The sequence below is a fragment of the Cervus elaphus genome, chromosome 14 (assembly GCF_910594005.1).
Source record: "Cervus elaphus chromosome 14, mCerEla1.1, whole genome shotgun sequence".
Taxonomy (NCBI): Eukaryota; Metazoa; Chordata; class Mammalia; order Artiodactyla; family Cervidae; genus Cervus; species Cervus elaphus.
In genome coordinates, this window is record NC_057828.1 from 7,056,184 (window position 1) to 7,127,210 (window position 71,027).

Genomic DNA, 71,027 nt, shown 5'->3' on the forward strand with positions numbered 1-71,027 from the left:
TGGCCAGAGATTGGGCCTGAGTCTTTGGAGTGGGAGAGCTGGGTCCAGGACCCTAGACTGCCAGAGAACTCCTAACCCTAGGGAGTGTTAATTAGTGAGAACTCCCATGAAGGCATCACCCAAACAACAAGAAAGAGAAAACAGAAACCAGTCATCAGCAGATGCACCCCTCACAGATGCCCCACACAGCCCTGTCCATCAGCAGGAAAACTCACCTCCCCACCAGCACACAGGCACAAGCACCACCCAGCACAAAGCTCACAAAAGCCACTGGCCCAGACTAACCCAACAAGAGCAGAACCAAAAGAAAGGAGGAATACTACCCTAAAACCTGGGGACAGGAGACCTCAAACACAGTAAGACAGAAAAAAAAAAAAATGAAAAGACAGAGAAGTATTGAGCAAATGAAGGAAAAGGTAAAAACTCACAAGACCAAATAAATGAAGAGAAAATAAGCAAACTGCCTGAAAAAGAATTCAGAATAATGATTGTAAGGATGATCCAAAACCTTAAACAAAGAATGAAGAAAATGCAAGAATCAATTAACACATTTAACAAGTATCCAGAAGAAATAAAGAATCAACAAACAGAAAAAAGCAATACAATTACTGAAATAAAAAATACTCTAGAAAAAATCAGAAGCAGATAAACTGAGGCAGAAGAAAGGATGAGTGAGCTGGAAGGTAGAATGGCGGAAATAACTGCTGAAGAGCAGAATAAAGGAAAAAGAATGGAAAGAATTGAGGATAGTCTCAGAGACCTCTGGGACAATATTCAATGCAGCAACATTCGAATTATAGGGTTCCCAGGAGAAGAAGAGAAAAAGGAAGGGTCTGAGAAAATATTTGAAGAGATTATAGTCAAAGACTTCCCTAACACGGGAAAGGAAATAGTCAAAGTCCAAGGAGTACAAAGAGTCCCATACAGGATAAAGCCAAGGAGAAACACACTGAGATACATACTAATCAAAATAACAAATTTTAAACACAAAGAAAGAATATTAAGAGCAGGAAGGGAAAAGCAACAAGTAACATACAAGGAAAAACCCATATGTTTAACAGCCGATCTTTCAGTAGAAACTCTGCGGGCAAGAAGGGAATGGAGGATATATTTGAAAGGGGAAAATCTACAACCAAGATGACTCTACCCGGCAAGGATCTCATTCAGAGGTGATGAAGAAATCAAAAGCTTTACAGACAAGCAAAAGTTGAGAGAATTTAGTACCACCAAACTAGCTTTGCAACAAATGTCAAAGGTACTTTTATAGGCAGGAACACAAAAGAAGGAAAAGAGCTATAAAAACAAACCCAAAACAACTGAGAGAATGCCAATAGAAGCATATGTATCAATAATTACTTTAAATGTAAATGGATTAAACACTCCAACCAAAAGACACAGACTGGCTGAATGGATACAAAAATGAGACCCATATATATATTTGCTGTCTACAAGAGACCCACTAAAGACCTAGAGACACATACAGACTGAAAGTGAGAGGATGGAAAAAGGTATTCCATCAAATGGAATGGAAATCAAAAGAAAGCCAGAGTAGCAATTCTCATATCAGACAAAACAGGCCCGAAGATAAAGAACATTACAAGAGATAAGGAAGGACACTACATAATCATCAAGGGATCAATCCAAGAAGAAGACATAGCAATTGTAAATATTTACGCACCCAACAAAGGAGCATGTCAATACATAAGGCAAACACTGGCAGACATAAGAGGGGAAATTGACAAAAACACAATGATAGTAGAGGACTTTAACACCCCACTTACACAAATGGACAGATCATCAAAACAGAAAATTAATAAGGAAACACAAGCCTCAAATGACACATCAGACCAGAAGGATCTAATCAAATCTCTAGGACATTCCAACAAAATGCAGAACACTTTCTTCTCAAGTGCACATGGAACATTCTCCAGGATAGACCACATCTTGAGAAACAAATCAAGCCTCAGTAAATTTAAGAAAATTGAAATTGTATCAAGCATCTTTTCTGACCACAACAACCAGGCTATGAGACTAGATATTAACTAAGGAAAAAACTTTAAAAAACATAAACACATGGAGATTAAACAATGTTTCTAAATGATGAACAGGTTACTGAAGAAATAAAAAAGGAAATCAAAAAATTCCTATAAACAAATGACAGTGAAAACATGATGACCCAGAACCTATGGGATGTAGCAAAAGCAGTTCTAAGAGGGAAGTTTATAGAAATACAATCCTACCTTTAGGAAAAGAAAAATATCAAATAGTCAACCTAACTTTACACCTAAAACAACTGGAAAAAGAACAACAGCAACAACAAAAACCCCCAAAGTTAAAAGGAAAGAAATCATATATATCAGAGCAGAAATAAATGAAAAAGACATGAAAGAAACAATAGTAAAAATTAATAAAACTAAAAGCTGGTTCTTTGAGAAGATAAACAAAACTGACAAACCATTAGCCAGACTCATCAAGAAAAAAAGGGAGAAGAATCAAATCAACAAAATTAGAAATAGAACAGGAGAGGTTAACAGACAAAGCAGAGATACAAAGGACCATAAGAGAGTATTATGAGCAACTACATGCCAATAAAATGGACAACCTTGAAGAGATGGACAGATTCTTAGAGAAGTTCAACCTTCCAAGACTGAAACAGGAAGAAAGAGAAATTATGAACAAGCCAATCACAAGCACTGAAAACTGTGATTAAGAAAAGATCTCCCTAAACAAATGCCCAGGGCCAGATGACTTCACAGGTAAATTCTATCAAACATTTAGAGAAGAGCTAATGACTATCCTTCTGAAACTCTTTCAAAAAACCGAAGAGAAACAACACTTCCAAACTCATTCTATGAGGCTACCATCACCCTGATACCAAAACCAGATAAGCAAAAAAATAAAATTACAGGCCATAGATGCAAAACATAGGACATACAGAACATAGATGCAAAAATACGCAACAAAATTCTAGCAAACAGAATTCAACACATTATGATCAAGTCAGGTTTACTCCAGGGATGCAAGAATTCTACAACATATGCAAATCAATCAATGTGATACACCATATTAACAAACTGAAAGATAAAAACCACATGATAATCTCAATAGATGCAGAAAAAGCTTTCAACAAATTTCAACACCCATTTATGATAAAAACTTCAAAAAGTAGGCATAGAAGGAATCTCAACATAATAAAAGCTATATATGATAAACCCACAGCAAACATTATTCTCAATGGTGAAAAACTGAAAGCATTTGCTCTAAGATCAGGAACAAGGCAAGGATGCCCATTTTTACCACTATTATTCAACATAGTTTTGGAAGTCCTAACTATAGCAATCAGAGAGAAAAAGAAATGAAAGGAATCCAGATTGGAAAAGAAGAAGTAAAACTCTATTTGCAGACAACATGATACTAATACACAGAAAACCCTAAAGATACTACCAGAAAATTACTAGAGCTAATCAGTGAATTTAGTAAAGTCACAGGATACAAAATCAATACACAGAAATCACTTGCATTCTTACACACTTCTATGACAACAAAAAATCAAAAAAGAGAAATTAAGGAATCAATCCCATTTACCACTACAACAAAAGAATAAAATACCTAGGAATAAAGCTACATAAGGTGATAAAAGAGCTGTATACAGAAAACTATATAACACCGATGAGAGAAATCAAAGACAACATAAACAGATGGAGAGATACTCCATGTTCCTGGGTTGGAAGAATCAATATTGTGAAAATGACTATACTACAAAATGCAATTTACAGATTCAGTGCAATCCCTGTCAAATCACCAATGGAATTTTTCACAGAACTAGAACAAAAAATTTCACAGTTTGTATGGAAGCACAAAAGGCCAAAAAGAATAGCCAAAGCAATCTTGAGAAAGAAGAATGGAGCTGGAGGAGTCAACCTCCTGACTTCAGACTATACTACAAAGCTACAGTCATCAAGAGAGTATGGTACTGGAAGAAAACCAGAAATATAGATAGAAAGCCCAGAGATAAACTCATGCACCAAAGAATTGATGCTTTTGAATTCAGGTGTTGGAGAAGACTCTTGAGAGTACCTTGGACTGTAAGGAGATCAAACCAATCAATCCTAAAGGAAATAAACCCTGAATATTCATTGGAAGGACTGATGCTGAAGCTGAAGCTCCAATGCTTTGGCCCCCTGATGCAAAGAACTGACTCACTGGAAAAGATCCTGATGCTGGGAAAGATAGAAGGCAGGAGGAGAAGGGGATGACAGAGGACAAGAGGGTTGGGTGGCATCACCTACTCAATGGACATGAGTTTGAGCAAGTTGTGGGAGATGGTGGAGGACAGGGAAGCCTGGCATGCTGTAGTCCATGGAGTCACAAAGAGTCGGACATGACTGAGCGACTGAACAACAACATGAAAAGATGTTCAACATCGCTCATTATTAGGGAAATGCAAATCAAAGCTACAGTGAGATCTCACCTCACACAGGTCAGAATGGCCATCACTGAAAACCTACAAAGAAGAAAAGCTAGAAAAGGTGTGAAGAAAAGGTCACCATCATGCACTGTTGTGGGAATGTAAATTGATACAGCTTCTATGGAGAACAGTATGGAGAGTCATTAAAAAACTAGAAATAAAACCACCATGTGATCCAACAATCCCACTACTGGGCATATACCCTGAGAAAACCATAACTGAAAACGCTCATTGCAGCAAGATTCACAACAGCGAGGATGTGGAAGCAACCTAGATATCCATCGACAGATGACTGGATAAAGAAGCTGTGGTACACATACACAATGGAATATTACTCAGCCATAAAAAGGAATGCATTTGAGTCAGTTCTGATGAGGTGGATGAATCTAGAGCCTATTATACGGAGTGAAGAAAGTCAGAAAAAGGAAAACAAATAATATATATGGGCTTCCCTGGTGGCTCAACTGGTAAAGAACCTACCTGCAATGTGGGAGACCTGGGTTTGATCACTGGGTTGGGGAGATTCCCTGGAGACGGGAACAGCTACCCACTCCAGTATCCTGGCCTGGAGAATTTATTAACACATATATATGGAATCTAGAAAGATGGTACTGATGAACCTTTGCAGGACAGTGATGGAGATGCAGACATAGAGAAGAGACTCGTGGACATGGCAGGGGTGTGGGGGAGAGAGTGGAACGAATGGAGAAACTAGCATGGAAACATATGCACCACAATATTTAAAATAGGTGGCCAACGGGAATTTGCTGTATGACTGAGGGAACTTAGATTGGGGCTCTGTGACAACCTAGGGGGTGGAATGGAGTGGGAGCTGGGAGGGAGGCTTTGGAGGGAGGGGACAAAAGGCTGATTCATGCTGACATATGACAGAAACTAACACAATACTGTAAAGCAATTATCCATCAATTAAAAATAAATAAATACAACTAATATATAGGTATAGATTCATGCTGACAACCTAAAGAAAATCAGTCCTGAATATCCAATGAAAGGACAGATGCTTAGAAGAAATGGAGTAGCCATCATAGTCAACAAAAGAGTCCGAAATGCAGCACTTGGGTGCAATCTCAAAAACGACAGAATGATATCTGTTTTTTTCCAAGGCAAACCATTCAATATCACAGTAATCCAAGTCTATGCCCCCACCAGTAATGCTGAATAAGCTGAAGTTGAACGTTTCTATGAAGACCTACAAGACCTTCTAGAACTAACACCCAAAAAAGATGTCCTTTTCATTATAGGGTACTGGAATGCAAAAGTAGGAAGTCAAGAAACACCTGGAGTAACAGGCAAATTTGGTCTTGGAGTACAGAATGAAGCAGGGCAAAGGCTAATAGAGTTTTGCCAAGAGAATACACTGGTCATAGCAAACACCCTCTTCCAACAACACAAGACACAACTCTACACATGGACATCACCAGATGGTCAACACCGAAATCAGATTGATTATATTCTTTGCAGCCAAAGATGGAGAAGCTCTATACAGTCAGCAGAAACAAGACTGGGAGCTGATTGTGGCTCAGATACTGAACTCTTTATTGCCAAATTCAGACTTAAATTGAAGAAAGTGGGGGAAACCACTAGGCCATTCAGGTATGACCTAAGTCAAATCCCTTATGATTATACAGTAGAAGTGACAAATAGATTCAGGGGATTAGATCTGATAGACAGAGTGCCTCAAGAATTATGGACGGAGGTTCATGACATTGTACAGGAGACTGGGAGCAAGACCATCCCCAAGGAAAAGAAATGCAAAAAGGCAAAATGATTGTCTGAGGAGGCCTTACAAATTGCTATGAATAGAAGAGAAGCAAAAGGCAAAGGAGAAAAGGAAAGATATGCCCATTTGAATGCAGAGTTCCAAAGGATAGCCAGGAGAGAAAAGAAAGCCTTCCTTAGCGATCAGTGCAAAGAAATAGAGGAAAACAATAGAATGGGAAAGACTAGAGGTCTCTTCAAGAAAATTAGAGATACCAAGGGAATATTTCATGCAAAGATGGGCTCAGTAAAGGACAGAAATGGTATGGACCTAACAGAAGCAGAAGATATTAAGAAGAGGTGGCAAGAATACACAGAAGAACTATACAAAAAAGATCTTCACAACCCAGATAATCACGATGGTGCAATCACCAACACAGAGCCAGACATCCTGGAATGCAAAGTTAAGTGAGCCTTAGGAAGCATCACTACGAACAAAGCTAGTGGAAGTGATGGAATTCCAGTTGAGCTATTTCATATCCTAAAAGATGATGCTGTGAAAGTGCTGCACTCAATATGCCAGCAAACTTGGAAAACTCAGCAGTGGCCACAGGACTGGAAAAGGTGTTTTCATTCCAATCCCTAAGAAAGGCAATGCCAAAGAATGCTCAAACTTCCACACAATTGCACTCATCTCACACGCTAGTAAAGTAATGCTCAAAATTCTCCAAGCCAGGCTTCAACAGTATGTGAACTGTGAACTTCCAGATGTCCAAGTTGGATTTAGACCACAGATCAAATTGCCAGCATCTGTTGGATCATCAAACAAGTAAGAGAGTTCCAGAAAAACATCTATTTCTGCTTTATTGACTATGCCAAAGCCTTTGACTGTGTGGACCACAACAAACTCTGGAACACTCTTAAAGAGATGGGAATACCAGAACACCTGACCTGCCTTTTGAGAAACCTATATGCAGGTCAAGAAGCAACAGTTAGAACTGGACATGGAACAACAGACTGGTTCCAAATAGGGAAAGGAGTATGTCAAGGCTGTATATTGTCACTCTGCTTATTTAACTTATATGCAGAATACATCATGAGAAATGCTGGGCTGGATGAAGCACAAGCTGGAATCAAGATTGCTAGGAGAAATATCAATAACCTCAGATATGCAGATGACACCACCCTTATGGCAGAAAGTGAAGAGGAACTAAAAAGACTCTTGATGAAAGTGAAAGAGGAGTGTGAAAAAGTTGGCTTAAAACTCAACATTCAGAAAACTAAGATCATGGCATCTGGTCCCATCACTTCATGGCAAATAAATGGGGAAACAGTGGAAACAGTGGCTGACTTTATTTTTAGGGGCTCCAAAATCGCTGCAGATGGTGACTGCAGCCATGAAATTAAAAGACGCTTGCTCCTTGGAAGAAAAGTTATGACCAACCTAGACAGCATATTAAAAAGCAGAGACGCTACTTTGCCAAAAAAGGTCCGTCTAGTCAAAGCTATGGTTTTTCCAGTAGTCATGTATGGATGTGAGAGTTGGACCATAAAGAAAGCTGAATGTTGGAGCATTGATGGTTTTGAACTGTGGTGTTGGAGAAGACTCTTGAGAGTCCCCTGGACTGCAAGGAGATCCAACCAGTCCATCCTAAATGAGATCAGTCCTGGGTGTTCATTGGAAGGACTGATGCTGAAGCTGAAACTCCAATACTTGGCTACCTGATGCAAAGAACTGCCTCACTTGAAAAAGATCCTGATACTGGGAAAGATTGAAGGTGGGAGGAGAGGGGGACAACAGAGGATTAGATGGTTGGATGGCATCAGCGACTCAATGGACATGAGTTTGAGTAAACTCCAGGAGTTGGTGATGGACAGGGAGGCCTAGAGTGCTGCAGTCCGTGGGGTCGCAAAGAGTCGGACACGACTGTGGGACTGAACTGAACTGAACTGAACTGGTGACCGAAACTAACACAATATTATAAAGCAATTATCCTTTAATTAAAAATAAACAAATATATAGCTAATATATTTGTATATATACAGATATAACTAAAAGTCCCTGGTGGTTCAGATTGTGAAAAATCTGTCTGAAGTGCAGGAGATCCGGGTTCGATCAGGAAGATACCCTGAAGAAGCGAATGGCAACCCACTCCGTATTCTTGCCTGGGAAATCCCATGGACAGAGGAACCTGATGGGCTATAGTGCATGGGGTCGCAAAGAGTCAGACACGACTAAGTGACTAACACTTTCACTTTCATATATATAACTGGAAAAAAAAAAACACTTGAAAGAATAGAATCATGATTTACTGTGAAACTGTACTTACTTACTTAACCAATGTGATAGTAAAAGAATTCAAAGGCAAATACAGAAAGTCATAACAGATCATTTAAAATGTAAAGAAACTTACAGCCTGTTATCAAAAGCAGCTCAATTTTCAAAGAAAATTTTGTCTTCTTAATAAAAGGGAAACAAATTCTAGTTGTGCACCATCTTATCTTTAATATTAAAATTCATTTATCCAATTAAATATATTTTAATTTTAGCCAGTCCTGACCATACATAGAATTCCCTTCCAAAGACTCTTTTTTTTTCTTATAAACCCTGTATACTTCCTATATTCATATTATTGTCCCTTATTTTCTTTTGCATTTAGAAATGATCAGTTTTAGGGCAAAATCACTTTCCTTTCTCTTAACAAAAAATTTTGCCATTACTTATACCTTCTTTTTCCTTGCATACAAAAATATTTTCCTTATTACTTTTTAGTAGTTTTAATTACAGATATTATTTCTAATTCTTAACCTTTAAAAACCTAGTTTTTAGCAAAAACTTAAAAGTAAGCAGTTATGAATTGTCTTTTATGTGTGTTCTACCCATACTCAGTTTCTCTTCAGGCCATATAAACCTTTTGCCTTTCACATGATCATTGTGTAGACTGCAAACTTATAAATATTATTCATGGTTTCAAAAAATACATGCCTTCCTATAGAAAACATCTCAGTATGGCACCAAAATATTTATTAATAGTCTGAACTATCTTTAGCTTTTCTGTAAAAGGAAGCCTACATTCAGTTATTAATATTCCAGTGTCTTATTTTATTTGGGAATGACCTAGATATTTAATAAACTTCCATCACTTAACTTAATTTAGCAAAACTTTAAAATTTCAAGTTACTAAAAATCTGGAGAGACTGCTTTTAAGTAGACATTCCTAAAACATAATTATTCCAAAGAGTTTACCTAAAAGCTCTCATTTCATTTACATTTAATTTGCTTATAAAACTTCATTATATCATGGTATTTTTCTTAATGACAAATTTTTGTAACAGAAATAATAAGATATGGGCAAACTAGTGGTTACCAGTGGGGAGAGGGATAGGAGGAGGGGCAATATACAGGCAAGGGATTAAGAGGTCCAAGCTACAAAATAAATAAGCTCTAAGGATATATTGTATTGCACAGGGAATGCAAATATTTTATAGTAACTATAAATGGAATATAACCTTAAAATTGCACACTACTACATTGTACATCTGAAACTTACATTATATTGCAAATCAACAATACCTTAATTAAATAAAGAGAAAGCAGAAAGGAAGAAATAAGATCTTATTTGACTTTCAGTAAACCTAGGTACAATAAAAGTATTATATTTAATGCTGATGATTCTTAAGACATGTCTAGGGACTTCCCTGTTGGTCCAGTGGCGAAGAGTCCACACTCCCAATGCAGGAGGCCTGGGTTCAATTCCTGGTCAGGCAACTAGATCCCACATGCCAGAACTAAGACCCAGCTCAGCTAAATAAATAAAATAAATATTAAAAGAATAAAGACACGTCTATATTAGTTAAACCAACAAGCTTAAACTAACTTTAATATCAGGTATCAATATAATACTGAATATTTCACAAATCATGTGAATCTTAATTAATTCAGGTTAGTTTCTTTTGTATTTCTGAGAATTTAAATAAGTACTTAATTTCCTTTAAGCCAATGAAATAGTTTACTTACAAATTAGTTTTGATAATACTATCAAAAGTAAAGACATATTTGTGATGCACACACAGACTTATGGACAGACACAACCAGAGATCTCATTGCTTCATTTTAAAACTTAGTCAAGAATCAAGTAAATATAAAACTCACCTGTTTATAAATAACAGTTGGAATAAGTTAAGTTTAAAGGGTCTCTTTTCTCTTTTCCCCTCAGTCTCAGGGCTTGGAGATGGTCTCGATAAGAGCAAGATAAAGTTTCTTGAGAGCCCTGGTAGAACATTTACATGTAGAGAAGGCATAGGTAGAAAAAAGCAAGTTCCTCCTAGAAGTGCTTGTTCCCTTAGAGTTGGAACACGGAAAAGATGTTTTATTAAGTCAGCAACCCAGTTTTGGGGAACCATAAGTAAAGGTGGTCTAATTTTACAGTATCCTAAAAGGCTATGTTTAGAAACTGAACTTTTGTTTCCCATGTCTGCCAGATAGACACACACACACATAAGACAAAAGTCAAACCAATTCCAAAAGAAACCTTAGGCTCATACTTTTTTTTTAAGTATTTATTTTTGTTTTGACTGCACGGGGTCTGCATTGCTGTGTGTGGGCTTTCTTTGCCGTGGCAGGCGGGGGCTACTCTTCGTTGTGGTGTGCAGGCTCCTCACTGAGGCGCTTCTCTCGTTGCAGAGTGCAGGCTCTGGGCGTACAGGCTTCAGTAGTTGCAGCACGTGGGCTCACGAGTGCCCACTCCGTAGCTGTGGTGCGCAGACTTTGTTGCGCCACAGCATGTGGAATCTTCCCAGACCAGGGACTGAACCCATGTCCCCTGCATGGGCGGGAGGATTCTTTATCCACTGTGCCACCAGAGAAGTCCCAGGATCATACTTTTATCAAACCCAATTCATCCTTCAGTACCCAGCAATGGACCTAGGAGGGCATTAACTTACAAACATAAAAGTTTTCAGCCCATACCATTGTGCTGGTTCTTTACCATAGAGGTCTTCCAATCCAAAAACCATTCCTTCATTGCAAGCCTGGAATATTGCCTAGGGTTGCTGATGCCTGGTCAAAAAGGGACTTCCCTGATCGGATATCTTGGCCAAAAGAGCCTCAGCTGCTGGATCTGCTAAGGGAAGCTCCACACTGGCAAAGGGCTGCAGACCACAGGCACTAACTTCAGGGGAACCTGGGAGGTCCCTTTATGGTAGCCAAATTGCAACCTGGCCAAAGGGCTCATGAGCCCGCCATTTAGAAAGGCAAACTCTGAAAGTAGACATTTGCAGCAAAGTAAGAGTTTATTGCAGGGCATCAAACAAGGGAGTGGGAGGCAAGCCTCAGATCCACTCCCACTGGGAGCTGTTTTTTTTTTATAATTTTTAAAAAATATTTTTATTTATTTATTTGGCTGCACCCGGTCTTAGTTGCAGCACATGGGATCTTCGACATTCTTTATGGCATACAGGATCTTTGGTTGTGGCATGTGGGATCCTGACCAGGGATCCAACTCAGGCCCCTCCTTTGGGAGCACGGAGTCTTAACCACTGGACCATCAGGGAAGTCTCTAAGTTAGGGGTTGTTAAAGGGGAAGGAAAAGGTTAATCATCATCTTATGACATTTCTTAATCATAGTTCATAGTTTTAAGGGTCAGGATGCCTAAGGGCCACCATGGGCTGGTGGCCCATGACCCAGGGTTCTGCTAGCTCATCTTGCCTGGAGAAGCAACCTCAGTCTGTACATTAACAATGTTATTGTCAACAGCAATTTTAGTCCTCTAAGTCTGGGTGACTAGTGCTTAGTTAGTACAGGATTGAGGTCAGAAGGGATAAGATGGGGAATACTTCTGGACAGAGAGGACTCAGAATGGGGACTCAGTTTTAGGCAGACTTGGTCTCATTAGCCACTGTTTTAGCATACAAGACTAGGAGATCAGTTTGAATTGGTGTTGATAATAACAATAATAATAATTATCATTTAATGAGAACTTGGTGTGCTAGCTCCTGTGTCTACATTCTCTCTCAGTAAGGGAAGAATTATTCCTCACATTTTAGAGAAGAAAAACCCTGAGGCTCACTTTTTCACAGGTCTTATAGCTTAGACTAGATTCTTCTGACATCAAGCCTGAGCACACTAAAGCTGTGGCCACCTTCAAGGATGCTGTACATAAAATTCTGTTTCTGAGTGGGAGGTTGCACTAGATAATTTCAGAGAGTCCTTTCAACTTTCAAAGATTAGCTTCAACTAACACTTTCAGACACCGAATAAATGTCAGGTTCTATGCAACATTCTCTCCAGGATATGTGTGGCCACTGGTCTAATTTTTAAGATGCTTCTGGGCCATTTCGCCTGTTCCTGTCCCTCCTATCCCTCTTGGCACCTTGCAGCAACCACCTTCTTCACCGTCCATAAAGATCAGTTCACCTGGATACTTGAGAAAGAAGGCTCTTTGTACACACACCCATCTTTGCTACATGTGTGGTAGGGTGGCTGGGTCATCTGGGGTCAGTCCTTGGCACCAAGCCATTTGCCAACTGCCCTATGCCAATCCCAGACAGAGCCTGCCAATCCACTTTCCACAGTCTGGCCAGCCAGGTGAGGATGTGGACAAGTAGACAAAATCCAGAAGTGAGGGAGGGCCAGTCTCATGCCCTGGAAAAGCCAGAGGAACTGCAGGATATGCTTAATGATCTTGAACAGAGACTTAACTCTGTTGCTCCTGTCTAGCCTTAAGAGAGTCTGGGAAGCAGAGAACAGAGGGCCCTGGGGACCAAGGGCAGCTCCGTGGTCATGTAGAGGATTCTGCCAAGCATGAAATTAGGCCCAAGTCCCAGGAATTCCCCCTCTAGATTGCTATAGTCAGACCTTTTCTCTTTGTTCATTTTGTAATATTTAAGGTTTTCAAAGCTAATAGAAACAGCAACAAAAACAAAATGTACACCATAGGTTTATACACTAAGGAATCTGGGGAGCTATGATGCATGTAAAAGAATCATGGTGAGGGTATCTAGCTCTTACTTCACACTGTGTTATATTATCTTGTTTGCTTTCACTTTGAGTATTTTCAGGATTTAGATTACCTATCCATAGTCCAAGACAAGCCACTGGTTTATTGCTTGTAACCTTCCAAGTGTAAGCAGGAATCAGAGTAGTGCAAACACTTCTCACCAAGGAGTCAATCCCCGCACCCAGTGAAGAACAAGCCCCATGACCCTTGCCTTGAAACAGTAGCAGTAAACAGTTCATTATCAATGGTTTCCGTTGGGAGCCCCAAGGAGGGACCCTAGGAAACTTGGAGAAAGCTTCCTGGAGAGGGTGACGCTAGAAGCAAAAGAATAGATTTCAAGCAAGAATCTGAGAACTCTTCACTCTTTCTGCCAGGTCACTTTTTTTTTTCGTATTTTGAGGTCTCAAACTGCTTTCCAAAGCTTGTGAGAAACAGGGGTAATTTCTTTCCAATTTACAAGGAGGTCAATCAGAGAATGGCTCTGGGATTACCCAAGGTTTTCTTTCAAATTTAAGAATGACCACAGGGTAACTAGATAGGGCAAGACATTTGAATACACAGCACAAAAGACAGACTCTGCCCTTGGGAAACTTGGTATTACTAGGAGATAAGATATGTAAATGAAAATTAAAAAATAATCAAAAAGGTGTTATGTAAATAATTCAGTTCACAGCTATGTATCCAGGGCTTGTTATCTGCAAGGTGTTATGTGAGGCATAAGGCAAGTGTACTGCTGTCCAATCGCTCAGTCACATCCTACTCTGCGGCCCCATGGGCTACAGCATGCCAGGCTTCACTGTCCTTCACCATCTCCCAGAGCTTGCTGAAACTCATGTCCACTGTGTCGGTGATGCCACCCAACCATCTCATCCTCTGTTTCCCTCTTCTCCTGCCTTCAATCTTTCCCAGCATCAGGATCTTTTCTAATGAGCCAGCTCTTCACATCAGCTAGCCAAAGTATTGGAACTTCAGCTTCAGCATCAGTCCTTCCAATGAACATCTCCTTTAGGACTGACTGGTTTGATCTCCTTGCAGTCCAAGAGTCTTCTCCAACACAACAGTTCAAAAGCATCAATGCTTCAGCACTCAGCCTTCTTCAAGGACCAACTCTCACATCCATACATGACTATTGGAAAAGCCAAAGCTTTGACTAGACAGAACTTTGTTGTCTCTGCTTTTTAATATGTTGTCTAGGTTGATCATAGCTTTTCTTCCAAGGAGCAAGGGTCTTTTAATTTCATGGTTGCAGTCACCATCTACAGTGATTTTGGAGCCCAAGAAAATAAAGTCTGTCACTGTTTCCATTGTTTCCCCATCTATTTGCCATGAAGTGATGGGACCAGAACCCATGATCTTAGCTTTCTGAATGTTGAGTTTTAAGCCAGCTTTTTCACTCTCCTCTTTCATTTTCATCAAGAGGTTCTTTAGTTCTTCTTCATTTTCTGCCATAAGGGTGGTGTCATCTGCATATCTGAGTTTACTGATATTTCTCCCGGCAATCTTGATTCCAATTTATGCTTCATCCAGCTTGGCATTTCACATGATGTACTCTGCATATAAGTTAAATAAGCAGGGTGACTAACAAAGGTCTGTCTAGTCAAAGCTATGATTTTTCCAGTAGTCATGTATGGAATGTGAGAGTTGAACCATAAAGAAAGCTGAGCGCCAAAGAATTGATGCTTTTGAACTGTGGTGTTAGAGAAGACTCTTGAGAATTCCTTGGACTGCAAGGAGAGATCCAATCAGTCAATCCTAAAGGAAATCATTCCTGAATATTTTTTGGAAGGACTGATGCTGAAGCTGAAATTCCAACACTTTGGTAATCTAATTCGAAGAACTGACTCATTTGAAAAGATCCTGATGCTGGGAAAGATTGAAGGCGGGAGGAGAAGGGGATGACAGAGGATGAGATGGTTTGAGTAAGCTCCGGGAGTTGGTGATGTACTGGGAAGCCTGGCATGCTGCAGTCCGTGGGGTTGCAGAATCAGACACGACTGAGCGACTGAATTGAACTGAACTGAAGCAGGGTAACCTTGATGTACTCCTTTCCCAATTTTGAACCAGTCCATTGCTCCATGTCTGGTTCCAACTGTTGCTTCTTGACTGACATACAGGTTTTGCAGGAGGCAGGTAAGGTGGTTTGGTATTCCTATCTCTTTAAGAATTTTCCACAGTTTATTGTGATCCACATAGTCAAAGACTTTAGTGTAATCAAAGAAGCAGAAGTAGATGTTTTTCTGGAATTCTCTTGCTTTTCTATGGTCCAACGGATGTTGGAAATTTGATCTCTGGGTATCAGTGACACCACAAGAGACTGAGCCAGACTTACCTGTGAGTGTCCAGGAGTCTCTGATGGAGATGTGGTTGACCGTGGCCTTCCATGGGGTCAGAGCACTAACTACAGCAGTCCTGGGAGGCTCAGCGTGCTGGCGTAAGTCCTTTGGAAGGAGGTCACCATTACTGCCATTTCCTCCACCAAAGTTTGGCCTCAGACCAAACTACAGGGAGGGAACACAGCCGCACCCATCAGCAGAAAATTGGATTAAAGATTTACTGAGCATGTCCTTGCCCACCAGAGCAAGACCCAGTTTTCCCTGCAGCCAGTCCCTCCCATCAGAAAGGGTCCACAAGCCTCTTATCTTCATCCATCAGAGGGCAGACAGAATGAAAACTACAATCATAGGAAACTAACCAATCTGATCACATGGACCACAACCTCGCCTAACTCAATGAAACTATGAACCATGCCGTGTAGGGCCACCCAAGACAGATGGGTCATAGTGGAGAGTTCTGACAAAACGTGGTCCACTGGAGAAGGGAATGGCAAGCCACTTTAGCTTTCTTGCTTTAAGAACCCATGGATAGTATGAAAAGGCAGCAAGATATGACACTGAAAGGTGAACTCCCCAAGTCAGTAGATGCCCAATATACTGCTGGAGAAAAGCAGAGAAATAGCTCCAGAAGGAATGAAGTGACTGAGCCAAAGAGGAAACAACGCCCAATTGTGGATGTGTCTGGTGGTAAAAGTAAAGTCTGATGCTGTGAAGAGCAATACTGCATTGGAGCCTGGAATGTTAGGTCCATGAATCAAGGCAAATTGGAAATGGTCAAACAGGAAATGGCAAGAGTGAACATCAATATTTTAGGAATCAGTGAACAAAAATGGACTGGAATGGGTGAATTTAATTCAGATGACCATTATATCTACAACTGTGGGCAAGAATCCCTTAGAAGAAATGGAGTAGCCCTCGTAGTCAACAAAAGAGTCCAAAATGTAGCACTTGGGTGCAATCTCAAAAACGACAGAATGATCTCTGTTCGTTTCCAAGGCAAACCAATCAATATCACAGTAATCCAAGTCTTTGCCCCAACCACTAATGCCAAAGAAGCTGAAGTTGAACAGTTCTACGAAGACCTACAAGACCTTCTAGAACTAACATCAAATAAAAGATGTCCTTTTCATCATAGAGGACTGGAATGCAAAAGTAGGAAGTCAAGAAACACCTGGAGTAACAGGCAAGTTTGGCCTTGGAGTACAGAATGAAGCAGGGGAAAAGCTAACAGACTTTTGCCAAGAGAACGCACTTGTCATAACAAACACCCTCTTCCAACAACACAAGACATGACTCTACACATGGACATCACCAGATGGTCGACACCGAAATTGGACTGATTATATTTTTTTGCAGTCGAAGATGGAGAAGCTCTATACAGTCAGCAAAAACAAGACCAGGAGCTGACTGTGACTCAGACCATGAACTCCTTATTGCCAAATTCAGAATAAAATAGAAGAAAGTAGGGAAAACCACTAGGCCATTAAGGTATGCTCTAAATCAAATCCCTTATGATTATACATCTTAGAGTGCGAAGTCAAGTGGGCCTTAGGAAGCATCACTGCAAACAAAGCTAGTGAAGGTGATGGAATTCCAGATGAGCTATTCCAAATCCTAAAAGATGATACTGTTAAAGTGCTACACTCAATATGCCAGCAAATTTGGAAAACTCAGCAGTGGCCACAGAACTGGAAAAGGTCAGTTTTCACTTCAATCCCAAAGAAGGCAAAGGTGGGGAGTTAGAGGCAAATACAGTTGTGTCCTTAAGAACTCACCGTTTAATTGGCCACAGGAGAGGCAGGGTGGCAGGAACAGGAAGCTAACACTTGCTGAAATGTAACAGCTGACACTACAAAGACTGTAGGGCAAAAGGAGTGCAGGGGGCTTGCTGGGACTTGGGAGCTAGACAGATACTTTTCTGAGCAAGCTTCCTGGAGGAGGTAGGCAATGTCATGGTGCTGGAAAACAGACGTGACAGAGAAAGAGGAGAAAGAGCACATGAGCAAAACTTTTTCACATACTTGCCCTTCCAGATCCAGTTTAGTAATCACCTGTTCCATGAAGCCTTCCCAGGCAGAACTGTCTGCCCCTCTCCCCCAGGCTCTCAAAGCACTCCTGTTACAGAATGTACATTATTTGGTTACTTACTTGTTTGTCTCTGCTCAAGGGCCTCACACCTAAGGAAGGAAGAAAGTAAGGAAGGAGAGAAGGAAGGCAGAAAGATTTGACTGTAAGGTGACTGGGTGCTGCATTCAAGGCGGGGTATAATATTTCTATGTTCACAACTGCGTAACCACCCCCCAGATCAAGTTATAGAAAGCTTCTAGCATTCCAGACACTGTGGACTTCCTCACTGTACCAGAGTCACTGTCAAGAGCTGAACCAGTAGGATGATATAACTGGGAAGTACCATCTAAGGGAATCATGAAAGAATTTCAAGCATTTGGGCTGGAGAAGCCAAGTGTGGGGGTGAGGTCATTATGTGTGTGAGGGACCAGTGTGCACAGAGCAATTAGACGTGTCCTGTGGGTGGCAGTGGGGAGCCACAGGGAGAAGCATTCCAGTTCCGCACAAAACGTTTCCTACGACCAGAGGTGAGTCTCTTTGGAAGCAGACCCCTGGAAATGATAAGTGAGGTCCCCGTCACTAAGAGGCATCAATCAGTCCAGCACTGCACTGATGAGCATTTATCAGCAGTGATGGGGTGGGGACAGGGGACTCCACTGGAGATAGCTCCTTCCAACTCTGAGCTTCTGGAATTCTTTGAGAGTGGCAGAGAGGACTCAGTTAAATGTTTACAGTTATTGTTTTTCTCCCCCTCCCTAGAGGATAACGTTTTGCTTAATTGCAAGTACTCTGCAGGCCCAGCATAATCACTACTGAACAAGTAACTGTCATCAACCATAGGCCAACCAAGCCAGAGGGATCCTGGGGCTCCCCGGCCCGGCGCCCACACCCTGGGAGACAGGGCAGATGCTAGGGCGCCCAGTGAGAGGGGACCGGCAGGAGCAAGAGAGGCTGGCTGCCTCCACCACATGTCAAACCATCATGCGGACACCCACCCCCTTATCTCCTCCTGTTTCAGCCTTGGTCCCCGTGGGGGGCGAGTGGTCATGACCTCATGGCTCCTGCCACTACTAGAGCGCCTGGGCTGAGGTGACCTGAGGGGCCCCTCTGCTCTGCCCCAGAGGTCAGCGCAGGACAGGTGCCTGGCTCCCTCATGAGCAGGACCACGCAGGACCCAACAGCCACATGGCCACCTGGGGGGAGTAACAGCCTGCGTCAACTGCAGGCGCCTGGAAGGACTCCCAGTCTGGAGTTTAACACCCTCCCACTCCACCCCCCAGCCAGCACTTCTTCCAGCGAAGAAAAAAAAATCTTTTTTTCTTTCCCTCCAGGACGATTTTAGAATTCCTCCAAGTCACTACCCTGCTCTTCCCACCCTCCTCTCGCCCCCTTCTCAATAAGGAGGAAAGGAGAGAGATGCGTCTGGAAGAACACCTTTGTGTTCCTCCATCCCACCTGGACAGGGCACCAAGGAGATGTGTCTCAGGCCCTTCTGCTGAGCTTAGAGTGACTACCTTTCTGGTGAAAGTCAGGAATACTCTGCCAAGAAAAAAAAAAAAACGTATGCAGGAGATTTTTGCCTTCTATTCCAAGGGGAGACCGGGCGCTGTCGGACGCCCGAAGTCCATCAGTGAAGCCCCTAGTTTAGGGGAGAGGGCTCGGGGTCCCTTCACATGAAAGCACAGGCCAGAACGGGGCCTGGGGAGGGTTTGCAGCTGCAGCCTCAGAGAAGCGCCCGAAGACCACGCTCCCGGTGTCCTTACCGGACGTCTCGGGCTCTGTTTGCCCAGTTTGCCGATGGGCGTCCAGGGCCCTCCGACCCTGGGGGGCCGGATAAGGAGATTGGAAAGACACGGAACTGGAGGGAGAGGGGGTGGGGGTGACTAGTGGTTCCCGCAGGGTCTCCCGTAGCCGGGGGATGGTGGAAATCTGAGTGCGGGGAGGAGGCGAGACCCGCACTTGGCACCGCGCGGGGAGGGCGCGGGCCCGGTCGCGGTGCCCACGGCGCCCCGGGCGCTCCCTGGGCCCGAGGGCGGGGCCCCTCGCCGGGAGGCCCCTCCCCGCCCGCCCCCGCCACTCCCCGGCCCCTGGCTCCCCGGCCCGGCTGGCCCTCCCGCCGGCGGGCGGGCGAAGCGGCACTCCGGCACCGCGCGCGCCCGCACCAGCAGCCGCGAGCCCGCCGGCCGGGGCCATGGGCTGCGACGTCCGGGTGTCCGGGCTGCTCCGCCGCAACCTGCAGCCCACGCTCACCTACTGGAGCGTCTTCTTCAGCTTCGGCCTGTGCATCGCCTTCCTGGGGCCCACGCTGCTGGACCTGCGCTGCCAGACGCGCAGCTCGCTGCCCGAGATCTCCTGGGTCTTCTTCTCGCAGCAGCTCTGCCTCCTGCTGGGCAGCGCCCTCGGGGGCGTCTTCAAGAGGACGTGAGTGCCAGTCCCCGGCCCTTCCCGTCGCCCTCGTCCTGCCCCCAGCGGGGCTCGCGCCGGGGGTCGTCCCTGCTTCCGGAAGGCCGCGACCACCCCTCCCCGCCCCGCCAGCCGTTCCCTGACTTAGCCGGAGGGCTGCCTCCGTACCACCCGCCCCCCCCCCCAGGTCTCCCCCCAAAACTCTCCCCGAGGACTGAAGGTGACTTTTAGATCATTTTTTTGCCCTTACTCATAGACCCAGCCCTCATCCTGCTTATTCCACCCCAGCCCCCGCCCCCCGCAGCGAGCTCGCAGAGGCAGCCGGGTCGCCTCTGGCACGAGCCGACTGAGGTCTGTCCGTAGCCCCTGCTGCCGGGGGCGGAATTGGAAGTGAGGTGGCAGGAGAGGGAGTGGATCTCAGGGGCTGTGCCCAGCGCCAGGGCTGGCTGCAGCTGGACAGAGTGCCCTGGGGCGGGCTCCACTCAGATCCTCAGCTCCAGAGCAGCCAGCAAAGGGTGTCCCTTCCCGGGTGACCACTGGGCTGGTGAGTGCTGTGGGGTCCTGCCCCTGGGGGCGCCGGGCTTCCGGCACTGGCCCCTGCAAGCAGCACCCTTCTGCCTCTGAGACAGGCAGGACCTCAGCGCTGAGGTCACCAAAGGGGAGGTGCAGGGTGACCCACCCATCGCTTAGTGAGGTGACCATCTCTGGCCTCCGCCTCTCCGACCCCATGTTCCTCCTGCCCAGCGTCTGCCAGAGGGCAGGGTTCTGGGCTGTCTGGCATGGCCCCCAGAGGTTCCCCTTTGCCTACCATTGCAGAGCCTCATCCTCCAGGCTTGAATTGGACAGGGCCACCTCCATGGAGCCCTTTGGAAAGGCAGCAGGATCCACTCTCCTGATGCTCCGGGGAGAAGAGACCCACAGCAGGGGCTGGATGACTTGCAAGTCAGAGGCTGCTGGCGGTCTCCCTAGTCCTGGCTTCTGGCTGGGTGGTTTCCTGGACTGCATGGCCTCAGACAAGCAGAAGCCTGGGAACAAAACCACAGGGGTGTGGGGGTGGGTTTCTGGGCCTAAGGCGCTGCCCTTCGGCTCACTGCTAGAGGCGTCTGTGAGTTGGGTCCCCTAGAGTTGATGGAGAGGAGCACAGGTGTCCACACATGGAGAGCCACTTTAAGCCATCCGGCTGACCAAACGTGATCAATTCGGGAGTGATTATCCCCACGACCAAAATCCTCTTGTAAACCAAAGAAGTCTCCTCTGAAGAAGCAAGTGTCCTTATGGACACTAGTGTTTCTGTGGGTTTTGTACAAGAGTGGATGCGTGGAGAACTCAGAAAATCTTAAGAAAAAGCTCAAGATTCTTTCTGATTCTGCCTACAGGTTTCATTAGAAATCATTCTGGGTATTTTTCTCTTTGTTTTTAAGTATTTTGACTTACAAAAGCTCCCTTACCTGGAACTTTTTAGAAACCTGTGTAGGGTAAGGAACAGGAAGAGGAATGAGGATAATTCTAAATGGCAGGTTGGCATGCCAGGATTTGTGAGAACAGCAAAGATACACACCCAGCTGGGCCGGCTCTTCCTTACCTGCCCAGTGCCTCCCTCAGGGCTCGGTACTCAACGAGGGGCTCTGAACGGACAGTGGGAAGGGTCTTGGCATGGGAAACTGGCTCATGGAAAAGGAGAATAGTCATGATAGCAATAATAACTTGCTTTTTTGAGCATTTAGGCCATGCCAAGCACTGTTCTTACTTGGGCTTCTGAGGTGGCACAGCAGTAAAGAATCCACCTGCCAATGACGGCATGCAGGAGACACAGGTTTGATAGCTGGGATGGGAAGATCCCCTGGAGAAGGAAATGGCAATCCAGTCCAGTATTTTGCCAGGAATATTCCTTGCGCCGAGGAGCCTGACAGGGTCTCTAAGAGTCAGACACGGCTGGGCACACAGGCCCTGTACTCAGTGCTTCTTTCTCGGTAATGTTCTTGTATCAACTCATTTAACCTTCATGACAATCCTGTAGATAGGGTCGTGCAGGAGGCTGAATCACAGGGAGGTTAAGAAACTTGCCCCAGGTCACAGAGCTATTAAGCTGGCCAGGATATGAACCCCCACATTTGTGTCTAGAACCAGATAGTTTGGAAATGCCTCTTGCTTTTTCATAAAAAAGCGAGCTGACTCATAGTAGTCTGCTTCAGCTCTGCAGGGTACGAGTTACACCGTATGCTCTCCAGGCAGAGGCACACGGTCCATACTCATGGGCTGAGTATCCTTAAGCAGACACTCCTGGGGAGGAAACTGTGGGCTTCTGGGGCTTCCTGCTGGGACGTGATGGGTGGGGGTCCGGCAGGGCAGGGGGAGTATGTCCCATCTGTGATTCAGGCTTAGATTGTGACCCTCAGTCCTCCCACTGCAAGACAACATGTCCTAATCCTGTCCCTTGGTTAAGAGCAAGGTAGACTTCAGTGGAAGTAGAGGGAGGTGGCAGGAGTGGCCTGTGCGCAGACAGGAGTCGTCACCTACCTACAGCCCTACAGCTCATCTCAATCCTCCCTCCCTCAGATCAAACAGAACCTCTGCCAGCCTGAAATCGGCCTCTCAGACTGGGCTCCTTGGGGTCTCACCGCGAGCTAAAATGCTAATACGCCGCTAGTGCTTTCCAGCTTAAGTGATTACTGCAAGTGTGCGCTAGTTCTGCGGTGGGGGTTGGTGTAACAAACTGGGACGGGCCAGCTGTTGCGAGGGAGCGGGGGACGTGTGGGATGGCACACAGCAGGGAGGGGAGAGTCACGGCAGCGCCCTGTCTCTGGGGCTCCTGCGCGGGTCCTGCCCAGTCCTGGGCCTGCACCCAGGGGCTTCTTGTTGCCTCCACAGGGACTCTGGAGGGACTGGGTGCGGAGACCTCAACGTCAGTGTGGGCGCAGAGGAGGGCAGGAGCCCTCTGCTCACGGGGGCCAACGCTCTCTCTCTCTTCTGACATAGTCGGAGAGCTCCAAGGAGGCACTACATGTAGGCCGAGAGGGAGAAGGGTGTATTTAGGGCTAGAAGAAGCTGGACTTGACCGTCCTTAGAAAAATCTTATCAAGAGCAGGAAACTTTCCAGAAAAAAAACCCAAAGACACCTAGTTGGCAGGGTGTGTAGATATGTGCCTTGTCAGACAGGAAGAAGGGGTGGGTATTTAGACAAAAGGTTGGGGTTTTGTTCCTGGTTTCATGGGGACCTGTCTTACTACCCTGGGCAGTTTGGGAGACCCTTTTATCTCAAAGCTATCGGGGCAGATAAATGACTTTCAGAGCTTCCCCAACCTTTCCCACCTTACCTGGGCATCTCCTCTGCATGTGTGCTCTTAACTGAAGGCTTGAGTTCGTCTTCTCTTTGCTCTATTAACTATCTTTTTCTCTACCTTTCTTTTTTTTTTTTTTTTCTGAATTTCTTACAAGTCCCACCTTCCCAAGACCACCTCTGACTCTCCCCTGCCCACTGCATGAAACCTGTTCTCCGTGGACATTTCCCCAGGCCACTCTCTGACCTACTTGCCCAGGATCCTGGCTCCCTGTGGTCCTGGGAACACAGTATGAAAGCCAGTTCCCTTATCTGAGCCAGGCCTGGGTTGGTCTCCCATCTAGAAAGCCTCCTCCTCTCCCGCCAGCAGCTTGTCCACCTTCCAGCATGCCGCAGACCTGGGCTTTAAAAATCTCTCTCCACGGGAGATAGCATCTGGCCCAACAGTTTCACTCCTAGGTATATTCTTCAAAGAACTGAAAATATGTCCACATAAAAACTTGTACATGAAAGTTCATAGCAGCATTATATAGCATGATAGCAGCTATTCATAACAGCCAAATGTTTATCCGCAGATGGATGGGCAAACAAAATGTGGTCTGTCCACACAAAGGAATGTGTTTCAGTCATAAAAAGGCATGAAGTCCTGACTCATCCTATAAATGGGTGATCTTTGACAATGTTATGCTAAGTGAAAGAGGCCCGTCACAGAAGACCACACACTCTTATGGTGCCATTTTTGTGAAAGTCCAGAGTTAGGAAAATCTCTAGAGACAGAAAGTAGATGAGTAGTTTCTTAGGGCTAAGGGTTCGTGCAGAGAGGAATGGGGAGTGACTGCTAATGGGTGAAGGGTTTCTTTTGGAGGTGATATAAATGCTCATAGATCATGGTGATGAGTTCATAACTCTGAATAAATTTTTGAAAAAACACTTAATTGTGTGCTTTGAATAGATAGTTTATGGCATGTAAATTATATCTCAATTTTTTTTTAATTAAAAAAATCTCAAAACCCGTCCTAGCCTTTAATTCACTAATTTAACAAATATCTCTTGAGCCAGCCCCTGTTTTCAGAATGAAAATGATGCAGGTCCCTGCTCCTAAGGTGCTTACAGCCTAGAGGACTATTTTAGTGAGATGAAGGAAATAAGGTAAGCAAGTGGAGTTACAGAGTTGGGATTACTTTAGCTCCGTGGGGAAGGCCTCTCTGAGCTGACTCCTGAAGTCAGGAGAGAGCAGTGGAAGCAAGGGATGTGGGGAGAGGTGCTTCAGGCAGACTACAAGCTTCACCGGCGTGCAGGAAGCACTCGGTGGGGGCCCGGCACTCGCCGGGCCAGGGGACGTCGTCACGCGAGGGTGCTGCCCTGATCTGGGCAGCCGCCTCGTTAGAGATCCCTCCCAAGTCAGGCTCCCTTGTTCCTCCTTCAGGGTCCCCTCAGCCTTAGCAGAGGGTGTCGAACGGGCTGGGGTGTGAGTGCAGGGGTGATCCCGCTGGAGGGGTGTGAGTGCAGAGGTGACCCCGCTGGAGGCTTCTCCTGCCCCTCCTTCTAGGTGTCAGCCCTTCCCTTTCACCCAGGCTGGAGCGGAGTCTGCAGCCCGCCCTTGCCCCTGTGGGGGTGGAGAGGGGCTAGATGCCTCTGACGCCGCCTGGGTCTGCCTTCTGCCCCTTTGCCTGGTCCTTCAGGGAGGAGCTTGTCCAAGGTGGACAGAGGGACTCCCTTGTGGCAGAACTGTGAGGGGAATGTCGCACATTCTTCCCCATACCCGAGCAGTCGGGGGTGGGACCCCAGATGACATCTGCCTGTTCAAGCCCTTCCCCTGTTTCGGAGCCAGGCAGCCCCTGCTCTTTCACAGAACCAGAACGGCCAGCACAGGTGCATGAGGGGTCACAGGTGCCCTCTGGGCAAGGCCGAACCCTGGGCTGAGCTGTGCTCAAGGTCACGCGGCCAAGGTGGGCGGCAGCTCAGTACTGCCCGCCAAGAGGGCCTGACTCTGCTCCCGCCCCCGTCTGCACCTTCTGTGTGGGACCGTTAATAAGTAACTCGGACATTTCTCTGGCTTCCTGAGGAAGGGCTCCCCAGACTGTCTTGGGGGACCAGGCCCCCCTCCCCTTTCCACCAGCCTGCACTGACTTCAGGACCCAGGCCAGGGAGGGACAGGCGGTGACACCACCCTGGCCTTCTCCCAGGTCGGGGCCAGAAGCCGGGTCCGTGCTGGCCTGTCTCCCACCTGTCTCATCTGGGCTGCCTCCCGATGTGTAAAATGAGGGTAGGGCTCTTCAGTCCTTGGTGCCACTCTGGCAGTTTCCGGGCCAGCCTCGCAGGATCACCCCAGAGGGCTTGGCAGCGGGAACCAGGGGCGGGGCCGGGGGTCAGGCATGGAGCTGGCTCCAGGTCTCTGACCCTGAATGCCGAGCGGGCCAGTGTGTTCCCCCTCCGGGAAAGCCCGGGACCTGCAGGTGAGCTGCAGATGGCTGGGGGTGGCAGGGGACAGCTGCCAGTGAGGAAGCAGACGGGGGCCAGCGGACGTCTCGCTCCCTCCGCACAGGAGCCTTGCAAAGCACCGCTCACCATCCTTGGTGTACAGCAGAGAAACTGAGGCTCGGAAGGGCTCAGCGTCAATGCCTTGCCCCGAGCCACCCCCTGGGAAGCGGCAGAGACTGGCCTAGGACCCGAATTCTGGTTACAAACACATCTGTGCTGCCAAAGCAGCAGTGACCTTGGAAAAAAAGTGCAAAGTGTTAGTCGCTCAGTTGTGTCTTACTCTGCAACCCCATGGACTGTAGCCCGCCAGGCTCCGCTGTCCATGGAATTCTTCAGGCAAGAATCCTGGAGTGGGTTGCCATTCCCTTCTCCAGGGATCAAACCTGGGTATCACGCATTGCAGGCAGACTCTTTACTGTCTGAGCCACCGGGGAATGACATTATTATTATGTAATTTTCAATTACCCACAGTTTTGGAAGGGGCCGTTGACCAAATCATTGTGACCAGGCCAATTAGTGTATTTCAGTCTAGCTCTAGGATGTCTCTAGGATGCCTTTTTTCTTGGCAACAACATTATCATCCTAAAGAAATTTGTTCAGGCTGATTTTTGGAATGACCAGGCACAGCCCCGCCGAAACAGCTGGGGCGGGTGGGCTGCCTGGGATGCAAACCCAACGTTCGCTGCGGTGCAGCTGTCCCCATTTCCTGGGAACTGGCTTCCATCTCCTGGCTGCCCCCACCCCACCCCAGGGTACCCCAGGAACCCAGCTGGCAAGCTGTAAGCCCAAACCACGGCCCGGGGTTGGCAGGAGCTGGCCCGGCTTGGCCCAGGGTTGGCAGAAGGGACTTCCCAGGCCAGCCTGCCTCCAGCCTTTCCTTTCCGAATTGTCTTTCCATCCCTCCCTCCTGCCTGTCCCTGGGCCTGGGAACAAAAGGGCCCCCTCTGGATACTGGGTGTCCCTCTCTAGAACAGGAAAGTGAGAGGGTACCCACTGGAGCGAGGAGAGGCCTGGCAAGGCTGCCCACTGGCCCCCAGCCCTTCTGAGCCCCAGCCCTGTCTCCCAAGCCGCCTGTTTCACTCTGCACCGTCTGGCCACCTGGCCCACTAGACTCTTTATCTTGTCACTCCTGTCTCCTTCTCTTTGTCACCCCCATACCATCAGCCTCCTCACTGTCTCTGATCCCTTTGTCCAGGCCGTGGTGCGTGGGGTGATAAGACAGCCCTTCCTCAAGCATTCCCATCTCACTGGCATTATTTAGTAACCCCAGACCAGACGCCTCAGGGGATGGAGGTCTAGGCACAGTCCAGGTGTGGGTCCCGCAAAGAGCAGAAGGCAGCAGTTTCCTTAGGAGGCTTGTGATGGAGCCAGCATTATCTGGAAGCAGTTGGAGCTCCCATAACGCCAGCAGAGGGTCCACTCGGTTCCAGCGACTATAGCCGTTTGCCGCCGCTTCGTAAGTCCAAGGCCCTGCAGAACCCGGCCTCGCGCTCCCTGCTGGCTGCTCCCCTCTCAGCCCATCAGGGTCTGTGGCCCAGCACCACCCTTTCTACGCACACACGTGTGTGCACACGCTCCTCCAGGGAAAGCAGCACGGCGTCGGGAGCAAGTTAGCAGCCCCGGGCGGTGGTCCGGGATCTGTCCACTGCTTTCTTAGCCCTTCTCCTAACTGTCTCTGATCCCTCTCTGACCTACGTTTCCTTGTGAGTCACACGAGGCCCAGTTGCAAGGGCCAGCTCACAGCTTTGTTGTGTGCGCCAAATGTCTTGGACACCGTGAACAGGTGTCTGCTGTTCTCGTGTCCGCCGTGATGTCAGCTCTCCCTTCTTTCCCCCAACTTCCCACACTCCCGCCCTCTCAGTTCGCTGATCCCAGGTCGGGCTCCCTCTGGACTCTACTACCGGGCTGGTTAACCATGCTCATCCAGGTTTTTCAAGACAGGAGTGATAGTATCACGTTTTCAGGAGAGCATTTTTGTACTTGGGGCATCTGTGCTTTAGCAGAAAGCGGTGGGTGAGGAATGTCGGGTCCATGGAGTAGCTCAGGCGGGGACCTTGAGGAGGAGGCGGGGACGCCCTGTCACCCCTGAAGTCAGGCCACCCTGGAGGCTGCCCAGTCAATCTTGTGCAGGGAAAGGAAGGGGAAAGAGAGCTGAGAGGCCTGTCGGCCTGCGAGGTGTGGGCATCGCCTCTGAGCCAGCACCAGGAGACGGCCCACCGGGGAGCAGGAAGCAGAAGCACGTGAAGCGCGGGGAGCAGGCCGGCTGTCAGTGCCCGCGGCCCGCGGTGCGCGGGGAGCAGGACGGGGGCTGGGGCCCCGAGCAGGCCTCCCCGCAGCACGGCCCCCTCTTGCTTGCCTCTGGTGGTCAGTCTCCCCTGCCTTCTCACACACAGCTCAGAGCTGGGAGTTGGCAGGGGTCACCATGGGTAGACCAGCCTGCAAACAAGAAAACGAGGAAATCTACTGCTATCAGCAGAGCCCCTCTGATAACGGATTTAATCAAAGATGGAACGAGATGAAAAGCTGAGCGCCAACAGGGTCAGAGGCAAGAACTCCTAGGAGAGGACAGCCTGAAGGGTCTCTTGACTCGCTTGTTGTCAGTGAGCTGGAAATGCAGGTCTTGACATGTAAATACTGACTCTCACCAACCCTCTCGACCTTCTAAGTCTGGACAGCCAGATGGAGGTGCCTAGGGCTCTCCAACTTCTCATAATCTGAGGTGCTTCCTCCACAAGCCCTCCCTTCCAGAACCTTCTTCTGCCCACTCTCCTCCCCCCCTGCCCCCACCTTAGCCTTTCAGACTGGCCCCGGAAAACATAAGGCTTCCTTCTTTTCTCGAGAGTTTGGTTGCTGGACAGGGTGCACCCGAAAGACCTCGACAAAGCCCTAGGCTTCGAGGCACATATTCACTCACTCAGCCGCTGCTCTGGGCTCCTCTGGGGAAAGCTCTCAACCCAGACACCGCTCGGTGGGGATGGCTGAGGGCCTCCCTTCTGGACACTTGCGGGCACGTAGAAGGGTCACCAGATTACTCGGATATCTGGGCTGAGGGCTTGGTTTGGGCGGCTTGGGCCTGGCGCCTGCAGAGGGCCCAGCATGCCCCACACCTGTGTGTGTGTGTGGGGTCTGGCCGTGCTCCCGGGCCCACCTCCAGCCTCACACAGGTGGCACAGCTCCCCAGAGACGCTCAGGACCGATTCACCCCACCCCTTCCCTGGGAGGGATGGAGGTATCTGCGCATATAATTGTTTTATCAGCAAACAGTTCAAAGTAAAGGATACAAAATCACTTTTATAAGTCCAATAATAGCAATTATGCTTTGTGAAACGCCCCTTACATAGTTCTCACGACCACCGTGCGGCAGGGATTGTCATCGGGGGAGACTCAGACATCTTGCCCACAACCTATAGCTAATAAGCGACAGAGCGCCACAGCTCCCTTTGCCCTCTGACCAGAGTATGACAGGAATGTCTCGGCTTCCCTGGGGGTCCACCCAGCAAGTGGAGGATGGGGCTGGGGGGGTCTGCAGCCCCGCCCACTGACCTCGCCCCCCCCACCCTGCAGCCTGGCCCAGTCGCTGTGGGCCCTCTTCGCCTCCTCCCTGGCCATCTCCCTGGTGTTTGCCACCATCCCCTTCTGCCGGGACGTGAAGGTGCTGGCCTCTGTCATGGCGCTGGCCGGCCTGGCCATGGGCTGCATCGACACCGTAGCCAACATGCAGCTGGTGAGGATCTACCAGAAGGACTCCGCCGTCTTCCTCCAGGTGAGCCCCCAGCAGTCCTGGGGCAGGGAGGGGCGGGGCTCCGAGGAGCGCCCTCAGCCCTCTGCCCGGGCCAGGTGTCCCTTCCTCACGGCCAGGACGGTGACCTGGAAGGAGCAGCAGGGTCAAGTTCAGAGTGACCACTGCCAGCTGGGCCACACTGGCTGTCATCTCTGGACTTGGGTGTTTCACCTCTGAAACGGGGTGATGACCACTGTGCGCAAAGGGTCACAGGAATCTAAGTGCTGACGAGAAAAGGCTCTTTGTAAATTGGGACGCGGCGTGATGGAAGGACTTGCTGTTCTCTCGTCTCCTCCTGTGTTTCTTCTTCCTTCCTTCTCCTCCCTGTTGCCCAGGACTTTAGTCCAGCCCTGCCCTTTGTCAAGCCCTCTTCCCTTTGGGGTGTTACCTGGTGGATTCTGGCATGGGGATAACCCCTGGCTGAGGGTTAAGCTTTGGGAAAGAAGGGACTGAGGGAGGGGTTGGCCGCTGTCACCAAGTTATCTCAGGCAGGAAGGTGGGGACAGGAGCTTCACTCCTTACGCCTCCTGCCTCCCATCCTCTGCTGCTCCCACAATGGGGGTCATGCAAAGCCTGAGCCATGCCTTCACCACCACCCCCCAATTCTCTCCCCCTCCAGGTTCTCCATTTCTTTGTGGGCTTTGGTGCACTGCTGAGCCCTCTCATCGCCGACCCTTTCCTGTCTGAGGCCAGCTGCTTGCCTGCCAATAGCACAGCCAATGCCACCTCCGGCAGCCACCTGTTCCATGCCTCCAGGGTCCTAAGCCGTCAGCACCCTGAGGCCCAGCCTTGGCCCAACCGGACGCTGCCTGGGTTGCCCTCGCAGGACGGGGCAGGGACCCGTGTGTCCTATGCCTTCTGGATTATGGCTCTGATCAACGTGAGTGTCCCCGGACAGGGTTGGGTGAGGGCTAGTGGACAGTCCCCTACCAGTCCATACTAGCTCCCAGTACAGATTCTTCCGTTTCTGAGAAATGGACTGGGGCTGAGATGTGCCTTCAGGAAGGCAAGAAGATGGGAGAGCCGACCCGCAGGGATTCATCCTGACCACAGGGAGTCACAGGAGATCACCTCTAAGGTCCTTTAGTTGTGATATCCTGGGATTGCGATTCTCCAAGGAGGTTAAACAGTGAGCAGGTTTAGCGCCATGAGATCAGAGTGGACTTCCAAGTCCTTGGAGCTCCCTAAGGAAACCAGCTCTTCTCTTCCAAGGGCAGGTGAATTGGGCCCTGGGACAGAGCCCTGCAGGACACGCCAGGCTCCCCTCCGCTGTCCTCAGTCACTAGTGGGCGTCTCCCATTGCTGCTGTGAGGTGGGCCCCCATGGAGGCTGGAAGATGGACAAGATGACCTCCAAGGGACCCCGCGTGATGTGGCTGCCCTGGTGGGGACAGACGGGGACAGACCGGGGTGGATCCCAGGGCCCTCTGCACCCCAGCTCTCAGGCTCCTCTGCCAAGTCAGGACTGGCCCGTATCCGGCTGGAAACCCCCCCGGGGCCCTGCAGCCTAGGTTAGCCCAGGCTGGGGCCAGAGGGAGAGGTTAGGGAACCCCCGCCAGCTCCTGGCCAGCTTAGGGACGATGGCTGGGAGCACCAGGAGCAGGCGCTGGGGTGGGGGTAGTCCAGGTGGCCATCCGCCTGGCCATGGGATGGAGGTGCCGCATAGTTTATCACCCTGACTTGGAGTCTGTTAGTCTAGTTACCCCTCCCAAGGCAGGCAGGCTGGGCCCCAGAGCGATGCCATACTGGTAGCATTGAAAGAGACCTCTGAGGACACTCAGTCCCACTAAACAGTCAGACCGTCACTGGCTCCAGGGCCTGATAAAGGGGCCAGTAAGAGACTTGACCAGGCTGGAACCCTGACTTCCGGCACAAGCCCCCACAGCTGCCCTGTGATCAACTGCTCATTTCCCTTCTCTTCTGTAACATCCCCTGTACCAGAGTCCTCACGGGACGGCCTCAAAAGTGTACTCCTCTCCCCCTGCTCCTTCCCTTTTCTTCCCATGCCCATCATTGTTTGGGGAACAATGCTGCTTCAGGCCTTGCCCTCCAAGGGGGACCTCGGAAGGCAAAGCGCCCTGTCAGTACAATGTCAAGGCTGAGACTCTGGGACCAGGAAGCTGGAACGTCCCGCCAGCTTAAGCCTGAGGTCTGTTTTCTCTTGCTCCATGAGGCACAGACTGGAGGCACTTTGTTTGCTGCAGGATTTCCGGACTTTTTCCATTGGTTTGTGTCTGAAGATAAACAGTCCACCCCAGAAGAGAATGGGCTAAGCGTGCATGTGCATGTGGGCAAATGCAAACACTCAGGCCAGCCCACCTGGCATCCTCTGACTTTTAAGGTGGAGCCTCTGCTTCTTGCACGGGCTCCTAATAAAGGTCCACTCTGTTCCCGCTGGCAACATCAGCCAACCCTGGTGAGGTCCTTCCCACCACCCACCTCTCTGGGAAGCCCGACCTGAGTGAGCACACCTCTTTTACAGCTGTTTCCCCTTGGCCTTCACCCAGGCATTCTGCTGCCCAGGCCTCTGCGTGTGGGTTTCCTGTTTCCCCCATCAGATCGGAGAGAGGGCCTCACCTCCTGCCTCAGACCCAGGGCTTCGGAGGCAGGGGCCGTCTCCTCCATTCAGGCAGGGTTTATGGCTCTAATGTTGCTGGGGTGTGCCTGACTGACATTAATAAGTGGAAGGAGGCTCCCAAGGTGCCCCCAGGGAGGTGCCAGCACAGGGGAGGCGTTCAGGTGACTTGGGGAAATGCCTGTGTGAGCCAGCCTGTCTCCAGGTGAGGTAGAGGCTTGCCCAGGGCGGTGCCAGGCAGCGCCAGCCTTGCCTGTGAGCCCCGAGGAGCCCATTGGCCCCTGGGACACTTCCACAGCTCCCTGGGCTTCTCCTTCTAAAGCAAAAGGAAACAGGATGCAGTTGCAGCAGGAAAGGCAGAGGTTAGACTCAACGAAGGACTTCCTGGTAGCAAGGGCGGTTAGACACAGGCAAGGCACCTGAGGGAGGCGGTGGAGGCAACTCCAGGAGCAGGAAACATTTCTCATTGCTCTGGGGAGTTCATAAAGCCTAAGCGACTTAACACAAATGTCAGTCAACCTGACTCTGGGCTCTGCATGTGTGTTGCCTGTAGCATGCATTTCTCAATTTAAAGGAGTCCCTACCTGTTTACCTTGAGGGCAGCTCCTGTGCTTTTGAGAGGTATGACATCACCCAGAACAGCCCCGACATGGAGACAGCACTGGTCAGGATCGGGATGCCCAGGCGCCGGTCTAACTCTGCCTCAAGTCAGCTGTGTGGCCCGCGCCAGTGCTCTCAGACCTTCCCACTGGAGCAGGTTTAGACTAAGTGATAACTCTGAGCCTCAGTTGCCCCACCTGGAAAGTAGGTTTAATGATTTCCCCCAGCACGTTTTACAGAACCGTGATGAACAAAAGCCAAACTTCTTTCTAAAGCGTGACATGCTCTGCCAGTGTGAACAAGTGTGAGGGGCCATTCCCAGCCCCGCTCAGGACAAGGGTGTTGGGAAGGAGTTTAGCTCTTGCATGTCCTGTGCCAGCAGAGGCCCCGTGTGAGTCCAAGCTTTGAGTGTGAGAAGCAACTGTCTGTGCAGGGAAATGACTGCAGTTGAAATCTGGTAGCAATTATAAGCCTGCAGGGGTCAAGGTACCTGGCTGCCTTAGCTGGGGCTGGCTCTCAGGGGGCGCCCTGTGGAAAGAGCTGTTGTCTCCCAGGACCGTGCAGACCTTTGCCACACATCTGGGCTGAGGCGTGTGCAGCAGGCTGTGCTGGGAACGGGCAGACGGGCGGGGAGCGGGCTCTCCTGACCCTCTGCCCGCCCCCAGCTCCCGGTGCCCTTGGCTGTGCTGTATCTGCTGTCCAAAGAGCGCCTGCTGGCCTGCTGCCCTCAGAGGAGGCCCCTGCTGCTGTCCGCAGACGAGCTCACCCTGGAGACACAGCCTCCTGAGAAGGAAGACGTGTCCTCGCTGTCCCCCAAGTTCCACCCAGGTGGGGGCTCTAAGGAACCCTCGGTTCAAGGCCCCATTCCAAGGCTCCCCTGCTAAGCCCTCCCGCCCAGAGGGAGTATGTGGATCACAGGTGGTAATGGCTGGGAAAAACCCCTTGGCCCTGCTGGTCTCGGGGTGTGGGGAGGGGGCAAGAGATGGAGCAAACGGGCCAGGAGGACAGGAGAGCAGCTCCCGCCTCCACCCTGCCTGTGTGACCTCAAGCATGCCGCCTGGCCTGAGCCCTGCTTCCAACCGCCCTGCGAAACGAACGGGGGCTGTCCTCACGAGCCATCGGAAGGTGGAGAAGGTGGGAGGCAGGAAGTGGTCTCCTTTCTGCCAGGGCTGGGCGCGCCGAGGGAGGAGGGGGAACTGAGACCTGTCCCCCCCTTCCTGTGTCCCGTCCAGGGCATGAGGACCTGTTCAGCTGCTGCCAGAGGAAGAACTTCAGAGGGGTCCCTTCTTCCTTCTTCGCCATCCACATCACAGCCGCCCTGGTCCTGTTCATGACCGACGGGCTGACGGTGAGCCTGCCCTCGGAGGGCGCCCCTCATGGGGCACCCCCTGAGCCTCAAGTCCAGGAGTGGAGAGAGAAAGGAGGTGGATCAAGGTTTCCGAGAGACCACACCTCTAGTACAGTTGGTCCAAGTGTTTAAACCCAGGATAAGTCCCAGGAAAGAGCCTCTCTAGAACTGAATACAGCCTCTTGGAACTATGGTCTTTTGTATTGTTCAGTTTTTACTTTCATGAACCCTGTGGATAGGGGACACTGGAGTGTTACATTTTTTTCAAAGGGACAGTGCCCTGTTCCCCCAGGTAGAGGTCATGCTATATAGATGCTAGGGCTTTCTGCTTCCTGGAGCACATTCCAAGCCTGGGTGGTAAACAAGCTACAGGCAGTATCTGGGCCCAGCTAGCTATTCAGTCCACCAGTGACCTCTGTTACTCTATTTAGTGCCTTTTTCCAGAAATCTCTTAAGGATTAGATTAGGACCGTTTGCAGTGGCTGACTGATTAACTGGTTGCCATATGAGGGACTCTCCAAAGAAAAGGCCCTAAAGGCCTAGATGACCTGGTAGAAAGTACTCGTGACAGAACTGGTTGACTTCCAACGCTCAGTGTGACCTTGGGCAAGTCACTTCCCTCCGCCCTTTCATCTGTAAAATGAGATGCCTGTACACACCTTTTTTTAGCTGCAGCACCCTTCCTTTAGCAAAAACCCTTCTGTGGAATCCTTGTGAATAGGGCATGTAGTGAAACTCTGCTCTGGCTGAGGGGGGCAGAGCCTGCCTGCCTGCCTGGACCCCGTGGGGCTCCTCTGGGACCCAGACACACCTTCCTGAGTTCCTGGCTCCTGCAGGCTGTGGTGCCCAGATTCCAGCCTCAGTTCAGGCCTACACCTGCCAGGTGGACTCGGCTCCAGGCCTCTAGGAGCAAGGCCAGTCCCCGCCAGCCCAGACCACGCCTGCCCGGCTAGGGACACTGCAGGTGTGCTCAGCAGGACCCGTCTCCCACAGGGCGCGTACTCCGCCTTCGTGTACAGCTATGCGGTGGAGAAGCCGCTGTCCGTGGGACACAAGGTGGCCGGTTACCTCCCCAGCCTCTTCTGGGGCTTCATCACCCTGGGCCGGCTCATCTCCATTCCTGTCTCCTCCAGAGTGAAGCCAGCCACCATGGTTTTCATCAATGTGGTAAGCGGCGCCCTTTTACTGTTGGAGACCCAGAAGAACCGTTCACCCTGTGCCATAGCCCTGCCCCAGGACACCTTCTCAGACTGGACTCTGCCCCAGGTTGGGGGGTGGGGGATGTCAGGGTACAAGGAAGAGAGGGTAGGAAAGAGATGCTGGAGTGGACAGGGTGGAAACCCAAGGCATGCAGCCTACTTGCATGGTCTTGGAAAAGCCCTTTCCTCTCTCTGGGGCTTGGACTTTGTACCCATGGAAGAAAGGGGCTATGGGAAGTGACTGGTGCTATGTCGGGAGCAGCTCCTTGCTGACAGCCTGCGGGATGAGGAGGGAAGCAGTGCTGACCTCGATCCTCGCTTTTCACCCTGGTGCCCAGCGGGTCAGAGCGCTGTGGCCAGCAGAGACCAGGGGTCCCCTGGCCTTCAGAGGCACCATCTCGGGAATGGGCCCTGGGAACTTGCATCTTGCAGCTCTCCCAGACTGGCACGTAGGATGACCTTCAAGGAACTAGTCTCTCTGGAGGCAGGATGTCTGGGCCTGAGAGGTGGTTAAGACTTTTCGTCCTGATGTGTATCCCTGCCACCATCTGTGACAAAGAGGTGCAGATTACAGATTCCTGTAAGGTTGTTTAGCCCAACTTCTGACCAGGGCTCAAATCACCTCTATAATACCGCTTCCAAGGGGTCCAAAAGTCTGTCTAAATACCCCCAGGGAATGGAAACTCGCCACCTCTCCAGGAAGTCCAATCCACTGTCAGAATGTACTTTCTTGAGTTTCTAGAGGAGAGAGGGTTGGGAAATAATGTAGAGGCTCTTGCCTGGAGAATCCCAGGGACAGAGGAGCCTGGCAGGCTACAGTCCATGGGGTCGCAAGAGTCGGACACGACTGAGCGACTAAACCACCACCACCACCATAGAGGCCAAAGATCATGAGTCCCAAGAAAGACCCTTGGATTCGGCCCTGTGCTGACTGATGACTTAAAAGAAAGAACTTTTGTTCAGTGTAGCTGGGAGGTAGGGGTGGTGTAGTAGCCAAACTCAAGGGGTTGAGGGTGGGAATTCCCAGGACTCATTGCTTCCGGGGCGGGGGGGGGGGGGGCGGTTCGAGCAGGGAAGGGAGAGGGTGAGAAGGAAGTAGCGGTGTGAGGATTACACACACGTCAGAGGTGAACAGGCTTGTTTGACAAGAGTTGGGTGGTATGAGCTTCTGCAGGCAGAGGAGAAAGGGAGGGAGCCTGTGAGGACACCAGGTCAGAGGCGACATGAATGGGGAGCCCTGGGGAGAGGGGAGCACGCTATGCTCAGGAGGAAGAGGGCCTGTTCTGTGGAGCGGGGGTGACGCGAGAAGATGAGGCTACAGAGGCTGCTGGTGGCCCGGTTCTCTAGCACACGAAGCCAGCTGCTTAAAGACAGAGGGTGTGACTCTGAGTTTGGGAGAAAGCAGGAAGTCGGAGGCCTCCACGGGACTCAGGCGCTGGCAATAAACTCACCCGGGGTGCTGAGTTTAAAGAAGAAAATCAGATTTCTGGGTCCAACTCAGACTTGGTGAATCTGAATGTCCAGGGGTAGGGGCTAGCAATCTATATCCTCAACATACACTGGGGGGTGGGGATTGGAGGTGGGGGGAGTGTTCTGTCATCAAGAAGTTTGGAAAAACACTATCCTACAGCAAGTGATTTCCAAATACATCAGCTCCCCGACCCCTGCCGAGGTGCTTTTGGAATATACAGATTCCTGGGCCCCGGCCCCCGGGGAGTCGGGGGAGGAGTGGAGTGGAACCCGGGTGTCTGAGTTGTTTTTAAGCTCTTCAGGTGCTTTTCTTGGGCAGGCTGCTGGGACTATAGCTGGACCACCCTGAACAGGCTGCAGCTGCCAAGTCTCAAATTCACCGCGGTTTCTTCCAATTCCACTCCGTTTTAGTTTTTTTATTATTATTATTTTTCGCTCCGTTTTAAATTAAGGGTCATTCTGCTCTTGATGTTCTCCTGGATCTCAACAGTCACTCACGGGTTGATGAGCACACACTCTGTGTGCCGGGCCCTGCAGGGAGCGGCTGGGCTGCCGCGTTCTCTAAGAGGCGCTCTCTGCCTTTGGGGCGCTTCCAGTTGGCCAGGGAAGAAGATGGGGAGAGGGAGTCTCTGTCCTGGCTGGAAGGCAAGGCGAGGGTGCGGGGCTGGGAGGCAGCTGGGGAGCCGGCTGAGCGCCAGTCTTCGGAGTTGGTTGTGGAGTTGCTAACTTGCCTGGCATCCTGCGTCTTCTGTCAACCAGGCTAACAGAAGAGAGCGAGTGGGGTTTGTTGTTCTTTTTGCCACACCTCGCCACATGTGGGATCTTAGTTCCCCGTCCAGGGATCAAACACACGTCCCCGGCGATGGAAGCGCAGGTTCTGAACCGCTGGACCACCAGCGAAGTCCTGAGTTAGGCGTTTTTCAAACGTGCCAAGTGTAGCGATTCTCAGGTGACTCTTGGAGGCCTGGTGTAAGCGGAGGGGAGCAGGAGGTGAACGCTCCTTAAGCTTGTACGGCAGGCCGTCCGCGAGATGCCGGGGCTCCTCGCCCTCCTCTCCCCGGGTCTCTCCTGCCCTCCTCCGCGTTCTCCTTCCCTGGCAGCCGCCCGTTGGGGAAAGTGCAGTTCCCGCGCACTCCACAGGGCCGTGCCCTAGTCACACAGCCCGCCCGGGGCCAGGAGGCGTTTCTCACGTCTGGAGACGGACCGGCCTTCCTTTCTCAGCGGCCACCCGGCTGCTCCCCAGTTCCTCAGCGCCCGCGTCTCTGCTGTGACAGGTCGGCGTGGTGGTGACGTTCCTGGTGCTTCTTGTTTTCTCCCACAACGTGGTCTTCCTGTTCGTGGGGACGGCCAGCCTGGGCCTGTCCCTCAGCAGCACCTTCCCCAGCATGCTGGCCTACACCGAGGACGCGCTGCAGTACCGAGGTGAGCCCCGCCTTCCTCCGCGCCCAGCCTCTCCCGGGGTCTCCCAGCCAGAAGGTCCCCGCCCACCTCCTCACAGCCTGACTGTGGGAAAAGGCTCACAAACAGGGTTGTTCGCCCCGTGTGGCTCCCTTCTTTCAACATATACTGGATTTCAGACCACAGACAAGCAGTGAGCCCCTCTCTCCCATTTTCTTTTTCCCCGTAGTGGTTGGCGGTGGTGGTGGTGAGTTAGTCGCTCAGTCGACTCTGTGCAACCTTGACTGTGGCCTGCCAGGCTCCTCTGTCCATGGGATTTACCAGACAAGAATGCTGGAGTGGGTTGCCCTGTCCTACTCCAGGCAATCTTCCCAACTCAGGGATCGAACCCACGTCTCCTGCATTGCAGGCAGATTCTTTAGCAACTGAACCAGCCAACCCACAGCTGGCATTTTGTGTAACATGCATGTGCTGGAAATTCCAAGTTCAAGGAAAAGCAAATATGCATGGGAAAAATTATAGCTCAGGGAAGGGTTTTATAACTTATCAGTAAAAGTACCACCTTGCTTTGTTTTCTTGTGGATGTTGTTGGAAACATAGAGGATTGGAACAATGACTCTACACCGATTCAGGATTGTGACATGGCTTCTTTGAAAACCTCTGATTCTCTCAACTAATCTTCCCTTTCTGTAGCCTCCCGAGAGTGCATAGCAAAGATCTTTTACAGAAAAACAAGTTAATTAAAAATAATTATGTTTTGAACATTAATGTTCTCCCATCCATGCCTTGGCAGCTCTTGGCTTGTCTCCTGGCCTTCCGATTTGCCTCCATCAGAGATTCTCAATGCGGTTCCACATTCAAATCACCCGGAGCCCTTGTAACAGAGCCTGGGCTTCATCACAGTCTCAAGCTGCCGGGTGATGGTAACGTGTAGCCAGGGTGAGGGCCACTTCCTGGGCCGCCACCCTCTGCAGATGCTCACAGCCCTCGCGCCTTCCTCCAGGGCTCTTTCCCTTTCTGCAGCCCTGCCTGCTTCCCCTCACAGGCCGCCTCATTCAATCACCTGCCTATCTCCACCCTCTGGCACAGGGTGGAGCCTCGCCTGGAACGTGCTCTCAGCTTGTGCCCCGCCCCGTCACACCCTCGGGAACCTCTCTGACCCCACTGGGAAGGCGAGCGCCCCCCTCCCCCACCCCACGCCTCTCCTGTTCGTCCCACCTCCAGACCTTCGTCCTCATGTTCTGTGCCTCTCCTCAACATGCGCCCTAAGTGAGCCAGCAAGGGACAGAGGCAAGAACGTGGCTTTGAGGTCAGCAGCAGACCTGAAGGCCAGCCTTGCCTCCACACCTTCTGGCTTTGTCACCTTGTGCAATTCATCTTCCTCCCCCCTTCTGAGCCTCAGTTTTCCTCTGTGCAAAATTGGAATGTCCATACATTCCAGTGTGGCTGGTTAGTGGGAGTGCGGGGGAGCAAGGCCTGCCTGCAGAGGAGAGCGGGAATCTTCCTGGAAAAGTAGTTGGTATTCACATTGGGAAGGGCCCTGAAAGCCAGGCTAAGCAACTTGGAATAAACGCTGAAGATAATCATGAGCAACTGAAGGTTTCAGAACAGGGAAATAATATAATGACCGACCCAAGCAAGGTTAAGGGCTCAAGTCTGAGAAATCTCAGGAGTCCACCTGGATTATGCCAGCGGACGTGTGTCTCCATAACTTGCCATCACTAAGCCTGATCCTTCTCTCTTGTTCAGGCTGTGCGACCACAGTGCTGGTGACAGGGGCGGGCGTTGGAGAGATGGTCCTCCAGATGCTGGTTGGTTCGGTATGTAAGGAGACTCGGGGTGGGGGGATGAGGGGCGCGCCCCTCCAGGCAGTGAGAAGATGCAGCCAGCCCCTCCTGAACTCGGCTGTCCCTTCCCCGGGCCTCCCGCACGACAAGCGGGGCCCCACTCTGTCTGTGTCACCTGTTTCCGCTTCTAAGCCACCCCTGGAAGCTGAGCCTCCAAATGCGGGACTGGAGATGTGAAGGGCCACGAGGCATGGTCCAAAGCAAACACAAGCCGTGTCTGGGAGCAGGGCCAGGGGCCCCATGGGAATGTTTAGCTCTCAGAGCCCGGGACAGGCTTGGGCTGCAGGCCCAAGAATGGAGTTCCTTTCCATCCCCCTAACTCCCCATTCCCACCTCTCCTCACCTCTGGCCACTCTACAAAGGGCCCAGCTTTCCTGCCCGACTCCTGCCTGATCAAGGGCCAAGTCTCCCAGTTCTCTTCAAACATACCCACGTTTCAGTTTTTCAGCAGGGGAAAAGAAATCCATCTGCTTTTTATGGTAGACTATAATGTAGATATTGTGATGCTTCTTTTTAGAGAGGATACTGAAACTCAGAAATTAAGCAACTTGGCTTCAGTCACACTTCTAATAACCAACAGAAATGACACCCAGAGTTAGGTCTTTCAGTCTCTGAAATCCCTCTAACCACTGCTCGATTCTCCTCTCCTTTCACCCTGCTGGACCAGAGGAAGAGCTCCCCCTTATGACACCCTCTGCACTGAAATGATGTGATGCCTGGGGTTCACTGCAGTGGAATCTAGTGCAGGAAGACATGAGGGGTACAGAGGAAACGTGCTCATTGCTAAAGTCAGTGATGGGTCCATGGGAACTCCATAAAACACTCTGGTGTATGTTTTACATTTTCCAAAATAAAAGTGTATATATATATATATATATATATATATATAATATGTAGAGATATATATATATATATATATATGTAGATATATATATATACACACCTTCTCTGCAGAGTTCTGCTCAGGGTCTGCGGATACAGAAACACCTAACATGATTGGAGTTTTAAGGAAGAGATGGAGATTTTCAAAGGGTCCAGGACACAGGGCTGAAAGGGACTGCAGGGGTCAGCAGGTCCAACTGCTGCCGCACAGCAGGATTTCTGCTACCTCCAGAAATATAACCTTGAAACAAGGCCAAGATGTCCCTCCTACCTGTGTTTCTGTCTGTAGGTGTGGTGGGCCTGAACTTGACTGAAAACCCTGCCACGGCCCGAGAAGGCCACTTCCTCCAATACATCCTCATGTGAGGTTTTGATGGCCTGTATCTCTGTGTTTTCCCCTTTGGCAGATATTCCAGGCTCAGGGCAGCTATAGTTTCCTGGTCTGTGGCGTGATCTTTGGTGGCTTGGCTTTTACCTTCTATATCTTGCTCCTGTTTTTCCACAGGATGCACCCTGGACTCTCATCAGGTAAGGAAAGAATCTATTTCTACACAAGAGGAGGAAAAGAGGGCAGGGGGGGCATGTGGGAGATGCCGTGCATCTTAGCACGCCACAAACGATGTTCTGTTCCAAGTAAAATGCAAGGAAATGTTTATTTTTCTACAGCTTCCTTTCCCCCTCTTCCTGCTTTGCCCTGCGATTGTCCATTCTGGGCTCTCAGGGCTGGAGGGAGCGGGAGAGGCTGACTCATGGTTTCTCCATCAGGAGCGGGGCACAGTCTGTGAACTGGCTTCCTGCATCCCACCAGACCAGGGGACCATGGGCCAAGAATCGCTTTCCAGCCTGTGCTGAGTGCTGAGAGGCAGAGCCTGCCTCCTTGGCTGGAACTTGGCCCAGCAGCCTAATTGGTCATCTCTTTGCAGTTTGGGGTTTGACTCCAGTCCAAGTCTCTTTCTCAAAAAGAAGTCCTCAGGCCAAGTGGCAAAGAAAAGCTTGTTCAGGACAGAGGCACCCCCTAAGAATAGTCTTGCTCCTGGAGCCCCCGGGCAGGGGAAGTCCCAAAGCTATTTTCACAACCCTGAAACCTCACTTGCCTTTCCACCCAGAGCTCTCCAAATCCCAGCAACTGAACCAGCTATGCACATAGCCAGCTCTTAAGAGAAGGTGCCCGGTCAAACCCTCCTCCTCATCATTGAAAGCAAAATACCCGTCACAAAGACTGAAGGGCCAGACAGCCTCAGCCTGGTCCCTCAGCAGGTGGACACACGCTCCCTTTAAACGGCCCCCAGTCAGCACCCACTCAGCGTCGAGCCGGAGGTGGTGGGGACCCGAGTGGTCCGTCCAACCTTAGGCACGGCGCCTTCAGTTAAGCCACCGTTCAAGGAAGATTTGCTGAACATCCAAGGAGTAACACTTAACGAGTTCCCTTTCACAAAAGACAAAAAGAAGTACATGTTTCCCAAGCACTAGACACTAGTCTCAACAAACTGCCTCCACCAACTAGTTTGCCAGAATTAGAAGGTCTGATTTTCCATTCGGCTCCCTGATGTGAGCCAGTGAATAGCAGGGAAACAAAAAGCCTGGGTAAGGTCTTGGAGTACATAAGGGCTAGTTAATCAGAGTTGCTGCAACGTGCTACCTGTCTTCTCTCTGGTAGGTCCCACTGGAGACAGAGCACTTGGAATGGAGAGCCTGGAGAGCTACCAGAGGTAGAGCTAGGAGGGGGCGGCAGGCGAAGACGTCCTGAGCAGCAGCTCAGGTCGAAGGGCTGAAGAAGCCAAGGTGGCAGCGGAGGGAGGCACCTCTCAATGCTTTGGTTCTCATCGTCACGGATACTGGGTGGGGTAAAAGAAATTAAATTGAGTTCTGCACCCGGACCTCCCTGGGCAAATCATTAGATGTTTACCTGGCTGTTCAAGTTGCTCTCCTCTTCCCTGGCTCAGACTTTTGGTGAGAGTGAGTCAAGATACCCAGCTGGAAAGGAAGACACCTAGATGCTTCATCCATTGGCCACCTTCTGCATGAACCACACCCTGAGTTTGAAGATCACTCTTGGTTGAAGTTTGAAAAAACAAGTTGAAATTATAAAGAGCAATGATCATTGCTATAGACAGATTTTAAATTAATCAAAACAAACCCCAGGTTACTCCCTGGCATGCTCAAAGGACTGTGCTTTACTTATCAATCATCCAAAACCCCTCCAACCCCTGCTATATCAGTAGTTCATCAATAGTCTAAAACATCGAAAGGAAAGTTGAATCTTGCTACCTTTGGGACACTAATTCAGCGGTATGCTGGGCTAGCTCATACCAGCTTATAAAAGCCAATTAAGTTTTCGTTTTGAGAGCTAGTTGTTAAACACAGCTATTTTTTAAAATTAGAGAAATTTATTGCCTTTGTTTTTAATGCAATTTATAACTACTCAGATGGTAATGGAGAAGGAAATGGCAAGTCACTCCAGTATTCTTGCCTGGAGAATCTCATGGACAGAGGAGCCTGGCAGGCTACAGTGCGACCATAGGGTCGCACAGAGTTGAACACAACTGCAGTGACTTTGCACGCATGCACTCAGATGGTAAAGGATCTGCCTGCAATGCAGGAGGCTCGAGTTCAACCCCTGGGTCAGAAAGATCCCTGGAGAATAGAATGGCAACCCACTCCCACATTCTTGCCTGGAGAATTCCATGGACAGAAGAGCCTGGCAGGCTACAATCCATGGGGTTGCAAAGAGTCAGACATGACTGAGCAACTAACACTTTCACTCAAAAGACATAATTTCCTAATTTTTTTATACTTATGCTCTTGAGGCTTATTTATTGTACCTGCAGGGTAGAAATACTATATAAAGGTATGCTTTGATATATACCTTTCCAATTTCACTTTCAGTGATAACAGGTTAGTGGCTTGAGATCAGCCATGGTGAGATTATTTATGGTGAGAAATTGGCAAAAGCTACAAAATCATGACTTTATTGTCTCCTTGGAGAATCATCTGATAAACATTTACCAGCATACCACTGCTAATCACCAATGCTGATTGGTCCAGAAGCTGTCTGAGAGAATGGGATGGAGCTTCTGCTTTTCTTACTGACATTGAATAGCTTAGAAAAGGTACAGAAATAGCACTAAGAATTTCTCAAAAAATACCTAATTTAAACTGCACATCTTCCATGGGGAAAAAACTATTTATACCACGTCAGAGTTCTTTAACAAAACCTGGATGATGAACAATTTGAGCTGGGCAGTATACTGAAAGCAGTTCAGTCAAGGAGTGCCAACTCCTGTCCAGATCAAGTCCTGCGGTCATAGACAGAGAATGCAGACTCAGCATCCTGGAGGAGCTAGGAGTGCGCAGCCTTCTGGAAGCAGTGAAACGGCCATCACAGTGGCTGTGTTAGCTTACCTGCACTTCCTCTGTGTAAATACAAATGTATGCGTATAAATGTACAGAATAAGTGGGTCACGGCTCTCAGTAACCTGTCCAGGTGGAGCATTTACCTGCCCCACACTAAAAGGCTTATCCTGGAGCCACGGCATGGTCATGTAAGCCAGCTCCATCTGCCATTAACATGGTCATGAGGACCTGGCTAGAGAGAAACCTGGTTCAGTCCTGACCTCACTTTTTGGATGCGTGGCCCTGCACAGATGACTGAGGCCCTTCCAGCCTTGCTTTTTGTATCTGTAAAGTGATATTTCTAAAAGAACATTACCCTACCTCAAAGGAATTCTGAAAGACAAGTAAATTTGTGTAAAGCAATTATTATATGCCTGACATAGAAGTTTGCTTAATAACTGTGAGCAATTTTTATTCTGAAAACCCCCTCATTAGCAGCTGAGAAACTGTTCATATGTTTGGTATGTATTTACTGTAAATCAAACAGATTCAAAATCTTTTGAAAGCTGGTGGCCCAGGGGTATAGTTTTAACTATGTCCATAAATACTTATTTTATGATAGCCAAATTTATGTATGTGCAATCTAACCATACTGAGTGACTGACCTGGGGAAGAAGAAAGCAGCTATATTTTCCTTGTGTTTTTCCAAGAAAACATCCTTTTCATACAGATTTAGAAGAAGAATCAACGCTTATATCTAAGGTGATCATGATTAAATTTGTGAATATAAAAAACAAGATTGAAACCAATCTAAAAGAGTATCTTTCCTAAAATAAAATATTTTAAATTTAATAAGCCTGTTGTCCATCATGGACAATCGATCCTTTTATCTACGCTCAGAGGCAAATGGGGGCTTCTCAAATGGCTTGGTGGTAAAGAATCTGCCTGCCAATGCAGGAGCCGCAGGAGACCTAAGTTCAGTCCCTGGGTTGGGAAGATCCCCTGGAGGAGGAAATGGCAACCCACTCCAGTGTTCTTGCCTAGAAAATCCAATGGACAGAGGAGCCTAGCAGGCTCCAGTCGATAGGGTCACAAAGAGTTGGACACGACTGAGCACGCACGCAGAAACAAACGATCCAACGTTCCCTGAAGGTGGGTCTCTCTCATGAAATGGGTCTCTCTCAGCCATACACGTGCCTGATAGTTTAGAAGTAAAATTCTCAGAGGAAGGACTGAAAACCACTCTTCCCTCTTACACAGACTCAGAATAAGGAGAGGCCGAAGGCTTTTACACCACACTTCAGTGTCAGGTACAGAGAAAGTAGGGCTTTTTTTCCTGATCTTCGTTGATGGGTTTCGACATTTCAGAGCGCTGTGGAATCATCCTGTTCCTACATTTCCTTCTGCTACTTGGAATCGAACCCATCAGTACACCAGATTCGCAAAAGGAAGACACAGTGACTAAAGTCTTTTAGATAATTCATTCATTCATTTTAAAAAGATTTGCTGGCACCTACTAGGTTTAAGGCACTGATCTAGGTGCAGATACAGCAAAGAAAGAGAAGTCCCTGCCTCGCAGACCATACACAGAGAAATAACATGCCACGGGGTGAGTGATAATCACGTGCTACAGAGAAAAATAAAGCAGGGAAGGGGGATGGGAAGAGGGCATGTCAAGAGAGGCTCCATTCAGATGGCCTTTTTAAAGAGGTGCCATTTATGAAGAAACCAAAGAGAGACACAATCAAGCACCCACGCACCCAGGGAAGATCCTGTCAGGCAGGGCACACAACGCATGCAAAGGCCTTGGACCCTCAAACTGAGTATGCTTGAAGAATCTGAGGGCCAGCAAGCAGGCCAGTGTGGCTGAGTGCGGTGAGGAAGGCGGAAGAGTGGCAGGAAGTAAGTTAGGGTGCTAGTTGGGAGCTGGATCATATAAGCCATGGCAGGAATGTGGGTTTGTTTTTTTTTTAGTCACGTAACTGTTATTGGGCTAGTTCTGGGCAGGCAAGGTGCATGATCTGATTTACGTGTTTAGAAGTGATACTCTGGTTGCTGTGCGAAAAAGAGACTGTGGGACAAGAATGAAACTGGGGACACCAGAAACGGTACAGCTGCAGTCAACTACGTAAGAGACGGTGATGGCTTGGACAATGTTGGTAGCATCAGAAGTGGTGAAAGTGATTGGGTTAAAGTGTGTTTTGAAAGTCAAACTCACAATATGCTGATAAATCAGGTGGAGGGCATGAGAGAAAGGTGGGAATCAAGGATAACCCGAAGGCATTTGACTTGTGTAATGGGCATGTGATGACGCCATTTAACATTGGAAGACAATGGGGGTGCTCAAGAGTTGTCTCAGGACAGTTCACGTTACAATGCTATCTTGGATGTCAAGAATGCTGATAGATATGAAATCTAGAGCTTAAAAGTCAAGCCTGAAGGTATAAATTTCACGGTCACCTATATATATATACCTAAGGATTGTTTAAAGCCATGGGACGGAATGAGATCTTCCAGGGAGGAATGTAGAGATCGAATGTTGAGCCCTGGGATTTTTTCAAACACAGAGGTTTGAAGAAAAAAAAAAGAACAGGATCCAGCACAGCAAATGAGAGAAGCCACAGAAGCAGGAGGAAGTTCAGGAGAGAATGTGGTTTCCTGGAAGGCATGTGAAGAGTATCTCGAGGAGGAAGTAACCAGTGCTGCCACAAGGCCCCATGTGGACTGAACACCAGCCACTGGATCTGGTGATACAGAAGGTGACCTTGACTAGAGAGGGTTTTCTATCAAATGATGGTGTATTCAAAACATATGAGAATCACGAAGTCAAGTCTGACGTCCCAGGAACCTCCCTGACATCAGTGCTTGCCACCTAACCTTGCGCGGCTACTAGAAATTACTGTTCCTGTTTCATGTTTCATTATGTAATGCCCTCTTACTGTAAAATTATTCCAAATGAAGTCAACTTCATGGATTCCCTTCAGTAACATGGTGTATTCCAGTAAGTGCAGTGCTTTGTAGTGACAATCAATATGAAATCTTACAACTGTTAATGATTCTCTCCTGCATAATAATCCCAGCCCTGGAAAACTACCCAATATTAGGATATTTATCATTAGATGCACCTGTGAAATACAAAGTAATTACAAAATCAACACTATGGCTCTCAAAAGAGGGTGTGTCAGCAGTCAAGAGAGGTTAGAAATGGTGGATTAAGCAAGGCTTTTTTCCTAAAGGACTCCATAGACCTTTTAGTATTCTAATAGGCTTCCTGACTCTCCAAGAGGTGAAGACCCAATTTCCCAAACTTATTTGCCCTCATGGGACTACTGTTCTAGGCACCAGAACGTTGGTCTAGGGGACTCCAGCAGGCCTCACTAGCAGCTGCCACCCACTGTGCTGATGGAACACTGCCCACCATCTGAAGGGAGGTCTCACGAGGGCTGCCATGCCCCTTGGAGCAGTGTGTTCCTCTGACTTTCATCTGGACACATCAAACAGACCTCCAATGTGATTTGACACCTATTAACCCCACCTGCACCCATGTTTATCAGACCAGTTCTAAAAAGGCCTAATTTCATTTGCTAAACGAACTGAAGTCTCTAGTTTCTAATTTGAAAAACTATGTAAAGAAACAGTGCCTAGATTGGAAATAAGCAAAAGCTGCTACTTACAAAGGACTAAAACAAAAAAGTCTGATTAAGACTTAAATACTTCTTTAAAATGTAACTATGAAAAATGTAACTATTAAAAATGAACTATGGATGGAGGTTCATGACATTGTACAGGAGACAGGGAGCAAGATCATCCCCAAGAAAAAGAAATGCAAAAAAGCAAAATGGCTATCTGAGGAGGCCTTACAAATAGCTGTGAAAAGAAGAGAAGCCAAAAGCAAAGGAGAAAAGGAAAGATATACCCATCTGAATGCAGAGTTCCAAAGAATGGCAAGGAGAGATAAGAAAGCCTTCCTCAGTGATCAGTGCAAAGAAATAAGAGGAAAACAACAGAATGGGAAAGACTAGAGATCTCTTCAAAAAAATTAGAGATACCAAGGGAATATTTCATGCAAAGATGGGCTCAATAAAGGACAGAAATGGTATGGATCTAACAGAAGCAGAAGATATTAAGAAGTGGCAAGAATACACAGAAGAACTATACAAAAAAGATCTTCACAACCCAGATAATCACGATGGTGTGCTCACTCACCTAGAGCCAGACATCCTGGAATGTGAAGTCAAGTGGGTCTTACAAAGCATCACTACGAACAAAGCTAGTGGAGGTGATGGAATTCCAGTTGAGCTATTTCAAATCCTAAAAGATGATGCTGTGAAAGTGTTGCATTCAATATGCCAGCAAATCTGGAAAACTCAGCAGTGGCCACAGGACTAGAAAAGGTCAGTTTTCATGCCAATCCCTAAGTAGGCAATGTCAAAGAACGCTCAAACTACCACACAATTGCACTCATCTCACACGCTAGCAAAGTAATGCTCAAAATTCTCCAAGCCAGGCTTCATCAATACATGAACCGTGAACTTCCAGATGTTCAAGCTGGTTTTAGAAAAGGCAGAGGAACCAGAAATCAAATTGCCAACATCCGCTGGATCATCGAAAAAGCAAGAGAGTTCCAGAAAAACATCTATTTCTGCTCTATTGACTATGCCAAAGCCTTTGACTGTGTGGATCACAATAATCTGTGGAAAATTCTGAAAAAGAGATGGGAATACCAGACCACCTGACCTGCCTCTTGAGAAACCTGTATGCAGGTCAGGAAACAACAGTCAGAACTGGACATGGAACAACAGACTGGTTCCAAATAGGAAAAGGAGTACATCAAGGCTGTATGTTGTCACCCTGCTTATTTAACTTATATGCATCATGAGAAACACTGGGCTGGATGAAGCCCAAGCTGGAATCAAGATTGCTGGGAGAAATATCAATAACCTCAGATATTCAGATGACACCACCCTTATGTCAGAAAGTGAAGAAGAACTAAAGAGCCTCTTGATGAAAGTGAAAGAGGAGAGTGAAAAAGTTGGCTTAAGGCTCAACATTTAGAAAACAAAGATCATGGCATCTGGTCCCATCACTTCATGGCAAATAGATGGAGAAAACAGTGGAAACAGTGGCTGACTTTATTTTTTGGGGCTCCAAAACTGCTGCAGATGGTGACTGCAGTCATGAAATAAAAAGACGCTTGCTCCTTGGAAGAAAAGTTGTGACCAGCCTAGACAGCACATTAAAAAGCAGAGACATTACTTTGCCAACAAAGGTCCGTCTGGTCAAGGCTATGGTTTTTCCAGTGGTCATGTATGGATGTGAGAGTTGGACTGTAAAGAAAGTTGAGAGCCGAAGAATTGATGCTTTTGAACTGTGGCATTGGAGAAGACTCTTGAGTTCCTTGGACTGCAAGGAGATCCAACCAGTCCATCCTAAAGGAAATCAGTCCTGAATATTCATTGGAAGGACTGATGTTGAAGCTGAAACTCCAATACTTTGGCCACCTGATGTGAAGAGCTGACTCATTTAAAAAGACCCTGATGCTGGGAAAGATTTAAGGTAGGGGGAGAAGGGGAAGACAGAGGATGAGATGGTTGGATGGCATCACCAACTCAATGGGCATGAGTTTGGGTAAACTCCGGGTGTTGGTGATGGACAGGGAGGCCTGCCTGGCATGCTGCAGTCCATGGGGTCACAAAGAGTTGGACACGACTGAGTGACTGAACTGACCTGAACTGAAAAATGTAAGTAAAATTTAAAAGCAAAATAAAAAGATTTCACAAAGCAAATAATTTTTCTAGCCAGTTAATATTCTTTTAATTCCTTTTTATATCAACAATCATTTCACAATTTCCCCTTTTCACTACCTATCTCAACACAGGCTTTAAATATTTTAATGTAGATGTATATCAAATAGTTGAAGGCCAGGTTTTAATGATAACCTTTGGAAAAGTTGAACTTTCCTTATCCACATTTAGCACAGATGGAAATTTACATAGAGACTACCTCAACAGATGAGAAAGGAGGGAAGTAATTCAGAAAGTCATTTTATTAAAAATATTTATTTAAAAAAATACAATTGTCCATATCTAGTTGCACATACATCTATTAACATATCTATAGAATTTTGGACTAGTATATTTGATACAGTGCTTTCTTAAAGCCAGCTTGCCATTATACAAAGCAAATTCCTCTGTCAGTTCTTACATAAAATAGTTTTTTAAAATGTATTATCTTTCTAAAAAGATGCATATCATCATTACAGAATTTAACAATATTTTTGTATAAAACTTGAAGCAATAGAAAACAAAGATCACCTGATTAGTTTTCAGAGCAATCTCTTACTCTGTCTGGAGATGCACTAAGTATTAACTACACTTTTTCCTCTTAAAGCAGCATATTATGAAACCCTCAAAGTGTCAGCGCAGGCTCTTCCTCACCAACCTAGATTCTGTAAAATTTCTCTGCCACACACATGTAGAGCTAAGGCTCTGGCTAATCCTAATCACCTTAAGACAACACCCCTTAGTTTCCCAACAGGTAAGTGAAACCACTCAGCTAGAGAGGTGGCAGTCTCTCTCCAGTTGCATCAACGATGGATGTGATTTTAATAAATGTGAATAGTTACCGTCATTTGAATTGTTTTAGGAAAAAGAAATGAGGTTTTAATACTTTGAAGGTCTCCCTCATGTAAGTTACACTGAAGTTAATCAAGACAAGTTGTTAATGACACTTTAACAGTAATGCAGTCTTTTGGGTAGGTAGGTGTGCACTGGCATTTTATGTAAGTATTCTGTTTTTACAAAAGTAGAGGATACTAGATATTATGAGAGACAGATTTCAACAGAAGACACAAGGGGAAAAATAAACAATGAAGTAACTGTCTTCCCAGATGAATGAATCAAAGTCTGAGGAAAGAAGCCTGACAAATTCTTATTACCACAGAGGCAAAACACACTGATGTAAAGGATACATCTCTTTGTGTTAACACCATAGCAGACATGCTTTTTTTTTTTTTTTCCTGACTTACAGATTCAGTGGGTGAAAATCAAAAGTTTAACATTATTTAATTTTCAAGTGATGTCCACGCTTGGAGATCCAGTAGGACTCAGAGAAAATTACTAGTTTGTTCTTCAAAACACAAGATTGTACACTTTTTTAAAAAGTCAACTTGATTATCTAGTGAAAAGTTTTTTCATTCTAAAAAACTAGTTTTAGTCGAAAATTGTATTTGCCTCAATCCAAAGCCCATCAGTAGCAAAATGACTGGACTGAGTTTCATATTTAATCTTCTCTACCCACAAAGATAAATGAAACTGCTAGAAGGTAAAAGTGAAAAAAATACCTATGATTGTGACTAGAAAAGGCTGAATGGCCAAACCAAATAAAGAGGCCTCAAGTAATAAAAAATTAGTTGTATTCATTTCTGTCTTTACATATATGCACCTTAGTTAATTTCACATATATGTATCTTAATTTCACTAATACTGAACAGGGAAGTTCATACAATATGTTCCTTTATCACATAAGCAATGAATGTAATGTACACATAAACACCCTTGGTAATACTGCCATCAAAAACAAAAGGTATGAAATGTCTTAGAAGGGAGTATGTCCCCTACATGATAGACAATAAGCAACAATGATTAAACAGAAAGGAAAGTTGGCAAGTTCACAAAGTTGAGTATAATCCAGCAACTGCAAATTATTAAAAGTCATACATTTTTACAAAAGCACAATATTAAAAGCTTGTAAATTTTTTAAAGCATCCTAGTCAAAAGAGCATACCTTACAGGGCCTAGAATGGCTCACTGGGTAATCCATTTATCCCTTCTCCAAATAGTCTTAAGTTCCAGAAAGTATAAACAATAAACCTTAACATCCCTGACCCTCATCAATATCCTTAAGTTGAAATTAAACAAAATAATCATTAAGTGCTTCCAGTTATTAAAAAACAAAACAGTGCTAGTAATGGTGCCCCCAAAGTGCCAAGTAATGTCATATCAGTACACGGCGTTCCCACCCCTGAACTCTAGGCAGGCTTGAACGATTCCACCAGCCAGAAGTCAGGCCCAACCACAGGGCACCGCCACCCCCCAAACTGGTCCAGAAGATCCCAGGCCTGTCTTCGCAGGGCTCATAACCCTTGGAGGGGACAAGAACCAGAATGGGCCCCGATGAGATGCGAAACAAGGCAAAGCTAAGAACATTCAGCCCAAGATACTCTGAGGTTTCTGTGAATGCTTTCTATGTATAGTTCAAAAGGGTAAATAGGCTACAATGCCAGAATTTCTCCACCACTAGCTCAATCATGGTTAGATTTGTATTTTAGAAATACTACATCTAGTATAAACATCCTCTCTGAGAAACTTAGAATGCAATATAGCAAGGATTTTACACAAAAATGTAGAAATTTTTAGAAAGAACATCCTTATTTGCTCAATAATACATGAACATAAGAGAACAGTTTATGGTGACTTTGCTTAAAGTATGTCACATGTGGCACTATACAGTATTTCTAAAATGTTGACAAGCAATTTTTAAGGCCTATGATTCTACGCATTTAAAAAAATGGAAATGTGCAAGGCATTAATTTTTACAAAAGTGACAACTGCAAAGTGCAGCCAATCTTTTTCTTAAGTTTTAGTATAAAATAGCCTAGGAACCATCCTAGACTAGGATGACCATATGTTCCCTCTGAAAAATAGATTTATTTATACACATACATACAAACACATACTCAAGTCAGTAATCAGCACACATACACATGCACTCAGCCAATCAGAATGACTTGGAAAAAAATGCTCTGGTTTCCCAATTAAATATTTTAAAATAAAAATTTAAGCCTCATAAAACTTCTTGGTGTGTATTATAGTCAAAAGATTAGAGTTCAAGAGACTTACTATACTTGATTGTATCCCTCATAAATTTTCTTGTTAAAGGTATCATTTAAAATGTTAACAACCACCTGAATCTCCTGGTTTCTACACAAAGCTTAGAGCTAACCTTGCCCCTCTCAGATAAACAACTCTAATTTCCATTTGCATAATGGCTAAGTGCAGATGGCAGCACCCTAGAAATCGCTATTTTCTGCCAGGCTGTCAATCTAGCACAATTTTTTTTCCTTCCAGAAAAGGAGCTTGAAGAAACCGGCAGCTTCAAATGGAACATTTATGGTACATCAACAACTCACCTTCTCAGATCTGCTCCATCTACAGGTAAAAACATGACTTTCATCCTAACAGGTTCCACCAAGTACGAGAAATGAAATCAAACCGCCTTCTCTTCTTGCTTAACACACCACCACCCACAAGAACTCTAGATTTTAAGATTAAAACTTCAACCTCAGTAAGGAGAGTTCTGTTGACACAGAAGAATAACAGGGCACCTTGTTTCAGGCAATGCAAGCAGCAATAAAAACAGTAAGAAAACACTCTGCTGACCCAAAACCAGGAAGATAATTAACAGAACACGTTCCACCTAACTAATTCTCTGGTCAGAGTACCTGCCCCAAACAATTATGGCTGGCCTCCACTTCACTACTATGAATTGAACAATTAACTTTTCAATTCCATCCTATCACACCCTCAGATAACAGACCACGAACTTTGTGAGGAGTCTAGCTTTCATTCTGAAAAGTGGTCCTTCACTCAGAACTCCAGGCTTCTGCACAGAGACCTACACTTGTCACCATACCTGTTTACATACCTAACAATGGTACCTCAGCACAATTCTAGATTTCTGGCATAGGCAAATAAAATATATACAGTAAATGAAGTGATACACAGAACAGACTCTTCAAGAAAGTATTTCTTCAGATACCAAAATGTTACCAAAATAATAAAACTGACTAATGCAGTAAGAAAATGGAAGTTGTTACGTATTTTAAAATAAAGCAACTTTAAGTAATTCTGAAATTGTTGGTAAAATATAACAATAAGGACAACAAAAGAAATTTGTGAGCGGCCAGTAAATTTTAAAGTCACACCTAATATGAAAAGGAAACAGACAACCACACTGTCAAAAATAGTAAGCATAAAGCTCTGTAAAACATTTCGTGATGGGTTATTTACCAACGTATGAAAAAGAAACAGGAAATCTCAGAAAGCTGATGACAAGCTCTGCTGAAAAGTTCCTAATCTCTTCTAGAGAGTTTACATAAAAATCAGATCAAATATGTAAAGGATTTCCCCATATATCACAACCAAAACTCTTTTTTTCCAAGATCAGACTGAGAAACAATACCCTGAGTCAGGGGTCTTTAGAGTGTGCCCCAGAGGGTGCACAAGACAATCTACTGGATGCAGGAAAAAACATTCGAATTTCTACTCAAGATTTATTTTTATATCATCCTTAATTTCTGTTTCTGTGTGTGTCTTACAGTATACATACGACTTTAGCAGTACATAACCTAACAAACATACACACAAATTTGCAATAGGGGATTGTGTTCAAAGCCTTTTATTGATCAAGGTGTGTGTTCAAAAAGCTTAGAGAATGTTTTTCTGAAATGCCGATGAGTGGCTCTAATTCATTAGAACTGACTTTGAGAACTTTAGAATCATAACACAAGTTCTGAGATCAGCATGAAATACTGTCATCAGAGTGAACATCACACAATTACAGGTGTGAATGGCACTGAAGTGTAACATCGACAGCCTGCAGTTTCAGCTCGAGTTCCAAGCCTCTGATTTGCATGTCCCTCCAAACCTAAGTGACACACAGGATGAAAAAACTAGAAATCGTGCCATGTAAATAGATTAAACAGTCAGTCTAGCCTTCCTTTTTTTTTTTTGATCTCTTAACAGAGTATGTAAATCTTCAAGGAATTCTTTGAGTGTAAAAAAAAAAAAAATCCAGTGTAAAAAAAAAAAAATCCAGTTCCATTTTACTATATAGGCTCCATTTTACTATATAGGCCATCAAAATCTAAAGAAAAAGTCACATTACCTGTATTTTAGCCACCAAAATATAGAAAAATTAAACCTATATTTTAACTCTAAGAGGCTTAAGGTTGATCTTTTGAGGGTTTTTGGATTCTTCCATCATGTATAAATTTTTAAAAAAATTAATGGAAGTTTCCACCTTTGAATACAAAAATATGGCCATGAAGAATATTACATCACAAAAGCACTATGACAAACCAAAAGGAAAAAAATATTTTAGAAATTAGGTGAAAACCCACCCGAGGGTAGAATAAACGCAGTGGTTCACTGGCTGAGTGTGTGGCCCTGAGCCACCTGCGGGCACCCCTTCTCAGCCCCAAGGTGGTGGCCTAAAATCAGCCTCAGGGGAGTCACCTACACCATGGAATGGACTCAGCAAATGCTACAATTTAAGGCCTTTTCCCCTTCAGACAGGCTGGTGGTTAAACACCTCCCAGCATAAACTGACTCAGATACCGGCCAGAGCAAATGAAAAGCTAAGCTAATCACAGCCTAAGTTGCAAAAGTTCACTAAACCTGCTCCCCTATTTTAACTTGGGCTACTTTTGCCTACCAGCATCCATCCTGGCAAAGTGACTAGTGATGGATACCAGCTACAGCTACCAAATATAAGTCTCTCCAGTGAAGACTGCTCTGAAGTGGTATGTCACCTTTTGATGCTAAGAAGAACTCTGGATGTTTCAAAATCAGAGACTTTCCCAGGAAGGAGGTAGTTTACAAATAGAACAACCTGCCTCATACACTTCACTATGATTGCAGTTTTATTTCATTTAAAAACGTGAACACACACACACACACACACACACACACACCAGCTTCCCCTAAATAGTTGATCTCAAAGAAAAAGCAGATCATCATCAACCTCGTAAGGCCCACACCTCTCAGAGACTTCCAGGAGAGATTTACAGGCAGAGCACTCACTAAAACTGGTTCCTAGGAAGTTGCTTTGACTGAGTTTTAATAGTGCCGATGGTTCCCAGGCACCCTTTTATTGAAACAGTTAGTTATCAAAGATACTATCTGTGAAAACAAACCAATGGCTTTTTTCCTTTGATTCAAAATAAAATACTTTTTGTGCTTTCAAAATTTTAAATACTAGTTAAATCAAGCCATCAATATTTACTTATCTAATGTATAAAATGTGAATTAACCTAATAAAACTAGTCCAAAGTGCTGCTGAGCAGTCTGATTTCAAAAAAACATGCAAACTACATGATTCAGTGTGGGAAAAAAAATCCAGTATGTCTGTTCCCCATCACCACTGAACAGTACCTTTCAACACTACTATTGCACATCTCAGGAACAGAACTTTTCAGCTGATAACCACAAATTAAACGGTAACAGGTCTCCAACACTACAAATATAAAAGGCAGCTCCCTGAATACCATCCTTCTGCTACTAATGAATTAGCATAGACATCTTATACCAGAGTTTCTCTATACTGCATAAAACAAATTTCAAGCAAACATACACAACTGGAAGATGCTGGTTTATAGCAATGTCACTTTGAGCCCTCAAGTCCTTTACTAGTTTCATATACCATTTAGTTCAAGTCGTTTCATTACAGGAACTATTTCTAGGGTTAAAAGACTAGTTTAATGGGCAGGGTGGTGGTGGCAGCAGCATGATTATCATCTAATCCTGGACTTTAAAGCCAAATTTTTCAAAAGACTCCACTGTGATGTTGGCATCAAATCAGCTTAGGGGTCCAACAAATCTGTCTGGACCTGGCAGTGACAACTATATGCTAACATTTCACAAATCTGGCAGAGATGAAGGCCGACATTTTTCACTACTAATATGAATAATCCAATCCAGATGAGCTTTGCTACTTTCTAATTAAAAAAAAAAGAAAAATCAAGGAAGTGTATTTTTACCTCACTACAGATTTAAAGAGTTCACTTTGCTTTTCATCTTCCTAATTAAAACTATCACAACCTCTAACAACTTTAAATTTAAAAGATAAATAAACAGTAGGATATGGGATAAAATAAACAGAAAAAAAGGTCCTTCACACTGGGTATCTTTTAACTGGGAAACACCTAGATGTTGTTTCAAGTTTTTTCAATTGAATCCTTGACTCAAGAGATGCCTCAGACTCTCAAAACCCAGGTTCATCCTCCTAAAAGCCATCATTTACCATAAGTATTCCATGGGTGTAGAATCATACCAGCAGATGACATTTCTGTGCCAGATATGAGGCCCCATATTCTCACTGTTTGTTCCAAACACTGCCTTAAGCCCCAGGTTTAAAAATCTCCTTATGTGGGAATAAACTAGCTCCATGCTCTGTTCAGATTCAGTCAAGATAATACATAGGGCTAAGAAAACGACCCTGAATAAATGTAAATAAGATAACTTCTTGTGGAGTTGCTTACATACATTATACTTCACAGCAAAACAGAATATCCCCAATAGTCCTGCTCCAATCTTACTTCGTGTGACTAGGAATGATTATTTTTCTTCCACTGCTTATGCACAACTCACTTTCAGTATTCAACAGAGCACATGTAAGTCCTAAAGATATGGCTAACTTCATTTAACTAGTATTTCCTTATATAATACGCTCAAAGCATAACTGCCAAAGGGTCCCAATAAGGCAAGAGGAGTAATTTTGTTCTGAATTCTCTTGCAAAGCATAGCCTGATGCTAAACCCCATTAAAAATTTCCTTAACACAAGGTTCAAAATATTTTTTAAAAAGAAAGAAAGAGGGAGGTGGAGTTTGGACTCCAATTAAGGCATTTTTATACACAGTCTAGCTTGTATTCCTATTCAAAGTCCTATTCAAAGGGAATCCTAAAAAAGCATTTTAATGGGGAACAGCAGAAATCATAACAGTCTATTATTAGCATCATGAAGTATCAATCCCTCACTTTAAATGTAATCATGTTGAATGTCTTTCTCTTTCCTTATTCCTTAATTCTCTCCTTCCACAAGTGCATAGGTTATGTTTTCTGTAGATCTGGGGAAAATGGGCCAGGGGTAGAAGGTCCATCCAGGCCAGACAGAGTGAACGGCCCATGACTGTTCAGCACAGAAGGAAACTGAGAAAGAAAATAAAAACACGTCATTATCCTATTATGCAATCTTAAACTGCACTTTCTGTCCCTGTTACACTCCCTGAGGTAGAACACACGGCACCTGCAGTGGCTCACAGGACAAAGGCACCAACTGTTTATCATGGGACAATATGATGTCACAAAAACTTTTCTAAAAAGTATGTTTGTCTTACATATTAACACTCTCCAGCCTACCTTGATGGAATGTAAAAACAAATTTATACTTTTCCTTAGATGCTCGAGTACACAGTTCACACTTGACTTCACATGAAGGTTACAGAAAGTTCAGAAAAGGACAGCATGCACTCTGTAGACTATAATTCAATTATATAGCAAATCACAGACTGTCAAAAAGAGGTCCAGGAGGAGATGCCCATCTCATAACTGCTGCAAAGAGTTGCAGGGTGCTCATCCTAGAAAAGCACTCCCCATCATGTATTCTGAGACCAAATCTGTATGGAGATTCCAGGCTGAAGCTACTTGAGCACTGTGGCTTTCTCTATATAAATCAATTATCTCTTTGTGAGAGGCAAACAAAAATGGAAAAGGAAATATGGAAATTTTTCCATATTCTTTCTATTCAGCAATTTAGAAGTTTTTGCAAAAATAATTGCATTAGTAGAAAGATTAAAAAATTTTTTTTCTTTCCCCACCCCTTACCATTCCATTTTCAAAAGAACAAATGAAAATTTAAATTACAAAATCTAAAAAAAAATTAAAGAAAAAATAAATTACAAAATCTAAGAAAATCTCCCAGGGAGTCACCCTGGAATAAGTGAATGAATCAATATAAGAAAGCTGACAAGTTATGAAGTCTAGATAGTTTATGCAAAATAATGGTTTACAGCTATGAGATCTTTCCCAATAAGGTCTTCATTAAAGGTAATGCAATACTCATTTTTAAAATATATACATGCATATTTAAAATGCTGATGAATATCAATTCTGACTGACAGGAAAACAGGAGTATTTGACAATACTATTCTCAAGAGTTTTTTCTATTTTAAAAAAAATCCTCAGTTAAAAGGGGAAATCTATGTGCAGAGAATGCCCCCAAATATACATACATACACACACACATTTTTTTAGAAAAGAGGATTTCCAGCATTTAAAATGATTTTAAAAATTGGATGAGCTCAAAATTTACTACAGTATTTAACAATTCTTAGTCTCATTCAAATGTATGGAATAGTAAACAATGAAAAGGAAACTCTGCTTGCGAATATTAATCTGAGTTGTTTGCGGGCCAGAAAATTAACACTTAGAAATTCAAAACTAAATCTAAGGAACACTTTTTAAATAGAAGTTTCACAATGATTAACTTTAGAGTGGATACTGCCTTTGCCTCTCTGTTCATTTACCACACCCCAGTTACGAAAGACAAGCTTCTATGTAATTTACCTGAAAAAGTGTGTTAGCACCTTGTAGTCTGGCTGGACTCAGGGGAGCAACAGGGCTGAGAGTACTCCAAAAGTGGATACTGGAGAGCAAGGGGCTTGGAGTCAGTAAGATGGGAGTCTGCAATATACAAGCCAAAAATATAACTAAATGGCTTATCAGGATTATGTTTTATCCTTGTAATAATACACAATTAGCCCTGAACCCAAATATTGTCCTATTCTCCATTCCAAGTATCTCCAAGTCTGAAATCTTATCCTGAGGAAACAGTCAGAAATTACTTTTACAACCCAGAAAAGAAAAAGGTCAAAGTATTTTCTAAACTGTTTTTTGTACAATCTTTGTCAAATAGAAAAACAAAACCAATCTGAATTCAAGTATGGAAAAATAATAGGTAACTGAGTCACAAACATGCTTTCCCCTTAATAATGAGGTCTGCGAGTAACGTGTTTAAATGTTCTATGAGATGAAAAAGTTAAGAAATAGCTAATGTTAGCTAACTGTAAAACTTGTTATTCAACATCACACCATGTTTATTAAGGTCCGCAGGATCTGTTATTTTCTAACGTGAGATTGTCACTGTTGTTTTATGAGACCACCCCCCACCTCCACCAAAGAGAGAGAGAGAATATACTTATTTTCTTTAGGAGAAAGTGGAAAAATTAGGTTACTTTCACAGGGTCCCATATAACCTCTCTAAAGCAAACCTACTATGTAGGAGAATGAGAACTGAGGTTATAAATTCTGGATTTGTTTTAAAAGTTGAGAAAAAACAAAATAAATGGTGGCATTAAAAGGAAAGAGAATGTTACCTGCGAAAAAAGCGCTGGCGTAAGAGAAGCTGTAGGGAGAGATGGGCTTAATATTCCCAGTGGACTTGGATCACTGCCCGTGATCACAAGGGTCGGTGCCAGCTCTAACCCTTTGGGTTTCTTGGACCTCGATGAATTAGTTTTGTCCTTTTCTTGCAAAGCTGAATCCTGGTCTTTAGGCTCCAGGGACAAGTTCTCTGGAAGCTGCATTGGCTGAGAAGCCACTGATTCCATGTCTGTGTCCATGTCTGGGTTGGAACTCAGCGGTGGTGAAGGAGTTCTAGGAGGCTCCTGCAGAGGGGACACGGACGAAACAGGAGGTGTGGTGGTAAAAGGGGCAGTAACTCCTGATGCAGAAGTTGGTGCTTCCAGGGAAGGCAGTCTGGGGGAAGCCAAAGTCTCCAGTGCTTGGATAGTTTCTTCTGAAGATGGAGAAATACCTGGGCCAGCTGAAATGGAGGCAGCAGGAGGTTCAACTGGTGGCTTTTTTGAAGGTGTTGTTACAAATTTGATAACAGATGGAGTTGGCTCCTGAGGAGACTTTTTCTCTGCCAATTTCTCAGCTGGATTCTCAACCTTTATAGATTTGAAAAGCTTCCTATTGGAGGAGTTCAAAGAGTTGAGAGTAAAAGAAGAATATAAGCCGGAGTGTATGTAGTCATTGCGGCTCGAGGTCTTGGCACCAGGCTGTGGTGGCTTCTCTTTCCCGCCATTCTCCACATCTTTGGAACTGCTGCTGCTGAGCTCACTGAGGCTTAAAGCTTCACAATCCCCCTCAACCCTGCCCACTGTCATTGGGTCCATGTTCAAAATCTCTGGGTATGAGACAAACTTGTACACAAACTTCTGACCATTCACTTTTTTAATGATATTCTGTAGATAAATAAAATAAGCACTCAGACTTTCTTAAACTTTTCTTAAGCATTTGTTAAAACTTTACCCCACCCCCCAAAGATCATGAGAAAGCTGACTGAATGGGGTTCTCTATTTGATATGTAGTTTACTTGAAAACTTTAAATAAAATCACCCAAATTTATCCAGCCATACCAAACACAGTTCCAACCATTATGGAGTACAAGTTAAAAACATTTAAATGTCTTATTAACAACTGAACTAATATGTTGCATAAAAGCTGAAAGATTTTAATTGCTTAACTCCAAAGGTACAAAAACACTCACATCCTCAGGAAGCAAAAGGAATTTAGAACATTACTTCTAAGGTTCCTACTTCCCTCAGAAACTCAAGCTGTGTCTTACCTCATCTCTCCACACAGGAAAGCTGATAATATCAACACTCAAAGGTGAAAGAAATTAAGATCCCAGCTTCTCACTCTAATTCTCTTCATTTGAGCATTTTATTTTACTTCCGTGCCCAAGAATGTATTCAAAATAATTAGAAATTAAACAAAAAATTTTAACTAAGAAATCAAACCTAGGTATTAACAGTTATTCTTTAAGGTATTAATTTGTGTTCTGGGTTAAACTAAACAGTAAAAATTAAGTACACCTAAAAAACAGTACGAGATAATTTTTAAAGTAAATTATGATATAAACAAGAGTATTTATCTATGCTGAAGAATCCCAAATTTCCTTTTCCTTATTCCAACTCTATAATCATTTTTTTCTTTAAAAACAACTGCAATTGGGAATAAAATATGTGCATGGGAGTCCAGCACTGAATATGAATTTGCAGAAATACACTTAGAACATTTACATCTTTTATTCTAATTCCAAGCTGCTGAAGCTGTAAAATAAATTGAGTTAAAACTAAAACAGTGATCATTTCATAATGCATACAAATATTGCATCATTATGCTGTACACTCAAAAGCAATATAATTATGTCAATTACACCTCAATTAAAAAGTTATTTTAATAAATAAACATACCATGACGTTAGTATGTCTAACCTCAACAGAAAAGAAGGAACAATTCTTGTTTCGAGGTGGACGTGTATTACCTTCACATAGTAGTATCTGAGGGCTCGGCTGAGTTTGTCATAGTTCATATTAGGCTTGTTCTTTCGAATGCCCCAGAGACGAGCCACCTCTTCTGCCTGCAAAAGCTTGAACTCCCCATTATCAGAGGTCCAGCAGATCATGTGATCGTTCTGAGGCTCCTTGAGGAGCTGAAGGAGGAACTGCCACAGGGTGATAGCACTGTCCATAGCAGTGAGCTGAAAGAGGCAACACTGTATGTCACACACTGTTCTAAGGGCTTTAAATGTGTTACACAGTTAACTGTTCATTTCATCCCCACAAGAATCCTGTAAGACAGATACTACTGCAGCCTCATTTTATATGTGAAAAAACCGACTCATTACAGAGTTAAGTAACTTGTCTAAGGTCACACAAGTAAATGGTGGAGCTGAGATTTAAACCCAGGCAATCTGAATACAGACCCAAACTCTTAAAACATGCCACACTGTCTAAGAAAAGTCTTGCTATGAGATAAAGCTAGTTTCATAAATTACAGGAGAGGACTGATGAATGCCAACCAGTGCAGTATCACTGTTATTGAATTTTATCTTAAAAACTCACTGTCGGGACTTCCTGGGAGTCCCAGGGCTAAGACTCCGCACTCCCAATGCAGAGGGGCTGGGCTGGATCTGTGGTCAGAGAACTAGGTCACACATGCCCCAACTAAGAATCTGCATGTCACAACTAAAACCTGGTGCAGCTAATATTAAAAAAAAAAAAAAAAAATACTCATTGTCATATTCTCTGAGGTGACCACCATTTCAGCATCTATCTATACTAGCCCAGTTGATTTATATGCCAGGATGTTCTGTGCGTCTCAGGGTGGCCCAGAGATAGGGGGAATAGTTTCCACTATAATAAATGTAATTTTCATATAAGTTGGCAGCACTGAAAACTCAGCAAAATGTCCCCTAATTTACAAGTTCCACCACCATTCTGTCCACAGGAAGCCACCATTCTGTCCATTGTGTGCCACCTGCACAGACCCTTTTATTTGATTAGCAAGATTGGAACTGAAAAACCTTTCAATGTCTCAAGTTTTAAGATCTTCCTGTTTAGGCCAGTGCTTCTTAAATTCCCTGGTGGCTCAGACGGTAAAGCGTCTGCCTACAATGTGGGAGACTGGGGTTCAATCCCTGGGTCAGGAAGATCTCCTGGAGAAGGAAATGGCAACCCACTCCAGTATTCTTGCCTGGAAAATCCCATGGACGGAGGAGAGCCTGGTAGGCTATAGTCAGTCCGTGGGGCCCAAGAGTTGGACATGACTGAGCGACTTCACTTTTTCTTAAATTCAGCACTATTGATATTTTGAGCCAGATAATTCTTTTGTTCTTGGAGGCTGTTTTGGCACTACAGTTTAACAACATCCCTGGCCTCTACCCACCACATGCCACTAAGACCTCCTGCCCAATTTGGCAATCAAAATGTCTACACACATTGTCAAACGCTCTGGGGGACAGTATCATCTCAGTTAATAACCACTGGTTTAGGCAATGGAGCAGCAGGGAAATGTTCTCTCAAAGGTATTTCCTCACAAAAACTTTAAAACATCTTGTTTATAAGAAAGAAATCTTAGGGTGGAAACTCTGGCCAAATATACATAAGCACATCCTAAAACATCTACAAGGGAACTTTACACATACACACACATACACAAAACCTTCCTGTTTTCAGTCTGTGAATTAGATCTCACTGGATCAGAACAGAAATTAAATCAAATCAATTCTGTTAAAATACTATAAAAACAGATAAATTGGACGACAGCAAAAATTAAAACTTTTGTGCTGCAAACAATACCATCAAATGAGAAGACAATCCTTGGAATGGAAGAAAGCATTCAAATAATAAGGCTCCTTCATCAAAAAAATATAAAGAGTTTCTACAATTTAAAAAAATTGAAAATAAGCAAAGGATTTGAAAAGACATTTGTCCAAAAAGTAATACAGGTAGCCAATAAGCACATGAAAAGATGCTCAATGTGACTAGTTATTAGGGGAATAAAGATCAAAACCACACAAGATACTGCTTCACACCCATTAGAATGGCTGTAATCAAAAAGGCAGGTGATTGACCTCGCTGGTGGTTAGGAATCTGCCTGCCAATGCAGGGGACGTGGGTTCGAGCCCCGAAGACTCCACATGCCTCAGAGTAACTAGCTGTGCACCACAACACTGAGCCCATGCCCCACAACAAGAGAAGCCGCTGCAAGGAGAAGCCCACACACCACAGCTAGAGAGTTTGAGCACAGCAAGGAAGACCCAGCGCAGCCAAGCAAACAAGACAGATGATAAGTATTGGCTAAGATGTGGAGAAAAGTGAAACCCCCATCCATACATGGCCAATGGGAATGTAAACTGGTATAGCCACTTTGGAAGAGTTGCAGCAGTTCCCCAAACAGAGTTAGCCTATGACGCAGTAATTACACTCCTAGGTATATGTCTAAGAGAAATGAAAATATATGTCCACACAGACATTTATAAGCAGGAACGTTCAGAGTGGTATTCATAATATCCAAAAAAGTATAAACTACCCAGATGTCCATCAACTGATGAGCAGACAAGCAAAATGTAGCCTTTCCCTTCTCGAGGGGATGTTCCCAGCCCAGGGATCAAACCCAGGTCTCCCACATGGCAGGCGGATTCTTTACCAGCTGAGCCACAAGGGAAGCCCAAGAATACTGGTTTGGGCAGCCTGTCCCTTCTCCAGCAGATCTTTCCGACTCAGGAATTGAACCAGGGTCTGGAGAAGGAAATGGCAACCCACTCCAGTATTCTTGCCTGGGAAATCCCATGGACGGAGGAGCCTGGTGGCCTACAGTCCGCAGGGTCGCAAAGAGTTGGACACGACTTAGCGACTTCACTTTCACTTTCACTCCTGCATTGCAGGCAAATTCTTTACCAACTGAGCTATTAGGGAAGCCTCCATATAACCACAGAGTGGAATATTAGCCAGAAAAAGGAATGAAGTACTGATATGGGCTAGTTCAATGGATGAACCTTGAAAACATTAGGCTAAGTGAGAGAAGCCAGCTATTAATCTGAATAGGCAAAAAAAAGCAGACTGGTGGTTGCTTAGGGCTGGGAATGGGGGATGGGTGTGGAAAAGAAAAGGGGAGTGACTGTTAATGGAGTGATGAAAACATTCTAAATTTAGATTGTGGTAGTGGTGATACAACTCTGGGAATATACTAAAACCACTGAACCGTACACTTCAGGTGAATTTTACTGTATGTGAAACATATCTCAATAAAAATGTTAAAAACGAACACTCCAAACAACACAAAAGTTAGGCCTGAGAAACCTAACTCTAACAATGTACAATTCACAAAGGATGGGACCCTTAAGTCAACTATGTCTGCTTCCAAAAAGGCCAGAGATGAGGAACTATATTGGAAAATATCTCAGTAATTTTTCTGAGACATTCAAAATGTCCTCCTATTACTGTCATAAATTTGAAGCTGGTTATACAGAGATACTGTCGTCCAAAAGTAGAGATGAGAAAATAATTAAGAATAGAAAAATGGAGATGCCTCCCAAAGTTAGAGTTAATGGAGAAACTGAGGCCATGAATCCAAGTCTCTTTCATCACAGTCATGTACTCTGTCCCCTAGGGAAACCACTTTCCTAGATGGATAAGAGCATCATCCACATTACCTCCGGTTGTAACTAAGTATTACATTGTTAGATAATAACTGACAATAATGTACAAATATGAAGCGCTACTTTAATGCTAAATAACCATGTTCACTAGAAAACAGCTTTCCAGAGCCTCACTTCAGCTGGGTTAAAATAGTGGTTTTATACTATATCCACCAAGTATAGTTGGGGGGAGGGGTCCCCTGTCATTTCTCTTAATTTACCAGAGAGGCTTTTCTTCTAATGATGACTGTCATGGTAAGTTACTTTTAAACTATGTATGTTCCCCACTTAAACAATTATTTGTTAGTCTAAATCTGTTACAACTATTCCCTAGTAAATTTCAGCTTAACCAAAGAACTCAAGTCTTTACATTTCCAGACACCATCTTCATGTCAAGAATGCTTAGAGCAGTGTGAGTATGTGTGACAGAGATGATGATGGTGATGTTGAAGCTAGAAGGAGGGGAAAAGGAAGGAAAGAAGGACAGACAAGTAGAGAACTGGAATATCAAGACTGTTACAAATCTGGTGCCTATAATTTCATTTATTTTTGGAAAAATTCCCCAAACCAAATCCTAGAGTTTTATGCCTATCTTGCAGATAATGCTTGTTTATAATGCAGGTTTATAATGGCTAAGCAATACATACAAAACAACAACAAAAATAACCATGAATTTATTTCCACAACAAGCACACAAGAGTCATCCTGAGCAAACGGGAAGTGTTCCCAAGGTGCTGTGGGTTTAATTTCTATCTCTCCCTTCAGTTATTAGGGGAGAGTGTGGACTGAACTTTGAGTAAGTTCTGGGAGTTGGTGATGGACAGGGAAGCCTGGCGTGCTGCAGTCCATGGGGTCGCAAAGAGTCAGACACGACTGAGCGACTGAACTGAACTCAACTGTGGACTGAGCCAAATCCTGTTGGAGCTGCTGGATACTGCACAGCAGAACCTAACTCTGTGGAAAACGTTGAAGCTTCTGTAGTACTTTACAGTGTGTCTAGGATAGAAAATTATTGTGAAAGAAAATGGGCACTGTGGTTTTGGACTGAAGTACTGGAAAAAAATTTTTTTTCTATTGGGAAAAACTAACAAAGACGTAAAATGGACATCCTCAGTAGGTACTTTAAAGGAATATTTTACTCATTCAACTTTGATGTGTTTATTCTTTGATTGAAAAGGTGGTGAACCACAGAACACATAAGTTGAACCTCTTCATTTGAGTTCCTATAAGTGTACCATTGATATGAAATTCAACAATTTCTTCAGCCGTAAAAGAGAATTAAAGCAAAAAGAGGTCAGAAGTTATTTAAAATTACAAAGGTGAAATAAAGAGACAAAAATATTTAATACTTTTATTCTTATTCTTATCAAAAGAAACCCAAATCTTTTTTCTTGAAAACCTTTTCATGAAAACCTCCTTTCCACAACTACAGTTTTTCCCAAAAATTTCAGTTTTAAACAGTTTTTTAGAAGTAGTATAATGAGGGAGAGACATACTTAACTGATCCAAATGAAGGAATCTGATTTTTGAGGGGTTAAATATGGAAAACATAATTGATTCTAACACTTAAAATGGAGAAGGAAATGGCAACCCACTCCAGTGTTCTTGCCTGGAGAATTCCATGGGCAGAGGAGCTTGGTGGGCCACAGTCCATGGGGTCGCAAAAGTCTGACAGGACTGAGCGACTAACACTAACTAACTCGCACTTGAAAGACAGATTAATCCCTGTGCGAAACGGAAAGAAGGAGCATATTGGAAGTAACTCATTAGGGAAAGGAAGTCTCTACTAAATGGAACCTCTCCCACCCTAAACATGTTTATCATACACACAGCCCAGTTGCTGTGGTGACCCATGGCCCAACTGTTTTTCAGAAACAGTAGTTAAGACCCAAAAAATAAATGTCTCCAAATTCAGAGTGCTGCTTAAGTAAAACAGATACAAATTATAAAATGTATTAAGGCGAATTTTGAGTTAAAAATCTTTATAGCTGTCAAAAAGTAACCTGCTGTATCTAACTATACAGCATTCTATACCAACAGAATACTAAATAAAAGTGTACTATTACCATAAAACTTTAAAACAACATTTCCCTAAATGGATTGCACTTAGGCAGTTTTAACGTTTAAATAAAATCAAAGAGAGGGGAGTTACTGAGGGGGAAAACTGAATCACAATACATTTTAAAGAAAATACCACAGTCTTTTTTTTTTTCACTGACAGTCTTAAATACCGAAGCACCAAGTTTTCCACGCAGTGGGACGGTGAGTGGAAGGTGGCAAAAGGAGAGGAAGAAGGATCTTATTCACCAACCAGAGATGGGTGAACCGTTCCGATGAGGGATGAAACTCCGAAGTCTTCTTTAAATGCCCTAAACTTTAAATAGCAATAGCCTGGGGCGGGGGTGGGGGTGGGGGAGCCAACTGTGTATCTCTTGACTACCTCGGTCAACAAGGTCCCTTATTGCCTGCCCAGGTCAGTTAACATTCAGCCCCGGAAAGATGTTTCCAACTGGTCTTCCCAGGCAAGAAGCCTCACGGCAGCTGTGTACTAACCGGAAAGTAACGAGGGGAGAGGGTTGGCTAGAGAGAAGTAGAAAAAGAACTGAAAGTCGACGCCGGATGGGTTATGAGCGTGGGGACAGGAAGAAACGCGGAAGACCGCGTGCCCCCGGGGAGATCAAAGTCCGGGCCCGGGTGAGCACCGACTCGCTGCGCTTTCACTTTCTAACTTCCTGTCACCACAGAAAGCCAGAGACGCTCCCCTCGGGCCCTCCCCTCCGCCACCCCGGCGAAAAAAGAAAAGAATAAAAAAACACCGCCACCCTTGGTCCCAGGGGCCTCGCGGGACCAAATAAGGGGCGAAGGGAGCCAGGCGGGTCTGTCCCGCGCCCACCGGCCCGCCTGCGGGCCGGGCTGACTGAGCCGGCGGGCCGGGCCGGGCCTCCCGGGAGCGCGCCGCGGCCCCGCGCCCGCTTCCTGAGGTGCAGCCAGCCCCCCGCCCCGGCGCCCCGCCGGCGGGGGCGGCGGCCGCGGGACCCGGACGCGGACGCTCACCGAGGCCGCGCGCGGGGCTCCCTCCGGGTCTCCGCCTCCAACAAGACGCTCCTCTCCTCACGCTGGGAACTCGATGACGGCGCGGCAGCCGCTGCGACCCTCGCGGCGGAGCCGGAGAAGGCGCCAGCGGCCGAGCCGAGCCCCCCGGGTGCCCGCAGCCGCCCGCATCTCCCGCCGCCGCCGCCGCCGCCGCGGCTCGTCGCGCCCCGCCCTCCCCGCCCCCGCACGCGGCGGCGGCGCGGGTCGTCAGGGCCGCTACCCGCCGGGCGCGCGCGCTCTGGGCGTTCCTCGCCGCGGCTGAGCTTGCCAGTCGCTCCACGGCCGCCGCCTCTCTCGAGCCCCCTCGGCTGCGTCGGGGCCCCTCCCGGACTCCGCAGCCGCCGCAGCCGCCGCACGTCACTTCCGGGGCCGGGAAGGGCCGGGCTGGCCGCTGAGGGGCGCTGCGACGGCCGCCGCCGACTGCGTCCGCGGGGTGCCGGGTCAGGAGGGCGGGCGTGAGGGAAGCCGCCCCCTGGGCTTCCCCGCGTTGCTCTCTCCGCCGGACCGCTAGCGGTTTCTGCTCCATGAGGCGCGCGGTCCGAGCCCGCGCGTCAGAGCTGCCGCTTGGGTCAGGACTTCGGAGGGCCTCGGTGTCTGCCCCGCCCGAGGGAAGGGGTGGGGCTCACCGAGTGGCTTCCAGGTGGCCGCGTGTGTCGTCGCGAATCTTGAGTGTGAGAGCTTTCTCCCTCCAGGCCGCTCGTCCTGCCTTCTTGGCAGGGTGGACAGAGAGGTCGGAAACGCCACAGCTGTCCCGTGGAAATGCCAGGCCCCGGGGCGCTGTGAACAGCTGATACACGTTCAGTCAGCCTTGTGGCTCTCTAGCCCCAGGGCTGACAAAGGGAAACCCTGGTCAAGTGGGGAAAGCTCCTTCTGGCGTTGGAGTCAGAGACTTGGAATCCAGCCGTGGCTCTGCCTCTCACGAGCTCGCCAGTCTTTAAGAACTTTCTTTACCTCCCCAAACAATTTCATCGTATGTAAAATGTAAGAGAACCCAAGTATAATCACCTCGCGGAGTGTCTAGCCCATAGGTGCTCATTAAATACAATTCTTAAGGAACTACTTGAACAGTATAGAGGCAGAAGGTATATAAAGACTGCTGAACAAAACCTCCAAGAAATACACTGTGTATCCCACTTAACAGGAAACAACAGCAGCCCAGTGTCCAATTTCTAGCTTTGAGTCTCTTCACCTCTCTGAACTTCAGTCCCCTCGTATAAAATGAAGGTCATGTGCAGCACTGCTGAGAAGATAAAATGTGAATAAATGATGATGCCATTTTTAAAAAAGGCATTTATTGGGCTGTGCCAGGTCTTAGCGCACAGAATCTTTAGTTGCAGCCTGTGGGATCTAGTTCCCTGACCAGGATGCATCCTGGCCCCCTGCATTGGGAGTACAGAGTTTCAGCTCGTGGACCACCAGGAAAGTCCTGATGTCATTTATTTTTGCCTCCTTATCTCCACAGTTGATTTCTCTGTGGCGGCACAGAGAAGCTTGCAGGATCTTAACTCCACAACCAAGGACTGAACACTGGCCACGGCAGTGAAAGCAGGAGTCCTAACCCCAGGACTGCCAGGAAATTCCTCATGGTAAAATTAATTGAACTCAGTGAAATGTGATCCTTTCAGGGAACTCTGTTTAATACTCTGGAATGACCTACATGGGAGAAGATTAAAAAACAGTGGTGAAGTGAAAGTCGCTGAGTCTTGTCTGACTCTTTGTGACCCCATGGACTTACACAGTACATGGAATTCTCCAGACCAAAACACTGGAGTGGGTAACCTTTCCCTTCTCCAAGGGATCTTCCCAACCCACAGGATCAAACCAGAGTCTCCTGCATTGTGGGCAGATTCTTTACCAACTGAGCTATCAGAGAAACCCTTAAAAAGAGTGGATATGTGTGTAACTGATCTACTTCGCTGTACAGTA

At 46.2% G+C, this 71,027-nt stretch overlaps 2 protein-coding genes and 1 long non-coding RNA gene across 3 annotated transcripts; 1 reads left to right on the forward strand and 2 right to left on the reverse strand.

Moving 5' to 3' along the window:
• Positions 1–10,795: 10,795 nt before the first annotated feature.
• On the reverse strand, positions 10,796–19,973 carry LOC122707728. Its single transcript, XR_006344891.1, has 4 exons — positions 19,837–19,973; positions 17,295–17,477; positions 15,516–15,624; positions 10,796–11,010 (listed from the first exon to the last, which is right to left on the reverse strand). It is a non-coding gene; the product is annotated as an uncharacterized LOC122707728 (long non-coding RNA).
• Positions 19,473–45,031, forward strand: MFSD4A (major facilitator superfamily domain containing 4A). The gene is made up of 10 exons (XM_043923544.1): positions 19,473–20,007; positions 29,312–29,510; positions 30,148–30,408; positions 33,368–33,530; positions 33,935–34,050; positions 35,044–35,217; positions 37,994–38,141; positions 39,867–39,937; positions 41,254–41,374; positions 42,504–45,031. Exons 1-10 carry the CDS (start codon positions 19,778–19,780, stop codon positions 42,557–42,559), a joined length of 1,539 nt encoding a protein of 512 aa, XP_043779479.1. The 5' UTR covers positions 19,473–19,777; the 3' UTR covers positions 42,560–45,031.
• Positions 45,032–50,210: 5,179 nt separating this feature from the next.
• ELK4 (ETS transcription factor ELK4) lies at positions 50,211–69,248 on the reverse strand. Its single transcript, XM_043923340.1, has 5 exons — positions 69,063–69,248; positions 62,352–62,567; positions 60,394–61,266; positions 59,585–59,701; positions 50,211–58,168 (listed from the first exon to the last, which is right to left on the reverse strand). Exons 2-5 carry the CDS (start codon positions 62,556–62,558, stop codon positions 58,070–58,072), a joined length of 1,296 nt encoding a protein of 431 aa, XP_043779275.1. The 5' UTR covers positions 62,559–62,567; positions 69,063–69,248; the 3' UTR covers positions 50,211–58,069.
• Positions 69,249–71,027: the final 1,779 nt, after the last annotated feature.

What these genes read in the sequence shown, in the direction of transcription:
- MFSD4A (XM_043923544.1), top strand. Translation starts at nt 19,778, where the DNA reads ATGGGCTGCGACGTCCGGGTGTCCGGGCTGCTCCGCCGCAACCTGCAG. An exon ending in GGGGGCGTCTTCAAGAGGAC is followed by an intron (nt 20,008 to 29,311) that starts GTGAGTGCCAGT and finishes CCCACCCTGCAG; the next exon opens with CCTGGCCCAGTCGCTGTGGG. An exon ending in GGACGCGCTGCAGTACCGAG is followed by an intron (nt 38,142 to 39,866) that starts GTGAGCCCCGCC and finishes TCTCTTGTTCAG; the next exon opens with GCTGTGCGACCACAGTGCTG.
- ELK4 (XM_043923340.1), bottom strand. Translation starts at nt 62,558, where the DNA reads ATGGACAGTGCTATCACCCTGTGGCAGTTCCTCCTTCAGCTCCTCAAG. An exon ending in CGCCAGCGCTTTTTTCGCAG is followed by an intron (nt 59,702 to 60,393) that starts GTAACATTCTCT and finishes TGTATATTGCAG; the next exon opens with ACTCCCATCTTACTGACTCC. An exon ending in GTGCTAACACACTTTTTCAG is followed by an intron (nt 58,169 to 59,584) that starts GTAAATTACATA and finishes TTTCTTTCTCAG; the next exon opens with TTTCCTTCTGTGCTGAACAG.